Source organism: Phodopus roborovskii, unplaced genomic scaffold (assembly GCF_943737965.1).
Source record: "Phodopus roborovskii unplaced genomic scaffold, PHOROB, whole genome shotgun sequence".
Lineage (NCBI taxonomy): Eukaryota > Metazoa > Chordata > Mammalia > Rodentia > Cricetidae > Phodopus > Phodopus roborovskii.
The window spans coordinates 1985065-2057153 of NW_026126433.1; positions in this window are offsets into that span (position 1 = coordinate 1985065).

A 72089-nucleotide genomic window follows, 5' to 3' on the forward strand; every position below is an offset into this window, starting at 1 on the left:
GTTTTGTTTGTTTGTTTGGTTTGGTTTGGTTTTTTGGCTCAGGGACTCACTATGTAGCTCAATCTAGCCTGAAACTCCTGATCCCCCTGCCTCAGCTTCATCCTCCATGTGCCACAACACCCAGCTCTTCCTGGGATCCCATCTGAGGCAGGACTTCACTCTGATGGCTAATTTCATAATTAAGTGCGGTGTTAATGCCAGCAGTGGAGCCATTCTTTACCAAGTTAAAGGTGGTTTTTGCTTGTGTATGCATTTATGGGTATTGAATTTAATAAACCATTTTTATGCTTTTTTAGAGCCAACTAAACACTCACACAGTCTCTTGATAGGGTTCTACAGGCTCACAGGGCCTCTAGGGCATTCCCAGGGCAAATTCCGGCTATTCCGTTTTTTAAAAGACAGACCTAACCTTAGTTTTAATACTTCATAAGTTGATACTAACAATTACATATTTAAGCACTGTATCCATCAGTGATATTTGTTTATTGTTTCTCTGAGAACTGGTGTTGTGATGTGGCTGCTGACACTTGTCTGTCCTCTGGGGCATCCTAGATGAGATATGTCAGAGCTTTGGTAGAAGTGACCTACAGAATTACCTCAGTCTTGTGCCATTGGGCAAATGAGAGGAGAAACTGTCATTCTCGTGTGTGTCATTCAGATTTCTTACAGCTCCTTCACCAATCTTGGTCATTTCTATTTTCCTACAAAGCCACCACTTTTCTACTTAGGCTTTCAAATTCATTGGTGTGATGGTGATTGTTAGTGTCCTACTGTTTAAGCGGCCTGTATTTGCAGTCACTTCCCACCCTGTGCTCGTACTGCCATGCGTCCCCCTCAGCTCACTGATGTCTCTGCCTTACTTTCCTTTCTCTTAGTTTTTGAATTTTGAATACAAATCTTAACTTAGTTCTTTAACAGCTTTTGAACTTGTCCTGCTATGAATTGTGTAGATTTTTCTTTGTTGACAATGCTCTTCCCAGGATGGGGCTAGAACCTAGAATCTTGCACACCCTAGGCAAGTGTTTCATCATGGAGCTACAGCTTCTTTAGCTAACATTAATTCACATGCATTTTTCGTTCTAATGTGTAGATGGGCATAATCTGATTTCCTAGATACATATTATTATTATTGCCAGTTTCTAACTGAATAAACAATTCTGGGCTATTTTATTGATTGATTACTCATTTTACCAATATGAATATTTTCTAAGCCCTTCTATGGATTTTCACATTGAGTTCTATGCTCTGTTACACATCTTCCAGTGTGTGATATACACTGCAATTTATTTGTACTTGTTTAGAGAAATAGTAGAATATAGGATACTAGGGGAGTGCTTGTCTGCAAAGTCAGACCTAGGGCTTGGAGGGAGGTGAGTGTTAAAAATCTATGAGTATCTGTCTTGGTTAGCCAGGTTCTTTAACACTACCAAAAAAAAAAAAATGACTGAAGTTAGGAGGGTGTATTTTGACTCATGGTTTTAGATTAGAGAAGCCCACATGGTGGCCAGGAAAGGGGAGGGAACAGAGAGACTGCATCCAAGCTCCCAGCTCCCTGCCACCCCCACCCCATGAGGCAGTACAATCCACATTTAGAGTTGGATATTTCAGCTCAGTGCCATGCTGTTTTTCTTACTTTAGGTAGTACAGCTTGAGATTGGGCAGGGCAATGCCCCCATCATTGGTTTTGTTGTTGTTGTTTGGTTTGGTTTTTGTTTTTTTTCTTCAGAATCCTTTGGCTTCCCAGGGTCTTTTGTGATTCTGTATGTTTTATGATGGTTTCTTCTATTTTGGTAAAAAATTGTGTGGAGATTTTTGTTGGGATTTCATTAACTCCATAAAGGGCTTTTGGTAGAATGGTCCTTTTCACAATATTAATTCTACCAATCCATGACCATGGCGGTGGAGTCCTTTCCTCTCTGATTTCTTTATTTAGACTCCTCTCTGATTTCTTTCTTTAGAGATTTTTCTTTTAAAGATTTATTTATTTATTATATACACAGTTTTTTGCCTGCGTGTGTGCCTGCATGCCAGAAGAGGGCACCATATCTCATTATAGATGGCTCTGAGCCACTATGTGGTTGCTGGGAATTGGACTTGGAACCTCTGGAAGAGCAACCAGTGCTCTTAAACTCTGAGCCATCTCTCCAGCACTTCTTTAGAGTTTTAAATTTTTCATTGCAGAGGTCCCTCGCCTCCTCAGTCAGGGTTGCTTCGTTTGCTTTTCACACTATAGTGAATGAGGATTTTTATTTGTTGGTTTGTTTGTGTTTGTGTTTAGGCTGTTGTAAATGAGACTGTTTACTTGCATTCTTTCTCAGTGTGTTTGTCACTAGTATATAGAATGATTACCAAATTTTTGTGTTGCTTTTTATTCTGCATCTTGGCTGTGTTAATTAATTAGTTCTGGGAGTTTTCTGGTGTAGTTTGGGTCTCTTCTGTGCAGGATTGTATCATCTGCTAACAGGAACGTGTTGTCTTCTTCCCCGTTTATGATTCGTTTATTCCTCTCGTCATGTTGTTCTAGCTAAGACTTTATGTGGAATGAAAGTGAAACTAAACAACCCTTTGTTCTTGCTTTTAAGAGGATTACTTTGACTTTTTCTCCATTTACAATGAGGTTGGCTATGGGTCTGTAACATATATAGCCTTTATTGTGTTATTTATTTATTTATTTATTTTTATTTGATACAGGGTTTCTCTGTGTTGCTCTGTAGACCAGGCTGGCCTTGAACTCACAGAAATCCACCTACCTCTGCCTCCCAAGTGCTGGGACTAAAGGTGTGCACCACCACCACCTGACTATTGTGTTATTTTTATTTAATTTTAGAGTTTATCTATTTATTTTAGTTAGTTTTGCTATGTAGCCCAAACTAGTCTCAAACTTGCAAACATCATGAACATTGGGATTAAAAGTGTACCTCACCATGCCTGGCTAGGTATTTAAATTGCCAAATGTTTGCATTCTTCCAATTAGGCTAGTGTAGGACAAAAGAGTCTACTTAAAGTTCTGTCTGGAGACATAAAGTCCTGCTGGAGATGCCACCATTGCCATTAACAAATAGCATTGCTGCTTTCCTGATTGTAACTAAATTTACATTCTTGTCCACTCTTGGAGTTGAAGGTGTGGTCAGTGGTGATGGTACAGTCTCCAGGAAGGAACCCCACACAGACTATCTATACAGGCTTCTGGTTGTTACCCTCCTTATATAGTTTATTTTTTAGTGCATTCACTCAGGAATTTTTTTCATTGAATGTTGGGTCTAGAAATTTAGCCCTTGAACAACACAACTTTCAAGACAATAAAATCTCTCTTTATTTTATTCCAGCTTTTGTTCTATGCATACCAATTTCAGCAACTTCTCTTGGATAGAAAATAAATATCATTGAACTAGGTTTCTCAGGCTCCACAGTAGCAAGGCCCATACAAATGCCCAAGGGATAGATATCAGGAAAATTCCAAAGCTCAAGACAAACCTCATATAAAACTAAGAAAAGTAGAGTTGTTTTTATATCTGCTAATCCTTATTGATTTTTAAAATTAAAACTTTAAAAAAAATCTAGCTGATGTTATGGTGCATACCTGCAATCCCAGCACTTGAAAAGCTAGTGTAAGGAGATCATGAATTCAGGGTCAGTCTAGGCTACACAACAAGACCTGGTCCAAGATATATATGTACATACATAATATACACACATATACACATGTGTATACCTAATCTGCATGATTTTAAATTTATCTTAAAATAGGATTATATTGTTTATCCAATTGTTTTTTTGAAAACACAACTATCTTAATATCTGAGCCATAGAAACATCTGTGCATTGGTGTTCATAAAGATTGAGCTCTTTAGTGCAGTAATGAGATGACATTCATGGGTTATTTGTCATAAGATTGATGACCAAACTTTATTCCAAACCAAAATTTACAGTCTGGGAAAACAAAATGGTTCCCTTGTAAAGAAACCACATTCATTTATTTGTGTGTATGTGTGTGCATATTTGCACGTGTGTTTGTCATGGTGCACATAAAGAGGTCAGAGTGCAGTTAGCAGAAGTCAGTTCTCTCTTCCCACAATGTGGGTCCCAGGCATCCAGTCCAAGACACCAGGCTTGGCATCAGGCACCTTTACCCAATGAGTCATCTCACCACTACACAAACATGGTTCTCTATAATAAGTATCACAACAAATTTACCGTTCAAATACACTATTCTAGGTCTCATGTTCCAAGCCCCGAGTCAACCATGGTAGGGGGTGACTGAAATAAACAGCTCACCAAGGTCAGACAGCTCTTTATTCTGTGTTATAAATAGACTTATATAGAAACTCAATTTTATGCTGGTAGAATAAACAATAAGCATAAGCCTGACCAAAAAAAAAAAAAAAAAAAAAAAAAGCCCTAAGTCCACCTTATTTGGACTGACGTTAATCTTCTTGGTTTCCTTAGGATGAGTTTTCTGTAAATATTTTCAGTTTTTCTATTTATTGATATCACAGGATGTAGCGGCTAGCTTTGCACTTGACACTTATTTTCATAGCAGCCAAGTGAAGAGATGCTCAAAATTCTTCATTAAATTGCCATTTGAGACCTGCAGCCTCTGGTGTCAGCTTAATTTTAATCAAGGATGGAATAACAATAAATGATCATTGTAATTTTCTGGCTCCACAGCTTGAGATATCTATTTTCAAACTTCTGAAATTATGTTTTAAAAATATACTTCTTGTAAACATCTTGGAGGTAGATCTATTCCATTCAGTGTTAGAATCTTTTGTTTGTAATAGCCTGTCTACACTTATCTTTTGAGTTATTGATCATTTGTAGTTTCTTTCTTTTTATTTTATGCATTTCCCTTTCTATGAGGCAGCCTCCTCTTGTGCCATTGCTTTAGTTTGTCCAGTCCAGCTTTTAATGATATTAAAACTGTTGGAAATATATTTTTGGCCCCTGACTTCTTTGTCAGGAACAATGATGCTCTGTATAAGAAATAGTTAATTGGACATCACATTTTTAAATGATAATGTATTATGTAATCCAGGCTGCCCTGCAACTTTACAAGTAGTCAAAGATGACCTGGAACTCCAGATCCTCCTGTTTCTACCTACCCAGTTCTGTGACTATAGAGATTCCCTGCACCCAGTTGATGTGGTGCTAGGAATTAAACCTGGGGCCTTTTGCCTGCCAGGCAAGCATTCTACCAAGTAATCTACATTCCCAAACCAAGATCACATTTTAAAGGCCAGTATATAACCTCTGATAACTTGAATAGCAAAATATACAACCTAAGAGTAAATCAATGAGGTTAAGCTCGAGACCAGAAAGCCACCACCCAAATGTAGGAAAAGGATTAAAAAAAATTGCTGTGTCCCACTGAAGGAAAATGTTGAGACACCCTTCCCACAGTATTGTATATGTGCTCAGAGCAAAGTAACTCCTGCACTGTGTCCCAACTTCAAATGTTCAAGTCTGTACCAGTTCAAACTCTAGAGGGACAGAAGAGGGAGGCAGTGGTCCAGCAGTAGAAGAAAGGATCTGATGGTTAAGAAAATATGACTGTTTTCTGGCTAACAGAGCACACTGAGTGTCGTGTAAGATTTCCTTTTTGATTCTAAAAATACCACTAAACAGTACCACCCAGAATAAAAAATCCTCTTATCTAAACAAGCTACAATGAAGTTTTGGAAAAAAGAAAAAAGAAAAAGAAAAAGAAATCCTAACAAGCCCCAGAGAGTGAATCTTAAAGCAGCCGAAGGATGACCAATAGCAGGATTCTTGGCAGAAGCTTTATTAGATGAAAAGGGACAATGAAACCAACATAAAACCAGACACAAAAGCCAGACAAGGAAGCTTAAGAAAGGAAAAGCACTGACAAGTCGCACTTTTTAACATAGCCTCAAAAAATATAAGCAGAGACTACAAACTAAATGAAAATCCATATCTCAAAAGATACAATTTATGCCACAAACTGAGGGAGAGTCTGGTAACCCAGCATTGGAAGATGCTTTAACAGTGGGACTTCTAAACATAGCTGGGGATTTAAATAGGGATATCTCTTAGAAAAGGCAATTGCACCTGAAGCTGCTAGTAGGTACCCACCTTAGGGAAATATTCCTATTTATACCAGTTGGTGCACACAAAGCTGCCTAAAAGAACCAGCAGGATAACTAACTCAGTGGGTAAAGTGCTTAACAAGCCAGATGACTTGAGACTTGAATTTAAAATCCAGAACCCACAGTTGGAAGGAAAGAACTGATTTCTAAAGGTTTTTATCTCCACATGTATGTACACATATACACAACACACACAAGAGAGAGAGAGAGAGAAAGAGACATATGCACACATAGACACACACACAGACACATACACAGACACACACAGAGACAGACAGACACAAGAGAGGAATAGACATACAAACATAGACACACACAGAGACATACATACACACAGAGATAAACACACACACAAAGACAGAACACACATACAGAGATAGATACACATACACAGACAGACAGACAGACAGACACACACACAGGCATAAAGAGAGACAGATAGGCAGACACAGACGTATAGACACACAGGAAGACAGACACACACAAAGATCACAGAGTGGGGGGAAGCATACACACACATACACAAACACACACAGAGAAACACACATATAGACACACACACAGATACACACACATATACAGACACACTGATAAACTGATAAGGAAAAATGTTTAAGTAAATAAGAAAATCAAAATAAAGTATTCAAAGTACCATTGACACTAATAGAAAAACAACACCACAAATATCTCATAATACAAGAACAGAGGATATTCTAAAAAAATATCCATAAAACAGGATATAGTATAGGCATAAAAAAATGGATAAACTGCCTCTTTGTAAAAACATAATGGTTAAAGATGATGACAGAAAACTACCCATGACAGACCCATTTTATAGGCCTCTAAATAAGTGAAGGTAAATAGATATATGTTAAAACTATGGGAAACACAGAGGAGTGGTAAACACAAATTTCTGAGCCATTTGTGGACACTGATAATGAATACTTCTCTCATTAGAATTCGTGTGTGTGTGTGTGTGTGTGTGTGTGTGTGTGTGTGTGTGTGTGTGTGTAGTACCAAGAATCAAATCCCGTGCCTTTTGCATCCTGAGGCACAAACCCACTTCCAATCCTCTATTCTAATTCAGATACTGGGCGCTATTTTTGATTGCTTGTTTTATTTACTTTAGTGTTTATATTTTCATAATTTCAGTTTTTATGAGTTAAATATTATACATTGCTCATTTTGTACATAAATATTTATGTGCAACAACAGTATGAAATCACACACAAGTAAAAATGAGTACAATAAAAATGACATTAACTTCTATAAAATTACATTGAATTCTGCTCCTAAAGTGGGAACAATGATATTTGCAGACATGCAAAGTCTCTAAACTGTATCATAGAATCCCCCTGTGACAATCATGACATATTTTTTTAGGGAGGAGAAGAAGAATGAAGAGAGAGGAAGAATACCATTTTGTCACAAATAGAGGAGCATAGGAAAGAATAGTTGCATGCAGAATAATGCAAGTAGGTCCATACTTACCACCCTGCACAAAACTCAACCCCCAGTGGACTGAGGACCTCAACACAAGACCAGACATCCTGAATCTGATAGAAGAGAAAGTGTGGATTAGGCTCAAACTCATTGGCACAGAAAAGAACTTTCTGAACAGGACACCCACAGCACAGGTATTAAGACCAACAATTGATGAATGTGATCTCATGAAACCAAAATGCTATGCAGCAAAAGATGCCATCATCATTCAAGCAAAGCTTAAAAGCAGAAAAAAGTCTTTAGCAATTATACAACTATGTATAAAGAACAACAACAATAAAAGCCCTAAACATCAAGAAAACAAATATCCCATTTTTTAAATTTGGTATAAAGAATTCATAAAAGATGAAACACAAATGACTTAAAACCACTTTTAAAATGATTTACTATCTTAGCTTCTGGAAAGAGCGAGTTAAAAGTACTTTGAAATGTTGTCTTACCCCTGTCAAAATGACCAAGATGAATAAAACAAACAACAGCTCATGCTGGTAAGACTTCAGGGAAAGGGGAAAACTTACTCATTTCTAGCACAAACACCATGTAAATCTATCTAGAGGTTCTTCCAAAAGCTGAAAATAGATATACCACGAGATTCAGCTGTAAAGCTCTTGGGCATATACCCAATGGACTCTATGTCTTACTTCAGAGATAACTGTTCCGTGCAGCTTTATTCATAATAGCCAGAAGTTGGAAACAGCCTACATGTCCACAAACTGATGAATATAAATGTGGAACATTTACACAATAGATTATTATTCAGTTGTTAAGAAAAATGAAATTATGAATACAATAATAATTTATAATAAAATTATTATAAAATAAAATGAAAATATCACGTTTTCCTTATGTGTGGATGTTAGCTTTTAAGATTTACCTATGTGCATTTCAATCCAAATAACCACAGAGGGGGATAATAAAGGACCAGAGGGAGTAAGGGGGTCTTCTATCATAGGAAGGAGAACTATAATATTGACAGTGGGGAAATAATGAGTTCACTAAACCCAAGATTAATGATAAATGGGTGCTTTATTGGGGAACAACTTGCACAGATAATAGTAAAGAATCGCCATGGTGTTCCTGCTCCAGGAGATGCACTCTGCCCTTCTTATGCTCTCTGAGACCCAAAGCAAGAGTGCATGTCCCATGTTGTCCCACCCCTCTCCCCTACACACACTTGTCTTCATGTTTGCTCCTGGAACCACACCCAAAGGGGTGTGGATACTAACACAAATTCACTGGCAAGGTGAGATGCTACTACATAATATTATAAAGAGATTTTAAAAAGAGAGAAATTAGAATAGAAGGGTTGAACAGGCAGGGGATGGAAGGGGAGAGTAAAGGAAAGAATGTGGTGAAGGACAACTAACAGTAAGGACCTTTGAAAAGCCATGTGGAACATACTGCAGAAGCTTCCTAAATTATGTACATGTGTGACAGGAATTTAAAAGGAATTGCCATATAATGGGTTACATCTATTTGAGTTGTTGGCCAAAGAAGCCCCGTGGAAACCCCTAGACAAATGAGGCTGTCCCAAGAATCAATGGTCAGGACTTACTGCTTGAAGACCACACCTACATATCTCATTGAATATGCAGAAGTCGAGCTGGGGCCTAACTAGAGCCTTCAGCCCTACTGATTAATGTTCATATTGTTCATGGAAAATAGTCCACAGGATACCAGTAGAGAGAGATAACCACCAACCCAGCATGTATTGAAAGGCTAAGGCTGAGAATACCATGAGGGAAACAGGAACTCTAAATTTTTAAGCCACCGGGAGAAAAAAATAACACAGGAAACTCAGTGAACAGAAACCTTTACCTAATATCATATAATTGTGAATTTATTAAATTGTGAGAATTTTAGTGCTTATTAACATTAATCATAAATAACAGTTATGCTATTGATAAAATAAGTTACTTATTGGGAATATAATATCATCTGAGCATAGAACCATGGACTGCTACATAACCATCTTCTCGTTTACCATTCCAGTAACTCAGCAGCTAGAGTCAACTCATATTAGGAATGCATAGATGAGAAAATCAAATCTCTTTCTAGTTCTTCCCTTTACATATTTGAATTGACAGTAATATAGTTAAAAAGTATTAGTTTAGGTTATTATTGTTAGATATTGTTGGTTTGCAAAACAACAGTCCTTTTCGTGGTGCCAGACCAATTGTTTTTCCTGGTGACATTTCCCATGTATTTCACATGCAAAATCTTTTTGTTATTATGCCCAACATTATAGGTGAACGCTTCATTTTGCCAATGATTGGTACATGGTCAAAATGTTCATTCTGAGAATGAAAAGTGGATGTCTCTGATGTGGGCTTCTTTTCTGGTGACAGTAATATGCCCTGACCAACACAACCAGGCTTATTTGAGCTCACGTTTTAGAGTGTTGTTCATAATGGAAGGAAAGTCATTGCTACAGGAGTGTGAGGTAGCTGATCATCTTGTATCCATAACCAGGAAACAGAGAGAGATGATTGCTGGCACTCAGCTCACTCCTTTTTATTCAGCCCAGGACACACCACCCTCATAGTATGCTACCTCCTACAGGAATGGTGGATCTTTCCACCACATTTAACCTACTCTATTAAACCATCCCTCATGGGCATGTCCAGAAACTTGACTGATAGATGATTCTAGATCTTACCAAGTTGACAGTCAACACTGATGACCATCGCAGCTTCTGGAAGGGCATATTAAGTTACAGAGATTCACAATAACATTGAGCTCATTTTCTATCTCTGGGAGTCCATGAGCAGAAGAATGTGCACTAAACCCCTAATCAGAAAGGAAGCTATTATCAATGAGTATCTGAGTAGAGAGAGGGAAAACATGAGCTCTTTTTGATAATTAAGATAGTGAACATTCTGTTTATTTTGCTGTTTTGGTTGCATTTGCCAAAAAGCTGCCAGGAGACCTTGGATGTTGTCTTATCACATACATCCATAAATTCACCAACTTTGCTTTCAGGAATTGCTTCTCCCATCACTTACTACCATACAGATCCCAACAAGCATCCTCACTGATAGGGACTGTTGTCTTGGATTCCTCTGTCCCCTTCTTTGTTCCTTTAAGGCAGTGGTTTTCAACATATGCTCATGACCCCTTAGGGGGTCGAACAACCCTTTCACTGGGGTCACATATCAGATATCCTGTATACCATATATTTACATTACTATTCACAGTGGTAGCAAAATTATAGTTGTGAAGAAGTACCAATGAAAATAATTTTATGGGTGGGAGTCACCACAATATGAGGAACTGCTAAAAGATCACAGCATTAGGAAGGTTGAGAACTACTGCTCTAAGGTTAATTCACACCATGGTATTCATAGCTGCCCTTGTGTAATAAAGTAAGTCAGCTAATGGCACATGCTTCTTCCCTGGCTTCCAAAGGCTCAGTCTCTCATTTAGAATGCAAATCTAGACCCTCTGTTCTGGCTCACACAGGTTACACAGATCTGTTATTAGCTGCCTCTGGTCCTCTCACCTCTACAGGCATCCAGACCTTCTTGATACACCATGAGCATAATGAGCAGAGACACAGAGTCTTTGTGCAGCCTAACCTCTCAGCTTGGAGATTACGCACCTGACCATCTGTGACCACATGGCCTCCAGAGTGTTGTTTGGGCATCTTCTTGCTAGCAAGACCTTTTTTGAGTGACCCTTCTAAAACAGAATGCTCTCCTCTGACCCTATTGTGTTCAATTTCCTTCATTTTTCTTCCTCGTGCTCAGCAGCTCCTGACACATTTTGAATTTATTTCTTCATTGCCTAGAATACAGTTACACTGTTGGTGCTCTGCCTGCAATGGCTGCTTACTATCAGATCCATTATTCCTTTGAAGAGTGTTTGGCCTAGCAGAGTAGCCAATCAATAAATATTCATCAGATAGAAAAGTAATCAGGGGACTGTGGAGATGGCTCAGTTGGTAGAGTGCCTGTCTCACAAGAATGAGGATCTGAGTTCAGATCGTTGGTACTCACATAAAGCCAAGCAAAGCATTATGCCATTGGAATTCCAGCTCTGTAGAAGAGGGCTACTTTGCCACATTAGTTAGCGAGTCTACCTGAATTGAGGACCCCCAGGTTCAGTGAGAGACCTTGTCTCAAAAAATAAAGGGGAGAAGCTGGAGAATGATTTGGTGGTTAAGAGCACTGCCAGAGGATCAGAGTTCGGTTCCCAGCACCCACACTGGGTGGATCACAACCACAAGTAACTCCAGTTCCAGGGGATTTGATGCCATTGTCTGGCCTTCTCAGTCATTGGCATGCACTTGGCGCACACACATAAATAATGCATGCAGGCACTTACATATACACATCAAATAAAAAACAAAAAGCCTTAAAAAAATAAGGCACAAGACAATAAAGGAAGACCCCGATCTTCACCTTTGGTCATAAGGAAGTTGTTTGATTGTGGTGAATATTTATCTTTAGATTGAAGGTAAGAGTTTGTGGTCCTATCATCTTTAAAGCTATATTACCTTGGATTAGTTAGCCTTCACTGTGCTTCTGCTCTGTAAGAGGAAAGCATTAAACCATCTTACAGCCATCCCTAGCTAACACATTATTTGTGAAATCTCACAAAGAGGTCAGTGATTACTGGGCGGAATCCACATCATAAGAGAAAATAGAGGTTGATAATGTTCATAGGTCACAGATTACTCTCCAATGCCCGTTTTTCTTAAATGAAGAGTCAATACAGGTGTGTGATTTGGAGGCCAGCCTTGTGGTCACTCTCCATCCTACTTCTTTACAAACTTTGTCATGCTTTGCACCTAAATAGTGTTATCATTTTAAAACTGAAGGGTGGTGGAGGAGATGAAAGAGAGCTGCACTTACTACTTCAGGCTGGGTCCCTGGCAACCAATGACCACTCTAGAGCTGTGTGGCCTTGAAGGCTACCAAGCCTTCCTAGGAAATCTCCTTTTCCTTCTCTGAGAAGCAAGAATATTCACCACCCTGCTCATTCAACAGGGATCTGTGAGGAAGAAACACTGACTCGCAGTCCTAATGAACACCATCCCACATCTGGCATCTTCTCTCTTTGTGAGTACAGAGATAGAGGGTTATGAATGCCAAAGGGCGAGGGATGTCCTAGTCAATAAAAAGGGGTTGAGATACACCATAAAGATGGCACTACAGATAATAGCTCTTGCTGCATAATCACAAGGACTGGAATTCGGATCCCAGTACCCATGTAGCAAGCCCAGCATCCCACACATGCCTGCAACCCTAATTCCAAGTACACCGAGACAGAAGGATCCCTGGGCCTTATCCCTATCAGACCAACTGGGAAAGCACAAGGATCAGGGAGAGACCCTGCCTCAAAGAAATGTGAGAAGATGATCAGTACCTCTGATCAGCAGTACATCAGACACCTTTTTTGCCCTCTGTACCCAGGTACAGGCACCACATACATGTGCATACACTTACAGAGATGTATACAGATTTTCTTTTAATGTAGAGTCCTGGGGTAGGAGGCGGGTGCTTGTTAGCAAGCAAGAGGAGAAAAATATCTTGTTAACCAAAGCAAGGAGGCCTGGTCAAGGGTCAGGGTGGGAATTCCACAGGTGTTCTGCTTAAACAAATGCCATGACAGCTGTGACTCCCCTGCCAAGTCCTAGTGGGTTTAGTAAGTAGGAGCTGCTGAAGAGAAAGCAACCAAGAACCCATCTGTAAATCCATGTTCCTTATCCCAGCACCGCTTGTCACATCATTAAAACACACAGTTAGAGCCTGGGAAGGATTACTACCAGACATTGAGCATCCCTGGTAAAGAGCACATCTCCAGGGAAGCCCATCTCCCTGAAGATAGGGTTCACCCTAAAAACACTTCAGACTCCCGGGTGACAGGATGAAAAGGTGACGTGTCCAGGCCTAAGCCTCTTAGCTGTGATGGTCAGGGTTCATGCTGTGGCAGAGGTCCCTAGGTATGCTTAACATGCTGGCATTTCATGGAATTGGATCTCTTTCCCTTTCATTTCTGTTTAACAACATTCTTTCCCAACTACAGTAATACTACTTTGTTTATCCTTGGGTTCCTAAATGCTGTTCTGGACAGCATGGTCAGTCAGTAGCACTTTGCTGGGAGTAGATTGATGGTGACAGGGTGAGCTACCAGGGATTTAATAGGCAGTGACTGAAACCGTGACATCCAACATAAAGTAGATCATACTCTGATTTTTCATGCAGCCCCGTAGAGGTCGCTGAGTGTCACCCTTGGCCTTGGCATCTGCACTCCCGTCCTTACTGGCCAAAATTGCAGTCTATTATAGCAATATCGCTGGAGAGCTTCAGGAAAATGCTGTACCAGTTTTCTGTGTCTGAATCCATTTTTAGAAAGGTTTTGCTCCTGAGCTTTAAATATATTTAGAAGCACACAGAGGCATTGCAGAGACCCTCTGGTTGCACCGAAACAAACACACACAGGCTTTGATGGTTCTCTTTCACAGAGGGGTCTGGGAGACTCCTCTGCCTGCTATCTTGCTTTCAATATTTATGTTTTTAATATTACATGTTAATATTTCTTTTCCATTATTTACCTACAGTTCCTTTTGGAGAGGAGTGTGGTTTTTGTTTTATTTTGATCTAGTGCTCCTTAAGCCATACTTCATCTTACTTATTTAGGAATGTTTGTAGTTCTTTGTGTCTACATAATTTTATGATTATTACATACCCCTTTTTCATATTTCAGGGTATGTATGCAGCTTTCTTTTGAAGCTCCAGAAACATTTTGCTTCCAAATATTTATCATAGATAATATATGTGTAGAGAAAATATTCATGGAATGATAAAGCTTTATGCTATTAGCTATTTGTCCTTCAAGATATTCACTTTAGTGGTAGAGTATAGTTCAGTGAGAATATGTGTGCTAAGCATCAGAACACCCTGAACTCAATGCCCAGCTTGAAAGAAAAGAATTGAATTGATTTTTTTTTCCATTTCAGAGATTCTTTTTGCACTGCCAAGTGTGTGAACACATGTGTGTTGGATGAGATGGGGTGCAAAGCCCCTGTAGAGAAGAAATGGGTGTGCAGAACACAGATAACTCTTGATTCTGGCAGAGTCCAGTGGGGACAGTGGAAAGACCCCAAGGAGAACATAAGTGCATAGGCTTCTGGCTAGAAGGACTGCAAGCAACTCCACACTCTGCTACCTCATATTCCAAGAGAACCAAGTTTCTGTTTCCACCAGCTGTGTCCTATTATGGCCTAGCAGCCTGCAGTACGAAAGAGCACTGCACATCCTAGGCCACACTAAGTCCTCTACACTCTGTGTGTTCTGCTAAGTCTTCTATGTGCATGTGTGCCATGCTAAGTCCTCCACACCCTCTGTGCTGAGATGAGTCCCCTAAGTCTGTGTACTGAGATGAGTCCTCCATGTCTGCGTGCTGAGATGAGTCCTCCACACACTGTGTGCTGAGACGAGTCCTCCACGTCCTGGGTACTGAGATGAGTCCTCCATGTCTGTGTACTGAGATGAGTCCTCCATGTCCTGTGTACTGAGATGAGTCCTCCATGTCTGCATACTGAGATGAGTCCTCCACACCCTGTGTACTGAGATGAGTCCTCCACACCCTGTGTGCTGAGATGAGTCCTCCACACCCTGTGTACTGAGATGAGTCCTCCACACCCTGTGTGTTGAGGTGAGTCCTCCATGTCTGCGTGCTGAGATGAGTCCTCCACACACTGTGTGCTGAGACGAGTCCTCCACGTCCTGGGTACTGAGATGAGTCCTCCATGTCTGTGTACTGAGATGAGTCCTCCACACACTGTGTGCTGAGATGAGTCCTCCATGTCTGTGTGCTGAGATGAGTCTTCCACACCCTGTGTGCTGAGATGAGTCCTCCATGTCTGTGTGCTGAGATGAGTCTTCCACATCCTATGTGCTGAGATGAGTCCTCCACACCCTGTGTACTGAGATGAGTCCTCCACACCCTGTGTGCTGAGATGAGTCCTCCACACCCTGTGTACTGAGATGAGTCCTCCATGTCCTGTGTACTGAGATGAGTCCTCCATGTCTGTGTACTGAGATGAGTCCTCCATGTCCTGTGTACTGAGATGAGTCCTCCATGTCTGCATACTGAGATGAGTCCTCCACACCCTGTGTACTGAGATGAGTCCTCCATGTCCTGTGTACTGAGATGAGTCCTCCATGTCTGTGTACTGAGATGAGTCCTCCATGTCCTGTGTACTGAGATGAGTCCTCCATGTCTGCATACTGAGATGAGTCCTCCACACCCTGTGTACTGAGATGAGTCCTCCACACCCTGTGTGCTGAGATGAGTCCTCCATGTCTGTGTACTGAGATGAGTCCTCCATGTCCTGTGTACTGAGATGAGTCCTCCATGTCTGCATACTGAGATGAGTCCTCCACACCCTGTGTACTGAGATGAGTCCTCCACACCCTGTGTGCTGAGATGAGTCCTCCACACCCTGTGTACTGAGATGAGTCCTCCACACCCTGTGTGTTGAGGTGAGTCCTCCATGTCTGCGTGCTGAGGTGAGTCCTCCACACCCTGTGTGCTGAGGTGAGTCCTCCACACCCTGTGTGCTGAGGTGAGTCCTCCACACCCTGTGTGCTGAGGTGAGTCCTCCACACCCTGTGTACTGAGATGAGTCCTCCACACCCTGTGTGCTGAGGTGAGTCCTCCACACCCTGTGTGCTGAGGTGAGTCCTCCACACCCTGTGTGCTGAGATGAGTCCTCCACATCCTGTGTGCTGAGGTGAGTCCTCCACACCCTGTGTACTGAGGTGAGTCCTCCACACCCTGTGTGTTGAGGTGAGTCCACACCCTGTGTGCTGAGATGAGTCCTCCACATCCTGTGTGCTGAGGTGAGTCCTCCACACCCTGTGTGCTGAGGTGAGTCCTCCACACCCTGTGTGCTGAGGTGAGTCCTCCACACCCTGTGTGCTGAGGTGAGTCCTCCACACCCTGTGTGCTGAGGTGAGTCCTCCACACCCTGTGTGCTGAGATGAGTCCTCCACATCCTGTGTGCTGAGGTGAGTCCTCCACACCCTGTGTACTGAGGTGAGTCCTCCACACCCTGTGTGTTGAGGTGAGTCCACACCCTGTGTGCTGAGATGAGTCCTCCACATCCTGTGTGCTGAGGTGAGTCCTCCACACCCTGTGTGCTGAGGTGAGTCCTCCACACCCTGTGTGCTGAGGTGAGTCCTCCACACCCTGTGTGCTGAGGTGAGTCCTCCACACCCTGTGTGCTGAGGTGAGTCCTCCACACCCTGTGTGCTGAGATGAGTCCTCCACATCCTGTGTGCTGAGGTGAGTCCTCCACACCCTGTGTACTGAGGTGAGTCCTTCATGTCTGTGTGTTGAGATGAGTCCTCCACACCCTGTGTGCTATGCTAAGCGCCCACATCCTTGTATGATGTGCTAGTCTTTCACATCCTTGGGCATTGTGCTAAGCCCCTCGCAATCATTAGTCATTGCTATCACTAGCACTAAAAAGAGGTGGAGTATGTGATTACACTAGTGGACAGCCAGGCCAGGATCATGGGCTGTCTTACTCCACAACCCTGCTCAGCCTGACTTTTATCCTGTATAGTGGATCATATGTTCAACTATGACACCACATATGAGAACAATTCTTGGTAAGTGTAAAATCACACTTAAAAGTATGATTTCACGGGCTAGATGCAGCTCAGTGGAAGAGTTCTTACCTAGCACACAGTCCCCAGCACCACAAAAGAGAAAAGTATATCTTCCTCACTTATGTCAGATAATAAGGATAACATGATCAGGTGGAATCTAGAACAACACCCAGAGGCTTATTTTCAGCTCTGTCAGCTCTTCAGGGTTGATGGTACATGCTTTCCCAGCAAGGGCTAGTGTAAATTGAAATTGGCCGTGGTGGCAGGGCTGATCGATTGCAGAGATCAGCAAAGGCTGAGGTCTCTCTAACTTCTCAAGAGAGAATTTTCCAGTGAGCTAGTTGTCAACCACCAGCACACCACTAGTCCTACATCTCATCTCAATGCATATTCTTCACACGTAAGATATGGGTAAGTGTGAAGTCCTGAAATTCTAAGTGGTAAAGGTAGTAATAACACAGGTACAATGTTGGTATTGTTGTCAGATCACAGCCACTGTTCTATTTGTTTGCTTTAGGATTACTGTGTGTGTTGCATGTGTTCATGAATGTGGTGTGTGTGTGTGTGTGTGTGTGTGTGTGTGTGCATGTATGTTTGTACATGTACACATGTGTGCTTACATGTGGAGATCAGATGCCAAAGTCAGGAGTTCTCCTCTACAACTCTCCACCTTTCTTGTTTTTAGGGTTTCTCACTAACCTGTAACTCATTGATTTAGCAAGACTGGCTGGTTAGAAACTTTAGGAATCTCTGTCTACCTTCCCTGCACTAAGATAATGGAGGCATGTGTCACCATGATCCATGATCAGCTTTCTTATGTTGGTGCTGGGGATCTATACTGAGGTTCTCTTGTTCTTGCATGGCAAGCACTTTGCCAACTGATCTATTTACTCACCAATTGTTCTGGATTGCTTTCGACTTACAAAGGTTCAATGAAATTATGGAGATGACAGAACTAGTTTGCCTACAAATAGCTTAGAAAGCTCCTACACTATTTCCCCTCACTAGTCTCTCTGTATTTACTGCCAGCTAGGTCTGACACAGGACTCTTGATGTAGCATCTTCTGTTCATCAATCGTGGATGTGGGGGCATTTACCCATAAAGTCCAAATGAAGTGTCAAGAATGTCACCTCATTGAGGATGATGACAGAAGAGCTACAAAGACTGCACTGTGAATTCGCAGGGTAGGACAGACATTGTAGGATGTATACAGTTTTAAAAGTTATTGATTTAGCAGAATAATAGAGTAGAATAATTCATAATAAAATACATAAAGAGAACCGCTGACCTAACAAAGACAAAGGAGATTTGGGTGAAAAGGAAATGTCAGCTAGGTCTCTAAAAGTTAAAAATGCACCTTACTTGGCTCTTAGAGGAATTAGTTCATGGTTGCTGAACAGACAGATTTCTTTAACCATTTATAAGTACATTACTATTTTAAAATAGCCATCACTTGTTGTGAACAAATTGCAGAATGGGGACTTTATCCTTAGCCTGCAGTTTCATAGAATTTCAGTCACTTTTAAAGTATTTTTAAAAATATTTTCAGTCTGTGGTACAGAACTGAAGAGAAAATTCTCAATAGAGGAAATCAAAAAGGCTGAAAGACACTTAAGAAAGTGCTCAACATCCTTAGCTATCAGGGAAATGCAAATCAAAACAACTCTGAGATACCATCTTACTCCTGCCAGAATGGCTAAAATTAGAAACACCAATGACAATTTATGCTAGAGAGGATGTGGAGAAAGGAGAACACTCCTTCAATGCTGGCGGGAGTGCAAACTTGTACAGCCATTTTGGAGATCAGTATGGCGGTTCCTCAGGAAAATGGGAATCCATCTACCACAGGACCCAGCAATCCCACTCTTAGGCATATACCCAAATGATCCACATCTAAGCAACAACTGTTCAACTATGTTCATAGAAGCATTATTTGTAAAAGCAAAAATCTGGAAGCAACCTAGATGCCCCTCAACTGAAGAATGGATAAAGAAGATGTGGCATATTTACACAATGGAATATTACTCAGCGAAAAAAAAACAAGGGAATGTTGAAATTCACAGGCAAATGGATGGAACTTGAAGAAACCATCATGAGTGAGGTAAAGCAGTCACAAAAAGAGGAACATGGTATGTACTCACTCATATATGGATTTTAGCCATCGAGCAAAGGATCACCAGCCTATAATTCACACCACCAGAGAAACTAGGATACAAGGAGGAACCTAAGAGATTCATACAAGGTCTCTCACAGAAGGGGAAAGGAACAAAATCTCCTGAGCATATTGGGAGTAAGTGGAGAGGGAGCTAGGAGAAAGAGAAGGGGAGGAGAGGAAAGCATGTGGGACAAGGAAGATTGAGTCAGAGGAGGAATAAATAAGAGAGAGAGAGAGAGAGAGAGAGAGAGAGAGAGAGAGAGAGAGAGAGAGAGAGATCATAAAAGAGGGAGCCATTATAGATTTAAAGAGAAAATTGACTCTAGAGAAATGTCCAGAGTCCTACAAGGATGACCCCAACTAATAATCTGAGCAACAGTGGAAAGGCTACCATAAATGCTCTTCCTTGATAATGATATTGATGACTGACTTATCCACCATTATAGAGCCCTCATCTAGTACCTGATGGAAAGGGAAGCAGACACCCACAGCTAAACACTGAGTCAAACTGGAATCCAGATGCAGAGGGGGAGGAGTGATAAGAAAATGGGGACAAGACCAGGCTACAGAAACCCACAGAGACAGCTGACCTGAACAAGGCAGAGCTAATGGGCCCCCAGACTGATAGCTGGGAATCCAGCATTGGAAACCGACTCAGACCCCTGAACATGGGTAGTCTAAGGGACCTCTGACAGTGGAACCAGGATTTATCTCTGGTGCATGAAAGGACTTTGGGAGCACATTCCTCATGGAGGGATACTCCCTTAACCTAGAGGCAGGAGCAAGGGCTTAGTCCCTACTCCATATGACTTAACAGATTTTGTTGATCCCTCTTGGAAGGCATCATCCTCCCTGTGGAGTGGGGGTGGGGGTGGGATGGAGGGTTGTTGGGGGGCATGGGAGGAAGGGAGGGAAGGAGGATGGAGAGGGAACTGGGATAGATTTGTAAAATAAGAAGAAATAAAAAACAAAAATATTTAAAACATATTTTCAAAACTGTGCACAATATATTTTGTTTAAAATTTGTCCTCCTTTTCCAAGTCCTGCCAAATCCTCCCTACTTACCCACACCCAACTTCATGTTCTTTCTTTCTCCCTTTATGAAAAAGAAAGGAAGGAAGGAAGGAAAGAATAAATAACAAAAACCCCTAAAAGACAAAAGCTACCAAACCATAGCCAAGTCAACGCCCCCCCCCCAAATCTTGGAATCCACTTTGTGTTGGCCAAGTACTCCTGGGCATGAGGCCTACCCTGAGGTGTGGCTGATGCACCCAATGACACTCCACTGGAGAAAACTGTTTTTGTCCTCTACCAACAGGCATCAGTTGCAAGTAGCTTCTTGGTTAGGGACAGAACTTTATGCCCACTTCCCCTTCTCTGCGCTGGCATTTTTTCTGGTGTGAATTTGCCCAGGTCTTGCTTAGACTCTGTCAGTTCATATGTGCACCAGCCTTGTTGTATCTGGGTGACACTGTTTTCTTGGAATCTGGAGTGGTCCACTGCCTCTGGCTCTTTCGACAATGTCTAAATTCAAGGATTATGAACAGGCAACAGCCAGCCAGTGCCCTGTCCAGCAGTGCTGAGGTCCAGTTATGTATATAGTTGTTTATGGCTTCCTGCAGTTCTTATACCATAAGAAGATAGCATATCTGTCTTTAGACAAGAAAGTATTTAGTTCATATTTTATAGCTTGAGCCAAGGACAACTGGGTTATAGTAGTGGTGCTGTGGGAGCAGAACAAGATGCAGAGAGAGTTGCTAACATCAGTGTGGGAGATGCTGAAGGATCCTGCTGTAAGAGTGGGTACTGAGCCAAGGGCTGTCTTTAGAACCTCTGTTCTTTGTCATGGTCACTGGTGAAACATGGCTGTACACCAGGCATTCCTCTGGATGCTTGATGTTAACTAACCAATCTGATCTTTGGAACACTTTGTGGTTTTTTTCTTCTTTAATTTTTTCAACCTGTGTCTTTTATATAAAATTCATTTTACTAGGAATAAATGTGAACATAGGCAGTAATGAGTTCTAAGACAACAGTAACTTATTCTTCTCATTCCTTTTGTCCTGCTTAGTTTTTTAAATATTTAATTTTTTCATCTTTTTTAAATTTACATGCTAACCAGTTTCCCCTCCCCCCTCTCCTCCCATTCCCTCCACCCCTGCCTCATATTTACCTCCCCTCATCCACACCTCCTCCTTTTCCATTCAGATGGAGTAAGACCTCCCATGAGAATCAACAAAGCATTGCATATGAAGTTGAGGCAGGACCAAGCTCCTCTCCCCTGCATCAAGGCTGAACAGGGCACCCCACCATAGGGAGTAGGTTCTGATCTTTGGAATACTTTGAGTGTCCCAATTTTACAGATGAGGATATTAGTGAAAAGAGGTGAATAACTTTTCTCAGGTCTCCCATTGATTAGCAGGGCTGGCTTGTGCAATTGAACCTGTGCAGACTGGATTCCAGGTCTGTGCAAGCTCTTCTGTCTCTCCAAGTCAGGCACTAGAATTGCAGCTGAAGCTTGATAATAACTCTGCTGTTTAGGCTGGCACAGATTGGAAACTTCATGTTTGTGATCCTTAACTTGTGTTTAAACTGTCTCTGTTTATTCTATTCCAGTAATTGTTAAGAGCACTTTCCCACCAGCCTGGTCCCAGAGCCTCGTCAGCCCCAAAATAACACACAGAGACTCTCTTAGTTATAAAGCTGTTGGCCAATGGCTAGAGATTTCTTATTGGCTAGCTCTGTCTTAAATATTAACCCATTTCTATCAATCTAAATATTTCCACGTGGTCTTATCTTACCGGAGAAAAGGTCCAAACCTTTTACTCTTCTTGATACTACATTTCGACTCCTCAATACTACATCTCCCAGAATCATCTTGTCTCCTAGTCCTGCCTATCTTGCTTTCATATTGGCCAACAGGGTTTTAATCATTAACCAATAAAAGAAACATATATTCAGAATGACATCTCCCATCAAGTAATGAAGAATTTCTACTCCAGGTAGTAGTCATTTATATAGTTAGGATTTTTGTTTTTAATTATTAGAAAACTCTTTGCTTTAAATAAAAACTGCCTACCTCCTTGCACAAGTAAGAGGTTCTATCTCTGAAGTAAAACCAAGGGGCTCAGCCCTTTCTGTGTGTTAGCCTAAAAGAGTCTGCCAATGGGGATAGATGTCACATCTGCCTGTGGTCACCTACTTTATAAGATAAACATCTCCAGTAGCTGTACATTTTTTATATTGCATTAAGACATTTTACCACTTCCCAGTCTCCCTTACAAAATGAGGGTCCTTGAGCAGGACCCTCATTTCTGATCAGAAAGACCACAGTCTCTTCCCTTGGATGCTGTGTTTCCATCTATACAGACTAATGTATGGATTAGAATCCATTCAGTCATGCTGATTAATTACATTAAGACCACTAATACTCCTAGGTCTTTTTCATGTAGGATATCATGGAACTGGATCTCTGTCATATGTGGTTATCTAATGTCTCTATAATATCCAGCTGTAAGGCATCTTCTTAATTAGTTATTGAATGGGGGAGGGCCCAGGCCATTGTGGGTGGTGCCACCCCTGGGCTGGGTTCTATAAGAAATCAGGCTGACCAAGTCATAAGGAACAAACCAGTAAGCAGCTTACCTCCATGGCCTCTGCATCAGCTCCTGCCTCCAGGTTCCCACCCTGCTTGAGTTCTGTCCTGACATCCTTCATTAGTGAACAGTGATAGGGAAGTGTGGGCCAAATAAACCTTCTCCTCTCCAACTTGCTTTGTTTTCTGTTTCATCAAACCAATAGTAACTAAGACAGAGACAAACATTTGAGCACATCTGACTTTCTAGACCAGGTTCATTGAAGTGGGAAGACACATCTCTAAATGTGAGTAGCATCATCTATGGACCCGAGTCTCACACTGAATACAAAGAAAAAGCAGGCTGCGCACCATCATTCATCTTCCTCTGCTTCTTGACTGTAGTGCAGTGCAGGGACTCCTGGGGAGAACCAAACCTGACAGAATAACATGATGTACTTCTAGAGGCCTTCCCTACAGTGAGGGCAGAGCAGGCCTGGTCTGTTTTTCTTTATGATCAGGGATTCGGGTGCTAGAGGAAGCTATCCCATACTAGAAAAACATAACCTGTCCTTTGCCATCTTCCTTAATGCCTGTGTTTGACTCATTCTCAATTTTGAGAGGTTTGTTTCTGTCTTATGTGTCCTAGGCTATATCAGGAAGAGCCATCAGGACATGTGATATGGTATTCTTGTTCATCTTCAGGGATAACAAAGAAACATTCTGCATTTATACTGGTGTCGGGTTATGGTAAATGACTGATACTTCTTTAGACAGATAGTCTTTTTCCTTTTGAGAAACATATGTCTCATGAAAAAGAAAAAAATTATTTGATTAACGTTTTCAGAGTCCCTTACTAAACGCATTTTATCTATGAACATAGATAATCAGGACACATATCCTGAGATGCCAAGAGCACTGCTCTGCCTGTCAGTGTCTGTTCTAGCTGCTGCCTCATTAGCCTGCTTTGGGACTCCTGCAGAGCCCACTGACACCCATAACTGAACGGTAATGAGTTTAGAAAAAAAAAGAGGAAGACTCTTACTCATCCCAAATGTGCTGTGACTTAAATCTTTACACCTATTAGGATGACTCATAGCTCAGAGTTGAATCAGTGATTCAGTAATGGTGTTCTCTCAACAGCAACTCAATAATTAATTTTCTACTGCTGAGAGTAAACGTTAAAGAATCAATTCCTATTTCCATCCTGGTTTCCCAACCAGATGAATCTTACGGTGCCAGAAGCTTGAGGAAAACACTGTAGCAGTAGAAGCAGAGTGTCACATAATGTCATCAAGCAAGTGACCTCTGAGATTATCTAGAACAGGTCTTTCCCATGACATAGACACACGAGGCCAGGAAAGGAGACAACTGTCAGAAAGAAACAAAAGATGCACTTTCCATGTCTCCAGAAGTCAATAAGAATCAGTATTTAGGTAAAATCTGAAACAAATTAGAAAATTCAGTTTAACTTTTTTTTTTTTAAATCAACACTATGACTCCGTAGGAAATAAATGCTGAATCACTTTCTTCTTTCTTGTTATGAGTATACTTTCGTTATTTTTTTTGTTTGTTTTTGTGATAAAACACCACGACCAAGGCAACTTATAGAAGGAAATGATTATCTTGAGTTTCAGTTCCAAAAGGTTATGAGTCCATTGTGGTGGGAAAGCATGGCACTCAAACAGAAAACTGAAAGACCATAGTTTTTCACTCTACACATGAAGCAGAAAGAACAAACTAGAAGTAGGTAGAGACTATGATCTCAAAGCCTCTCCCAATCCCTGTCACACACTTCCTCCAGCAGGGCTGTGCCAACTAAACTGCCCCAAACAGCATCACCAACTGTGACCGTGTTTTCAAACCCCAGACTTTATGAGTGACACTTCCCCTTCAAACCTCCACAGCCATGTTTCAGCCTATTCACATTGGATATTCATATTGGTGCCGTGTTGTCAAGGCATAAACTGGCCTTTATGGTCTCCTGTTCCCTTACAGTCCCTACCTAACCAGCAAAAACCTGACTGGGCATGCTCTGTGGATCTGAGGAAACCTCGAGGATCTGAGGCATGCTCTTGGTTGGACTTCCCTGATAAGTCCTTTGAGGCCCAGAACAGTATGTGAGTGAGGTGCTAGTAGCTCCCTCCTTCTCTCTCCTTTCTTCTTTTTCTTTTATTACTTTCTTTTGGGGGGTGGGATTTTGAGATAGGGTTTCTCTGTGTAGCTTTGGATCCTGTCTGGAATTTGCTCTGTAGACCACACTGGCCTCAAACTCTCAGAGATCCGCCTGCCTCTGCCTCCCAAGTGCTGGGATTAAAGCCATGCGCCACCACTGCCAGGCTTTTCTTTTATTTCTTTTAGACAGGGTCTTGCTATGTAGCCAAGGCTGGCCCTGAACTCACCCTATGCTCTACCATGCATAGCTAAATAGCTCCTTCCTATGTTTGCCAATGAAGCAAATGATTGTCATCTTTTAGATCATCATATATTAGAGTGTCACAGGGAGACATTGTGTTTTAACTCTCCCGCTGTTTCGTCCTTGGCACTCTGTGTTTTGTTTTAAATTTTTATTATAATCTTAATTATGTTTTGGAGTGGGTGTGTGCCTGTGAGTACCTCTGCCCATGGAGGCCAGAAGAGGGCATTGGATCCCTGGAACTGGAGTTTTTGGCGGTTGTGAGTCACCAGATGTGGGTGCTAGGAACTGAGTGTGGGGTCTCTACAAGAGCAGCAACACTCAAACTCAGAGCCCTTTCTCTAGCTACTTGATAATTTGTGTCATAACCTTTGAGAGTGGGAAATTTTCCTTGCTTACTGATCAGTGGAAAACATTTGTACTTATCCTTGGTTTCTTGTAACATTTTATAGAAATTAAATAAGGCAAAATCACTTCTCATTAAATTCTAGGAAATAAAATGGTGGTTGCAGCCAACCTCAGATAATTGAAACAAAATAAGAGATATTTCTTTTTGGTTGAATTTTAAGAGCAATTTAAAGAATACTTAAAATGTATAAAGATGCTCACAGATGTGTTGAAGGTGGACCCTTGATGCTCTGTAATTAGTGCATTTCCTGGTTTGAAGAAATCACCTCTACAGGACTTCTTTAGGACAATTAGAGAAACTGAATATTATCTGGAAATTAAATGTTAAGAAGGGATATGACAAGTGGGCTTTTCCTAGATACTTTTAACCTTTATTTTTTGAGACAGGGCCTCTCACTGAACCTGAACTTCATCTGTTTTCATTGGAACTTCATCCATTTCCAGCAGGGGGTGATTTCCCTGAGTCTGTGATCTGATTTCCTTTGATGTTTGCATTGTAGGCTAGTGAGTTCTACAAGCCTAGGGCTCTAGCTGTCATGCCTGCCTGGCTTTTTAATCGGATTTTCGGGATCCGAACTCAAGTTCTCATGATTGCACGGCAGGAACTTTACTGATTGTTCATATCTCTAGCCTCCAAATTAGGTGGTAAATTATGCCACAACAGTAAGAGTTGAGTTTTGTTTTTTGAGACAGGGTCTTACTATGTAGCGCTGGCTGAACTCACTAAGTAGACAAGGCAGGCTTCAAACTGTCTCATGGGTGTAAGATAAAAGGTAATGTACTACCATGCCCCCACCTGGTAAGAGTTGTATTTTAAACGTGGTAGGTAAGTGTTTGTTATTCTAGGCTTTCTGCTTGCCTATGTGTTCAAAATTTTCAGAATAAAAATGAGCCCCCCCCCCGAATTTGTTTGTTTGTTTGCATTCCTTTCAGGAAACAAGATGGAGGGAATGAAATACTTCGGGACACGTATGTTTAAAAACAAGCTGTTTCTCAAAGAAGCAGCTACTCTGATAAGCTATAATGCTTCTCACCAGGAAGGCTTTGTGTTGCACCCCTGCACAATGAATAAACAATGAACCACCAGGTGTTGTTTTGTACCCCTGAGCTCCCAACTGTCAGGGAGTGGAAAGACCAGTGTGGGCAACACGGCAGGATCTTGTCAAAGACAGTGAGAAGGACAGGAAGAGGCAGAGGGAGAGAGAGCTATTTCTAATTCCAATTCAATTCTACATGTTTATTTTCTAACCACTGTTCACAGACGAACTTGAAGCAATCAAAATCATTTTGTTATTGCTAAGATCTGAACCCAAACAAGCACAAGATTAAAACTTTATTTTACTTAATTTGATGAATTTCAAATGTGTGCATTTGCATTGGGCAGGGATGGGGGGTGGGGAGAGATGATGAGGCTAGCAGGGCCCCCTGAATAAGGAGCTGCATAATTGAAGTCAACTAATAGGATTTCCAGCAGGGAGTGATTTCCCTGAGTCTGTGATCTGATTTCCTTTGATGTTTGCATTACAGTAATAACATTAGCAGCATCCCAAACAACACTAATGAAATCTTGGACTTGCCACACAGTGAGACACCTCTGTCATCAAATTTGTGTATCTTCTATACAGTTTTCTCTTAGATATGCTAGCTCAGTGTAGATGCAGGGATGGGGGGAACCTAAGAGTAAAGGTCAAATTTCTTTTGCAAATTCTGGGTCAATGTTCCTGCTTCCTTCTTAATTCTGATGCACTCTGCTTACTCAGACTGCAAAAGAAGCTGGGGTGAGAAAATGGGTAGCAGTTAGGACCAACTACAGGACTGAGGACTTAGGTAGATCTTGATAAGGGTGAGTAGTGATGGACCTTAATGTACAAACAGTTCATGTGTACACTTCCAGAAAATCTCTTCAGAGCAATTTAGAAATAAAACAATTGCCATCAAAATGAATCAAGGACTCCAATCACTACCTGCAATTTCATTAACAGCAAGGCAGTGAAGAAATATTGAACTGTGTCTTTAAAAAGCTTTTCAATGAATAATTAACACCCAGAAGGAGAGAAAGGGAGAGTCATCACCCATCTTCACTGTCATATAAATTTGGAATCTGAAAATTCATCTCTCCCCAGAAATGTTTGAAACATGGGAAGACACGCTTTCGCTCTCCATTAATTCATGCCTCGCTTCAATATCAAACCTACAGGAGTGGACTGCATGTGAGTACCCAGGTTAAAATCACGTTCTGCCAGAAATGGATTATTCTCTATGAATATTTGAATGGAAAGAAAAGCTTGGTTCTAGGTCAGATGGCAAGATGGGGAGAGTGCAGATGGGAAAGGTAGCTGACTGACTTGTGTGTGTGCTTTATCTAAAGTCTGCAACTAAGGAAAGTAACTGTCCTATAAGAAACTAGTAAAGCAAGGGCATTACTGATAACAGCCAATCAAAACAAGAAAGGCTTTGCACCATGATGGGTTCTACCAATGGAGTCACAATCCACTTACCAGACCAACCCATAGCATTTCAAGAACAAGCTGATGAATATTCTGTCCTCTAATACTTGGGATTACTTATTAAAAGCACTTCACAATGAACAATGAATAAAAATCAGGGAAATGTTGATGACCCATTGTGGCTGAATGATATCGATGTTCAGCAACAGGATTGTAGGTTTCAAAGGCCATCAGGTATTCACAGCAGTAGGTCCTTGTAGGGCCCTGATCCCAGAGCCAATTGCAGTGAAGCAGTTCATCTGGAATGTAAAGTTCTGAAATTTTGTTTTCCTTCTGCTGAGGTCAATTATCATCTAGTTTTTTTTTTTTTTTATTAAAAAAAAAAAAAAACATTTCCTCCTGGATTTGATCGATGACTCAAAGCATGGGCGCGGCACAGACTATGATAGCTCCTTTTGGCTCCAAGTAGAAGTAGAGGTCAGAAAGTCTGTTCAGAATTTTCCTATATAATTTTTTGTACCTTTTGGCTAAAGTTTGTTGAATTTGTTGAGCTGTTCTGTGCTCATGAAGTGTGCCTGGTTAGCTAGATTGCTAGATTGCTCTTTCTTTCTGTCTCGTGTGTATGTGTGTGTGTGTGTGTGTGTGTGTGTGTGTGTGTGTGTGTGTGTGTGTGTGTGCCTGCCCATGATTTTAAGAGTTCAGCTTGCTGATGATTTGCAAATATCTGGAAGTATATTGCATTAGCAATTTAGTATTTTTGCTGAGTCAAGACACATTAATTCTCTGATAAGATTTACTGTGTCTAGGAACTGAAGAAATGGATATTAACAAGGGATAAAACACAAGAAAGTAAGTGACTCAGGAGAAGGGACATTCTGGGGCAGCAAAGGAGGCCAGAACAGCAGGCTTCAATTTGGCTTTCAATTTCTGATAGCTTAAAAAAAGAAGAAAAGAAAAGGAAGGAAGGAAGCATAGATTATTTCTTGCCTTCCTGAGAAAAGGGAGATGTGTGTGTTCATCTGCAGTGGCAACGTTATCAGTAATCATAAGTAAACGTGGGTGATTTACTGACAACATCAATTCAACAAAGATGCATTTTACCTTCTCCAACATGAGATAAATTTATTTTTCCATATTAAGTGTACTAACAAGAGGTTGTGAACAATAGTGACTACATATAGCAGAGATTATGTTTATTCTATTTGCAGTGTAAGTAAAGTGCCTAAGTCCAGAGTGTGTTTGAGATAATATCCTTTTATTAGCTCCCAATATCTTACTCTTTCATTATTCTGATAGATTGCAAATGTATAAAGTAAAAAGATCCACATTCAAATCTCCAGCATCCACATAAGAAGCCGATGGCTGCCTGTGACCCCAGCAGGTAAATCCTGAGAGTTGCTGGTCAACCTTCCTAGCTGAAGAGGTTAGCTTTCAGTTTAATCAGTGTTCCCATCACATTGGAATAAGGTGGAAAGCAACAGAGGAATGTGCAGAGTCTTTCTATGGTCTCTGCCTGCCAGTGCTCATGTGTGAGCACCTACACACTCCTGTACATATAATTAAACTAAAAAGGATCTACTTTTGTGAGAATGGCCAACTATAACATAGATTCACAAGGAAATACTTTGCAGCTGTTAGCTGTAATATGTTAAGAGAATACCCAGATTTAATATCATTAAAAGGTTTTATTGGGGTAGTCATAGAACAGCTCTTATTTTCCTCTTTCTGAAGTGCATGCCATGGCCTTTTAAGGACACACTCAAATTTTACCATGTAAGTTTATTGGAGACAATTCAATGATGACAGGCTTTAGTGTATCACAGTAGCAATCAGTGTTTTATTCCCAGCTTGAGCAGCTGACCAGATAGCAGGCCTGTCTCCTGACATGGAGAGGGAGGAGGAGCAGGTTTAAGGAAGGTGACCTGGAACTAGCTTTGAGCATGTCGAATATGGTTTCTTTGAGGCATGCAAATGGTGCTGTCAAATACACATGCAAGTAGAGGACAGGCCATACCTACATGCAATTAAGGAACATCAATGACCATTTAATTGGTTGCTAAAGACACAGGTCTAGATGAGACTGGAAGTATCTTAAACCAAACTTTAACATTAGTTTCTTTGCTGATGTAGTTTTTTCTAATATATGCCACACTACTCTTTAAATGTATTGTGTCTAATACATGTCATATTACTTTAATATAAGAAAAATGATTAAATTTTACCATGAGATGCCATTTATATGACCATTTTAAAAATGGATCTGTATTATTTCATATAAAAATATAATATCTCAATCTCTTACACTAGAATTTCCAGTGTGTTCTTATTCACTTGAGTTAGATAAACAAGTGGACAATTCCTAGCTACTTTATGAAAGAATATAGTTATTACACAATCACTAACAGAAAACACACCTAAACCTTGGACAGGAAAGGTGCCAGGTGGCTGAGAGCCTGAGTGCATAGGTCTTCTCAATGTTTGGGAAGACAGCATTTAACTGCTTGAGAACACAGCATCTGGTTCAGCAATCATGAGAAATTAGTGTTGTGTCACATGACCTATCAGACCACATCTGGAATCCTGCACTTAACTCTGCATTCCCAGAAAGCCACATTTAAACATGCAGTCCGAAGCTGTTTTCAAAAATAGGGTCTATAACTTTGTTGTTATAATACTAAAAGAAGGGGGGAGGGGAAAGAAAACAACAAACAACAACAAAAAAGATTGGAATGATTAAAGACATCAGATCATAATAATCTGATGAAACAAAAACAACTAATTTTGAAAGATTTCTTTATTTTTATTTTATGTATATGATTGTTTTGTCTGTATGTATGTCTGTGCACCAAGTGCACGCAGTACCTGTGGGAGACAGAGGAGGGCAATAGAATCCCTGGAACTGGAGTTTCAGATGATTCTGAGCTGCCATGTGGATACCTGGACTTGAACCTAGGTCCTCTGGAAGAGCAGCCAGTGCTCTTAACCACTAAGCCATTCTTCAGCTCTCAAGGAGATCATTTTTAATGTAGTTTTAAAATCAAATTCCAAGTCAATGCATAAAGTAGTGGGTTTCATTGTGGCATTTTATACACAGCTGCCATTACGCCAGGTCTCATCGGTGTCTTTTCTCACTGCTGTCTTCTTTCTGCCATTGCCTTCTGGCTAGCTCCTTTCTTCCCAAGTTCATGTCATATGTATCCCATTCCCTCTCCTTCTCCAGAGATCCCTTCCTCCTGGTTCTCTTTGTCACACAAGCACACACAATTTTAAAGCTAAGTTCCATATGTAAAATAATGTGGTATTTGTCTTTCTGAGTCTGGCTTATTTTGCTTAACATTATTGCAAACTCCACCCATTTTTCTGCATGATTTCACTTTTATTTATGGCTGAATAAAACTCCACTGTGTGTATGTAGCACATTTATGCATTAATCTGTTAATCAACATGCAATCTTGTTACATTCCCTGGCTATTATGAGTAGAGCAATAAGGTTGTGTGATGATTTAGGTATTTATTTCAGGTATTTACTTGAGTGGTCCAACCATATCACACAATAGTTCTAGTTTTCATTTCTTAGGACCTCCCATGCTGATTTCATTACAGTTTTACAAATTTACATTACTACCAGCAGTGAATAAATATGTTCCTCTTGAGGTTAGAGATATAGCTCAGTTGATAGCTATGCTAGCATGTACAATGGCCTAGATTTGATCCAAATAAGGCCAGTATGGCAATGGAGATAGATAGATAGATAGATAGATAGATAGATAGATAGATAGATAGATAGATAGATGAGATACACATAGCAAGTTTGAGGCCAGCCTAGGTTCCATGAGATACTGTGTTTTAAAAATAAGCTTAAAGCATTTCTCTTTCCCCACATCCCTGTCAGCAAGTTTTCTTGATTATAGTCACTCTGTCTGGGGTGAGATAAAAATCTCAAAGCAGTTTTAATTTGCTCTAAGCCAAACTTAATGGCTAATCATGTTAAACAGTCTTCTCAAGTATTTTCTGGGTGCTTGGGTTTCTCTTTTTGAGAATATCTATTCAGTTTATTAAAGATTGTTCTTTTAATTTTTTAAAATTGTGTTATTACATTCTTCTTTGGATTCTGGCACAGGCTCTATCATCTCTATCTATCTATCCATTCATCCGTCTGTCTATCTGTCTGTCTATCTATCACTTCTGCTGTCTGTGCGTGTGATGTTGACATAGTGGCAGTAGATAACACATATGTTGTGTCACACACATGGGGGGTCAGAAGACAGATCTTCTACCTTTACATAGTTCTGGGCATTGAATTCAGATTGCCAGGCTTGTGTAGCAAGCATTCCTACTTCTGGTTTACATTTCCCCCACCCTCTTGAGACTGAGCCTTGCTGTGTAGCCCAGAATGACCTTGAACTTCATATCCTCCTGTTTTTGTCTCCTGAGTACTGAGATTATAGACATGCACCTAAGTCCAGGTTAAATTTTTATCATAGCATTTAATTTGGGGTAGGAGGAGAACCATGAGGGTAGAGAAATCTCCTCACAACTGATTATTCTTTGAGATATTTTAAGTTTTCTCCTAAAGGCAAACAGAAAATCTGGAAGAAGTGAGGATGAGGATTCCAGAAGAACAGGACAGAACATTCCATGGTGTCACTGCTCTTGCATCTATTAGAAGAGTGCAGAGTGGTCCAGTATGTCCCAAGTGGATAGATATAGAGTGATAACCAATGTGTGTCATTTGGTATACTATTTTTCAATCCAGATTTCTTTTGCAGTGTTGGGCCTCAAACTTGAGGCTCATACAAGGTAGGTAATCACTCTACCTTGAACTGCAGTCTCTAAACCAGGTTTTTCTATGTGCTGGATAGTTTGGGATCTACTTGACACAAACCAAAGTCATTTGAGGGGAAAGAACCTCAATTGAGAAAATGCCTCCTAAGATTGGTCTGTAGTCAAGCTAATAGGACATTTTCTTGATCAGTGACTGATGTGATAGGGCCAGCCCATTGTAGGTGGTGCCATCCCTGGCCTTTGGTCCTAGGTTCTATAAAGAAGCAGTCTGAACCAGGCAGGGAGAGCAAGCCAGTAAGCAGCACTCTTCCATGGCCTCTGTATCATCTTCTGCCTCTAGGTTCCTGCCCTGTTTGAGTTCCTGTCCTGACATCCTTTCATGATGAACAGTGATATGAAACCCTTCCCTCCCTCAAGCATTGGTCATGGTATTTCATCACAGCAACAGCAACCCAAACTAAAACACTCCATAACCCAGGTAGGCTTTGAATTTGCCATCCTCAGCCTCAACATCCTGAACAGCTCCAATTACAGGTGTGTGTTTTACCAGGTCAGGCTTGAAAATGACCTCTGATAATTGATGTGTTATGTTTGTTTAATAGATGCTGTCAGTGAGATCTCTGTGTTAACCTGGATTTTAATACAGTTAATCTAGGGAAACTTTGTGTAAGACAGTTGCAATAGAGTAAGTCCCTCTGGAAGCCACTATTCCAGAAATTCTGCACTTCAGGCAAGCATTTGTTGTTCTCCTATTTCTTCCATTTGGCATATGCCTGTAGGGTGCCAACTGTATTATGTAGAGTGCACAGGAGATACAATGAATGTTTTCTGTGAGCTTTTGTGCTAAGGATTATTTACCAGGGCGCTATTTAATGCCACAAGATGCTAATGGAGTGATTCAAAATACACGAAGCAGCATGGCCACCCTCCTCTTATTCTCTCCTGCTCCTCCAACATCAACTTGCTGTGATTATTACATCCTGTTCACTTCCCTTTTACCAACTACAGGCTTCCAACATGGGCAAGTGATGTGTCATTTCTTCTTTTTTAACTCAGTGATTAGAACATGGGCTCTGTAATTCAAGAGCCCCGTGACATTCTATACATTTATTCAAGTGCATGCTGTTTTTGGTGCAGCCATCATTTAGAGCAGGGAGTGGGGTCTGGAACACAGCAGCTTCATAAACAACTTGATGCCATTGATTTCATTCCACAGTAACTATTATTTCAATTTAAGCTGTTTATTTCCCTATGAAACAACATGAAATGTTTCTCTCCACTACCTAATTCACATTTTGGTTCATGTTGGTGATATTTTTCTACAAATACCAAAATTCAAAGTTTAACAAATGAGTTACAGTTCTAAGGAGAAAGAACATACTGAGTTCTTTGTCACAACTTAGGAAAAGTGTAACAGTGGTAGTTAATGGCTGAAGACGTATGCATTGGTACTCTCCCATTCAATCTCATATTTCATGGTCCCTACCTTGTTCACTTTCATCAGATCAAATCAAAGTGAAACTGTCAAACTGCATTTGTTCCTATTTTTGTGTTTGTTCACATAGCCTTTTTTGAAATCTTATATTCATTTTATGACTTCCCTAAAACATAAAGGAAAGAATAAAAATTCTATCCACAGGCTGAGATGTGAGAAATGGGAGAATAGTCCATATAGTCCATGCAGGCTTATTTCCATGGTTGGAAAGTACTTTTCACATCACTAGGGAAGAAAAGTAACCACCAATGTCACCCAGCTACAAACCCTGTGACATACAAAGGGACCTTGTAAGATACACAAATGTTATGGGAGCAGCCAACTACTTCATTGGGGTTTAAGGCCCACTTCATGAGTGGAAGCCATACCTGACACTGCCAAAGAGGCCAAAGACCTCAGACTAGATAGTTCAGAGGCCTAGGGGAAAATATACTGTTTTATTCTGCTAAAGGAACACAGCATACAGCTATATCCATATATAAGTGTCTTCATCAACTATAATCAGAGAAGCTTCTTTTTTGCTGTATTAATAGTATTTAACTCAAGGACCCACAACTGGAGAATATGCAGAGGGTGAGAGACTTTGGAGCACCCAGTCCTAAATGGGATGTTTTCATCAAACTGGCCTCAAGGCTCAGGAATCCATGAGAGAGGAGGCAGAAAGGGGATCTTACCATCCTGACACTGGCTGCAGAGTTGAAGGAACCTGCTCATTTGTGAGTCAGCCAAACTGGCTTCGAATACAGGCACCCAGAGAGGAGGAAGGAAGGCCAAAAGGGATGGCTAACTCAAGGGAAGAGTGTCTTCCCAACACAAGAGGACTGATACACATATGAACTCCCAGAGACAGTGAGAGCACATACCAGACCTGCACAGGTTCAAACTGGACAAAATCCCAGCACTCTGAAGGGAATGTGGGCACAAAGTCCTGCCCATAACCAAGTATCGGTTTTCCCCAATGTGGTGTCAGTGGGCATATTCGCCACAAGCCCAAGGGTAGTTGGCCAACATAAAAAGGACTCCATGCATTTTTTTTGTGCAATTTTTTGTTGTTTAGTTGATTTTTCATTTGTTTTTACTTTCTCTTTTCTTCCTTCTTCCCTCCCTCCTTTCTTTCTTCTTTTATTTTTTGAGAGAGAGACAGAGAGAGAGAAGAGAGAGACAGACAGAGAAGTTGGGTAGGTAGGGAGATGGGGCAGACCTGGGATGTGTTAGGAGAGAAAAAATAACATGTTTAAAATATGTGAAAAAATTTGCATAAAAATTTTAAGAGTTCATCCCCTTTTCATGCCCTGTGAAGGCTTCCCATCCAGGAATCAGACCAGCTGGTCTTCCTTCTTCTTGTGTGGGTGCCTGTATGCTGAAGCCAGCTAGCTTAGCTGACTCACAGATGGGCAAGTTCCTTCAACTCTGCAATCAGTGACAGACACAGTGGGAGGATTTACACCATGGAAGCTGACCAACACTACAAATCAGGCTTTGTTTACTCATTAGCTTTTGTTTTTATGATATGTGAGTTAACAGCACAACATTGCACATAAGCACACTGATGGAAACCCCATTATGTGTATCCTTAAAGTGCTTTAAAGACCAGTTTGAAATGTGACCTCTGCGGTCAATGTCAGGGATGGGATTATATTTTGCATCCCCCCCCACACCTGAAACTGGGTCTCTCTATGTAATTCATACTAGCTTTGAACTCCTGATCCTCTTGCCTCAGCCTCCTGAGTTACAGTGACGCGGCTTTTTTTTTTAAATCTCCATAGTGATGGGCATTACTGTATGCTTTTCCACCACTTTAAAGGAGTGGATTGCCTTGTCTTCTTGCCACAGTAATTCTTTAACAACATCCCCTTTGTCTTGTGAAATTTGTATCTTGCATTTTAAAATATGATTTGAAATTGCTCTGATGGGTAATTTCTTTCCCTCTCTGCATAAAGTGGTTTCAAAAGCATCACAATGCGAAGTACTCTGGGCCTGCAGAGACCCACCCCAGTGAATGATGGTCTCCTGGGGCACTCCCTGGCATTGCTGAGCTCTAGGACAAAAACTACCAGCTCATGCTACCTGACCAGTGAGTGGGTCTCTTATGGAAGCTTAACTTGACACTTTTCATCACTGGAAAAAAAAAACAAAACAAAAAAACAAACAAACAAAAAGAAAAAAAGAAAGAAACACTTTATGTTACTTTGAAACAGAGTTTCAGGTAGCCCAGCCTAACCTAGAATGGACTTTGTAGCCCAGGATGACCTATCTCTGTCAGTGCTGGTGTTACAGAGAGCTATAGATCCTGGCTCTGTCATTGAGAATATTGGGGAACATTGAGGGGAGGTGACATGAGGAAGGTGTTCTGGGTCTGCAAAGGTCCCTGGAGGGACCACAAAGCTCATCAGAGTGAAACAGATTCAAACACGGCCAGTAATGGTCCTGAACACGTTTCTTAGTTGTAACATTTCCACATCTGCATTTCTGCAGTCCTCTTATTTGCAGACTGTGACTACCCTCCCTTAAGTTATTAGCCTAAAACAGAATGTTATCTCTTCCACCTCCTCTTCTTTGTCACCCTCCTCCTTCCTCAAGGTACTGAGGAGCAAATCCAATGCTCTGTGTGGTAGGCAAGTGTTCTACCATTAAACTACATCCCCAGCTCCAGGTTGAGACAGGGTCATTCTATGTAGCTCAAGTTGGCCTTGAAGTCCATCCTCCTGTTTCCACAAGTGTTATAGGCAAGTACCACCATATCATGCTTTTGAATCATTTGGTTTATGCAAAGGTTGAGGAGACTCCATCACAAAACAAAAGTTGAACCTTGCTTATTTGAATTCAGAGGCATTAGACAGACAGTCTTATGGAGTGGTCTTGAAGGGGGGGGCAGGGTATCCTGTCCCAGCATCCTGTAGCAAGCTGCAGAAGCTGTGCATGAATATTCAAGTATGAAGCTAGAGTGAACTACAGAGCAAGATCTCATTTCAAGACTTTAAAAAGATCAATAAACAACAACAAACAGAGTGGGGACAGCAAGATGGGGAGTGAAAGCAGATATAGGAGAGAGAAACAAAAATACATGATTTCTTCTCCCCTGCTTGACTTCTTTATTTCAGCAAGCCACTGTAATGCTCAACAACTTTGTTTTTAATTTTTAAAATGAAGTTCTCCTAACATATATAAAAACAGAAAGCAAATTATGCTTCCTCCCCATCCTGAGATGTTTAAAGTTACCCATTGGCCTTCTTTTCTGTCAGTCATATTTGAGGGTGGGGGAGAACAAGGTACTTCCTGATGTTCCTGTCTGCTGTGTTCCATGGACCATTAAGAAGCAAGACAGGTGTAAGATGGAATCTCAGAGTTGTTTTGATTTTCATTTCCCTGATGACTAAGGATGTTGAGCAATTCCTTAAGTGCCTTTCAGCCATTTGAGATCCGTTGATTGAGAATTCTCTATTTAGATCTGTACCCCATTTTTTAATTGAATTATTTGATGTTTTGACATCTAATTTCTTGAGTTCTTTGTATATCTTGGAGATCAGCCCTCTGTCAGATGAGGGATTGGTGAAGATCTTTTCCCATTATGTAGGGAGCCATTTTGTCTTGTTAACCATGCCCTTTGCTTTACAGAAGCTTCTCAGTTTCAAGACATCCTATTTATTAATTGTGAATCTCAATGTCTATGCTACTGGTCTTATATTCAGGAAGTTGTCTCCTGTGCCAATTTTTCAAGGGCATTTCCCACTTTCTCTTCTAAGAGGTTCAGTGTGTCTGGATTTATGTTGAGGTATTTGATCTACTTGGACTTAAGTTTTGTGCATAGGGATAGATATGGATCTATCTGCAATCTTGTACCTGTCAGGATCCAGGTATTCATAGGTGTGTGAGAGGGAGAGAGGAGAGAGAAGAGGAGGAAAGGGGAGGAGTGAGGAGAAAATGAGGGATCAGGAAGGTCGAGTTGGGGGAAAGACAGAGAAGGAGAGAAAGGGAAAAGATACCTTGATAGAGGGACCCATTATGGGGCTAACGAGAAACCTGGCACTAGAATTCCCAGGAATCCACAAGGATAATCCCAACTAAAAACATAAGCAATAGTGGACAGGGTACCTTGAATGCTCTTCCCCTATAATGAGATTGATGACTACCTCAAATACCATTATATATAGAGAGGCCTACATAGAGCTGATGGAAACAGAAGCAGAGATTCATACCTAAACAATGAGCCGAACTCCTGGAATACAGTTGCAGAGAGGGAGAAGTGATGAGCAAAGGGGTCAAGACCAGGCTGGAGAAACCCACAGAAACAGCTGACCTGAGCAAGTAGGAGCTCACTGACCCCAGATGGACAGCAGGGGAACCTGCCTAAGACTGAACTAGCTCCTCCTGCACATGGGTATCAGCTGGGGGTGGGGTCTGGACAGTCTATGGGGCCATTGGCAATGGAACCGGTATTTATCCCTAGTATATGAACTGGCTTATGGAGGGATACCTTGCCCAGCCTAGATACAGGGGAGAGGGCCTTGGTTCTACCCACAATGATGTGGCAGACTTTGATGATCTCCCATGAGAGGCCTCATCCTCTCTGAGGAGTGGATGTGGAATGGGATGGGGAGATGGTAGTGGGAGTGTGATGATGGGAGGGAGAGGTAACTGGGATTGGTATGCAAAATAAGAATTTTTAAATAAAAAATTAATTAAAAGAAGAAGCAAGACATACCAATTTCCTGTTACTGCCTGACCAGAATTCCCCAAACTCAAACCACTTGGCTTGCTTTCAGTGTGAAAAGTTCCCTTGCGTTTCATCTGCTGCTGACTGCCCTTCCTGCTTCCTGTTAAACAACAAAACAAAACCTGATTCCTACAGGAGGCGGGAAAGCAATCAAATTTACCTCAATTTGCTTATCCAGTGGATTCATGTTCTTACTCTCAAAGGCATTGCAGAGGTAACATCTTTCTCACTGGGCTAGTGTGGTGACTGGGAAAGAACCAGGCCACCATACCACTCTGGTGGGCAGTCTACAGGGTCTCATCATTTCCATTCCCAGATCCAACTTTTGTAAACACACCAAATCACCCACATCTGGCTTTCTGGAACCTAAATCCATGCTGGTTCCCTGAAGTATGATAACTGTCATAGGGCTTTATTGCTATGAAGAGAAACCATGGCCAATGCAATTCATTAAAAGTACATTTCACTGGGGCTGGCTTACAGTTCAGAGGTTTAGTCCATTATCAGTATGGTGGGACATGCAGGCAGACATAGTGCTAGGGAAAGAGCTGAGAGTTCTATATTAGGATCAGCAGGCAGCAGGAAAAGAGAGTGAGCCGCTGACCTGGCTTGAGCATCTGAAATCTCAAAGCCTACCCCCAGTGACACACTTCCTCCAACAAGGCCACGCCTCCTAATAGAGCCACTGCCTGTGAGCCTATGGGGGCCACCACAGTAACCATTGCCTTAGTAGAGTTTTGATGTTTCTTCAGTTATAGAATAACTGCACCATATCCCACTGTAATAAGATTTCTTGATTGAATTAAAGCAGAGAAAATAGGTAGTATTCTTTTGAAACTATTTTCTCTGCTTTGCTGAGGACCAGAGGCCAGTTCATTGTTTATGCTAAGCAAGCACTGTATGACTGAGCTATATCCCATGCCTTTAGAGGTTTGAGACAGGGTCTTTCTATATAGATCAGACTGGCCTTGAAGTCCATCCTCCTGCCTCCCCAAGTGCTGGGATTATAGTGAGTACAACCATACTGTGTTTTGGAACCATTTAGTTTACATAAAGGTTGACAAGACCCTGGTCAGAAAACAAAAGCTGATCTCTTTGTAGCTTGAGTGCAGGCATGCTTGATGGATGATGGGTGACTGAAGCCATGGTTTGGAGAATGGCATGGGTTCCTTGAGAACACGCCCACTGAGAAAGAAGGGCAACCTTCAAGATAAGCCAGCCCCAGCAACAACACCCAAGCAACATTCACTTCAGTGCTGAATTCAGTGCCAAACTGACAAGACTATCTCACAGTAAAAAACAAAAAGGGAGTGACCTGGGCAGGTAAGCCTAGTGATGTAGCACTTACCTCGTGTACACAGAACTGGTTTTCATTATCAGTACTGAAAAGAAAATCTAGGTAGTATTTCTTGAAGAGCTTGGCATTCCATGTCCTTATATTATTATAAACGCATCTATCTGCTGCTGAAAAGTCTCTTAATACACAAGTATTTGAGAAAGCACATAATGGATGTAAGATCCATGTGCTCATGCATGTCTGTAATCCCTATGCTTGGAAGGCGAGACAGGAGGATCTTAAATTCAGCCTTGGCTGAGAAGTAAGACCTGCCTCATAAAATAAGTAGTTTTAGTTACAAAGACTCTGTCTGTATGAAACCTTATTTGTTCCTGTAATGCCATAATTCTTAACAAAACAAATGAACAAACAAAAGAGAAAAGCTTGTCCTTATAAGATTTGAGGCATTAAAAATATCTCTGTATGGTTGTGTTCAGTGTGTCCAAGAAACAAATTTTGGGACCTCAGTGTTAGGATGGGAACTTCAAAACTACTCACCTCTTCCCACTGACCTGTCCTGAAATGTCTCCAAGCCCACATTGCAAAGATGCCATTCATGCCTCAGGCTAGGATTTGTTCCAGTTGCTTGGCAACATCAGTTTTTATTGCTCTCTGGATCAATGGTATCATGCCAGGAGGTGCTCAGTTTTCTCTGAACAAAGGGGGGGGGGGAGTTGTACTTCCAGGTCACTGCTAAAATAGTTCTGCCATTGTTTGCCTAATATACCAGTTCCTTTTCTCATTGTTATAATAAAACACCAGGTAGAAATATAATGGAAGAAATATTTATTTTGACTCAGAGTTTAAGAGGGGATATGGTCTATTATGGTAGGAATCTAGGTCATAAATGGAAATTTGAGCCAGGCAGTGGTGGAACACGCCTTTATTCCCAGCACTCAGGAGGCAGAGGCAGGTGGATCTCTGTGAGTTCAAGACCAGCCTGGTCTTCAAAAGCTAGTTCCAGGACAGGCTCCAAGCTACACAGAGAAACCCTGTCTCAAAAAAACAAAACAAAAAAATGGGAGTTGGAGGAGGCAGAGAACTCACACTTGGGATGTGTCTTCCCTCCCTAGTTAAACATCTCTGGAAACACACACAGAGACATGCTCAGAAGAGAGCTCTTCTAGAATCTAAGAGATTCTAAATCTAGTTAAGATGATAATGGAGATTATGGAGGTAACTGCTACCAACAACAGTCGCTACTACTATTAACAAACACGAGGGAAGTAGGTAGCTGGTGTGGTGAAGTCACTCAGGCCTAAGGGAATTAATCATGATCGATAACTGACGTTTAGCATAGCCACCACTATAGAGACAAAGACACACTGGAACACAGGTACCAATTTCATTATTTGTTAAACTTAGCAGCTAGCAACCTAGATGCCAGAGGATGACATGTTCTTGAGAGTGTTGAGCCGGCTCTACAGTGATGCAGGAAAACAAACAAGCAAACAAACAAACAAAAACAACAGCAGTGTAGCCTTGACACAGAGAAGCATCCGGTCTGAGATGGCACTGCAAGCACAAGGACCTAAGTTCAGGTGGGCATCGACATAAAACGCTGGGTGTGCTGGCCTGTGTTGTAATCGCAGGTCTGAGAGACAGAGACAGAACAATTCTGGGGCTCACTAAACAGATGGTCTAGCTGAATTGATGGACTCCAGGTTTTGTGAGAGGCTCTGTCTCAAAAGCTAAGGTGGGAGTGATGGAGGTAGATGCCCAATTATTGACTTCTGATCTTCATATAAATGCACACTCACGTATGCACAACATGTGCACACACATACCTGCCAAGTTATTACTTGATAAATTTTACAGGAGGAAAATTCTTCCATTTGGGAAAAAAAATCAATAACTAGAAATCTCATTTATTACCTGTTTACATTTTCCCAGATGGCATATTCAGCACTTCCCAAATAGCTAACACCAATGTGGAGGATCACATGACTTTCCCATCACATCTAGCTCATTGATCTCTCCATCACCCCACTCACATGACCTGCCTCCTGGTGCGTTGCTTCATCTTCACATTAAATTTCTACTTGTCACTACATCTACATCTACATGTTCCATTTGGCTTGAAATCAAGATTCCAACACTCCATACATGCTTGGATCATTTTAACTACGGTACCAGAGAGACATTCTTTAGTTTCTCAAACACTTTAAACATTTTTAGATTCTTACAGCCAAATTCTTTAAAGAGGATATTGGTATTATTTTTGTATCTGTTACCATCAATAACTAACATCAGTCATCCTCAGTTAATGTCAAAACCACTTTTGCTAAGTCGGTCAATTTGAGGTAAGTGGCCATTCAATAAATTGAAATTTGTCTTTCAGAGCATTGATTTTTTGGTGCATTGATCTACAGAATCAATGTGAAGGAACCAAGACAGCTATAAATGAGGCTCATGCTATACTGAACAATTCCTACAGAATATAAACATGCTTTGATGGTTCTGAAGTATTTGGCTAAAGAGCATCACAATGGGAAACACACGTATCAGAACCTAACACCTGTTATGTCAGTGATCAATACATGACACATCCTTGAAGGATTTAGATGAAGAGGGTGGAGACATGTCTATCATGACTGATCCTTTAGAGAGCTTATAAAGAGCAGAGACAGCCCCAGATGCTTGTCTGTACTGCCGGGTCTTTACATTTGCTTCCTTTCCTGTGACATCTCATAGGAACTTTGTCACATGGTCTTGGGTATTAGGCTTCTGCTTATGATGAGCTAGAATAGCCACAATTGTTGGGCTTTGGTTTTCACTTAGTTGTTTTTGTTTGTTTTATTTGTAGGCTCATATAATCAGGCTTGCCTTGAACTCAGTATGTGTCAAAGATGACCTTGTACTTTTGATCCTACTGTCTTCTCCTCCCTAATGCTGAACTGATAGGCATGAGCCATACAGTCAGGGTACTAGAGGTTGAACCTAGCCTAGGGCCTTCTGTATGCCAGACAAGCATTATACCACTGAACTATATCCATAACTACCACAGGAATTATCATTTATATATTACTCCCCAGAACAACTCACATCTTTGTCTATATTAATGAGACAATGAGCCAGTCATGTCATGGTGAATTATTAACCATAAAGGAGAATTTTAAAGCATAGTATAAATGAATATTTGAATACTTCACCTGAGATTTCAACTTTTTATATTGTTTCCATATAGAAATTTCAGTCAAGTCATAAATCTGCGAGAAATCAAATTACTACTCAGACTGCCAGGCCCCTGGCCCAGGCTGGTTCTCCAAGTAGCAGCATTTTCACAGCTGATCAGCTGCCACAGTGCTGTAGTCTCTCCTAAGGCTATGAACAGCAAACTCAGCGCATATATAATTGGCCAAGACTAAATCTGCGATGGAAGTGTTTGAATGACACTCCGATATATCAGAACTCAAACTGAAAGCATCCATAAAATTCAAAGCATTGGTAATTTCCCTGAGGCGAGAAGAATCTCCAGAGTTCTGCTGGCTACAAAGCCAGCAATAGCTTTATTCATTAACCAATATGAGAAACATATTTACAGAATGACATCTCCCATCAGCTCACAGACAAGAGTTTTCTATATTGTATTTGTCTAGTATGTTCATTTGAGATGCCAGACAAGCTTGCTCCAACTAGGCTCCATTCTAGTTTACTACTGGAAACAATGCAAAGAACTATTAACCAATCTTGAGTTATACTCACCCTAGTGATCAGTGGAGAATATTGTCATTATCCTTTCTGAATAACAGCAACTCCCTCTGAGTTGAGCCAGACACAAAAGGCCATAACCTATAGCTAAGATCTAAAGTGAAAAAACAAAATCTCTGGACTTTGAAAACCAAAACTTTCCCACCCCCCCAAAAAAAACATAGGTTAATGAAATCTCTTTTCACAAAGAGATGATTTGCTCTCAGAAATAGTATAACAAAATTAATCTCTTGTTTCTGTTATAAAATTGAACCATATTGTGGTAATAGAAGACTCTGAGCTTTGACTTTTGATTTTTATTGCTGATGTCATTTTGCAAAAATACAAACTGTCTTATTTTGTGTAGATATTAATCCAGTTGTGGGTGTAACTATCCAATGATCATCTGCTTGGACAATGTCAAATACTTAATTCCTCACTTTTCCCACTTAGTAGTAAGGGTTCTTTGTCGTGCTGCAGCCTATATGATTTATAAATGATTGATACAACTACATGATTCCTATATGGGAAGCAGAGATTATACTGTTAGAACACACTGTTTAGAGCTGTAAAAATCAACAGCTGAACCCTAAGTGTTGGCAATTGTGTAAAATAAGGATTCTATCAAAATACCAAATGCTGTTTATATATCCTTTATGTTTTGTGTTTTGATATTCTCTGTACCCCATCACTGGAAAGCCACTTCAGATTCTACTCTGTTTATGTCTAGAAATTCAGGGACCTTGTCAATAGAGAAATGACCAAAGATACTGTAAGGATAGCTGGAAAGGTAGAGGAAGGCAGATGTAGCAGGTGGATATGGCACTATGCTAAGTAAGGAGAAATATGATTGTTAGAAATGAGTTTATCTGATTGGCAGTTGTAAAGTTCTCTCATTTTCATGAATAGGTGACAAACTGTTGTGTATGTGAAGGATAAATTGAAATTGGAGAGAAGGGCCAGTTTGGGCACTGTTTGAATAGCAGGATGTTGATACTGTGGAAACTGCAGAAAGACTGAGAGAGACAAACAGGAAGTACTGAAGGAGTTGAAGCAGCTGACCAAGGGGGAAGGTTGACAACTTGATTAAACAGACTACAAACACACTCACAACACAGGTTATTCTTAGAAATACCTAAAGAACACACTGCATGACTTTACTTGACAAACTGGTACTGTGAGCCCATGATGTGATCATAGGGCAGTTCACCTGGGCTGGGTGTGGAGGTGATGGTGGTAAGGGGTCTACAGCGGTTTGGGGGTGATGGTGGGGAGGGAGTCTATGGGGACTTTGGAAGTGTTGCTTATGTTATCTCCAGATACAAAGGCTATAACAGGGCACACCAAGAATGTGGAGATGCTTCCTCTGTGAACTTACTGGCCATGGATGTCTCTCTGTGTGTATTTTATACGTTGATGTTATTTGGAAGTAGATCATTGCAGACAAGGTTCTGGGTAACCCAATCCTATCTGGCTGATGTCCTTAGGAGACACCCTCGTGAAGACATAGACACTAGGAATCTATCTGAGGGTAAAGCAGTAGAGTGACTAGTGAACTCCCCAGGGAATGGCAGAGATTTCCAGCCAAATACCAGAGTCCAGGACAAGCAACCAGACCTTTCTTATCACTTGAAAGAGGAAGTGTGGTTCAGTAGACAACTTCAATTTGTATGTCTCATCTCCAGAATTACGGAAGAATAAACTTCTGCTGTTTTAAACCACCAAGTCTGTGCTACTTTGTTGAGGCAGCCAGCCATTATAGATGCTTCAGTGTTAGCAAGAGGCAGCAGGAGGCATCACAGCCAGACAGCATGGAGGACTACGGAGCACATGGGTGCTGCAGCAAACTCTGTCTCCTGGTCCCTGAACAGTCTCTTCCTGCCTCTTAGGCTGGATCTCAGGCTCCCTTAGGCACTTACTCAGTCTGTGCTTTTGATAGCTAGTTCTTCCATTAAACTCTCCTCAACCATACCATCCATGAACCCTCAGATACAAAGAAGAAGGAAAGTGGGTCTTCTTAATTACATTCATTCACACATTACTATTCTCAGAACAAGTTTGGGAGAATTGTTGTCCATGAAAAATTTCCAGCAAAAAAAAGAAAAGATCTTCTGGTTCCAACATGTAGATTTTTCCTTTCAGTGGTAAAATAAGGGAGTATTATTATTATTACTGTGTTTCAAAAATCAAAACTATTCTGACCCATAAGTGGGACAGTCAAGCTTGAGCTAGGCTACTATAATTTTAATAGCAATGTTGTGAGGCCAGGGAGATTTCATGTTTATATCTCCAGCTCTTCACATGTACTGTGATTACCCCCATTTTCTAGACAAGTAATCTAAGTCTTCAAGAGCCTAAATTATCCAAAGTGACACATTTAAGACTCACTCCCAAATCTGTCACACGTCAAAGTGGCATTTTCCCAATGTCAAATGAAGAGGGAAAGCTCTTTCCTAAGAGGTCAGCAACTTGGGAGGGGGAAGGAACTAATGTGCCTTAAAAACAAATAGGGTTCCCTTTCAGTTTCTTAATTCTGGCTAGAGTTAAATGACAGAAATAATACCACAGGTCTGTAGATGAAGACACCAAGGTTTCTGTGGGATAAGTGGTTTCCTTAAAGTCACATAGCATTCAGTAGCCCAAGATGAATTCTTGCCATCCCAATAACTCTATATAGTGTGTTGCAATGAGTTGAGTTTAGTCTTCTGCCTTTGAGAAACCCGTGGGTCCATGTTTATCAGAATAGAATGGAGTCAGATCTAGCTCCTGGGGTTGGGTATGGATATTTGTTCCTCAAAGCAATCAAACTTAACCTCTTCCAAAACCATATTAAGAGGAGTTGGTAATGTGAAGAAATATTTAGTGAGATGAGCCCACAGGCCTAATAAGATCAGTTAAGATCCAACACTAAGTTGGGTGTTCTGAGGGATAAATAGTCCAATAAGGAAATTCCAGACACAGCCTTGATGGAGCTGAATGAAAGTCGATCCTTATTTGATGGCCACAAGCATTTTCAGATTGATGTTTGTTGAGTTCCTTATTATGTAAACATTGTAAATTGGTTGATACAGTTTGGTTACATCTTTAAAACAAACCAAGGATTTACAGTAGCTGTCCAAGGTAGCAACTGGAGCACTGGCAAGGCAATGGGGTATTACATTGTGGGTAATGATTACTCTCTATTTACATCAGTGTCTCCCTGCCCCCACATAAATCTTCTTCCTCTGCAGTAACAGGAAGTTTCAGTGGTCTACCTCCCACAGAGCCACTTGAAGAAGCTTGGGGGGGGGGTCCTAACAACCCAAAAATCGAAGTTTATGGTTCTGAAAGTCTAATATGATTCAGAGATACCTGGGGACACACAAATTTCTGGCCCTCCCCCTGAGCTTCTGAATGGTCAGGTCTTGAGGGAGGCCAGAGAAACTGGTGTCTCCAACAAATGTCCAGCCAATTACCAGGCTGCCAGCACAGTGCTACTTCTTTGAGAACCTCGGGTCTCCAAGAAAGCCCTTTGTCACCACAACTGAGCTCTCAGTAGCAAGTTCATATGCATGAAGATAGAGTTGGGATTCAAAATTGCAAAGAATATCAGCACCCCTACTCTCACCATAAACAGAACTAAAAGATATTAAATTAAAGCAAAGAAATGCCAATCACACACAACACCAGTGTGTTTTCTGGCCATGCTGTCCTAAGACCAGCAAATATGGTTAGCTACTGTTGAAAGTGCAGACATGATCAGCAGTAAGTAACTCAGCAAAGGCATTGGGTTAAAGGAATGGTAAGGGGAGAACTTGAGAAATGAAAAGAGAGTGGGAGAAACTTCCACTTCAGTCTAGATTTTCTACTTTCCTTTTGCTCTAAAAATGCAGTTTAGACAAAGAAAGGCTCCTAGCCATTCATAGTGCATGCACTGGCTAATTTGTGTCAACCTGGTACAAGCTAGAGTCATTTTGGAAGCGGGAAATGAAGTAAGAAAATGTCTCCACCAGATCAGCTGGGAGGCAAGCCTGTGGTGAATTTTCTTGCTTAATAATTGATGTAGGAGGGCCCAGCTCCCTGTGGGTGGCCTACGTGTTATAAGAAGGCAGGTTGAGTAAGCCAAAAAGAACAAGCCACTAAGCAACACCCCACAATGACTCTGCTTCAGTTCCTGCCTCTATGTTCCTGCCCTGATTAAATTCTTGTCCTGCAGGGTAAGATGAAGTAAACCCATTCGTCCCAGGTACCTTTTGGTTATGGTGCTATATTACAGAAATGGAAACCCTAAGTAAAACAGTATATGAGCACTCAGAGCGATGCTTTTTTACAGAAAAGCAAACCAAGGCTTGGAAGTTTAAGCAAACTCTTTACTCCTCTGCAGCAATGAACACCTTAGTAGATTTCAGGATGCTTCCTGCTACCCAGCATCCCTCAGGGCAGTTCTAAAGACAAAAGTCCTTCTAATTAAAAAGGAAGGAGCATGAAGCTGGGCTCTGGGCTCTGGGCTCTGTAGCTCTTCTCTGGGCTCATCACACAATCAGTGTAATGGGAGAACAAGTCTTTTCCACAGGGTTGACCAGGGGGCCCATTGTGGAGAGGACATATGTTAAATTTTATAAATGGAGTAACACTGAGAAATCATAGCTACACTATAGTGGTGGATCTGATGTGACCAAAGAGCTTGTTGGCATTTCAGACCTAAGTGTGAGGTGGCAGGGAAGGACAGACACCTTAAAGAACTAGAACGAACAAGAACATTCTTCAAAAGATTTACATTCCATATTTCTAGTGTAAATGGACATTCTGGTATTAATCTTGCCTAAATATTGGACTTCAAAAAGTAATATAAAAACAAAAATGAATCATCAAAAAGCAATAGAAGAGCTGGCATGTCAAGCCTTACAATACCAGGGTCATTGGTAGGTGGACTGGAATGTCTCGGGAGATGGAAGTCATACTCTAAGCCTTTGTGTTGATCACTATTTCATAAGTTCTTGGGCTTAGATGACTGTGTCCTGAGCATGGGGAATTTCTAGATCAGTGATATCCAGACCTCACTTTTCAAATGCTGTGGCTCTTGGTTGGTGGACTATTTGGCTACATCTTGGTCTTTCTGGCTAACAGTATTTCAGCTTTGGCTGCACAGTCCATCCTGAAGACCACACTGGCCTGAGCATCAGCCAAGTGATGCACTTGAAACAATATGGAGACCTTTGTAGAAAGACCCTCCCAAAAAATCAAGGTCAAACTGCAATGGCCTAAGGGCTACTCTGCTTGGATTAGCACCCACGATTTACAGCAATGAAAACAGGGTCACTTGCCCACAGTCTATGCTTAGGAGAATGTGCTCATTCTAGAGCTGGAATGTGTGGATGCTATTTATAGAAAGCACGGTAAGCACGTCCATGACCTTTCTGTGGCATAAAAAAGCAAACCATGGTGAAGCTCGGGGAGAGATTTATTGCTGGTGTAGATAAACCAAAAGCCCCAATGCTGCAGAAGCAGCTTTGTAACCAGGGTCATGTCATACTCCATCATGTCTGTAGTGAGGTAGTTCAAGGAAGATGCAGGGAAGAGATGTACTGGTAAGAAATGCTTAATTTAGGGGAAGTGTTACTGCTATTGTTCTTTTTATTTTAGAATTAAAAAGAAAGCTTCTTCATGAGTTTTGAGTCTCTGGCACATCTGCTTAAGTTGTAGTACTTAACGTACTGCGTGTAGTACACGCAGCAGCCTCCTGACCTGCGTGTGCTTTCTGTGGGTGAAGGCTATGTGGCCTAGGCTGGGTTAGGGCTTCATGTCATAAACAGGTTTTCACTATGTGCAAACTAGTGTGGGCTCACTGTAACTTGTGGTTTCCATTGAGACAGGTTTTATAGGTGGTCAGAACAGTGTTTTACACTCTGACATCACATAGTTGCAAGAATCCCATGAAAGTTTTGTAAGATACAGAATTATTTCCTGATGTCCTACAAGTCGGTTATTAAAAGTGATATTATAGTAATTATTATAGGATCATTTATAATGAGTCAAATTGAGTTTAGTTACTTCTTCCATCCAGGATGACAAAGAACCTCTGTCCGTATCCCCAGAGTTCTTCAGAACAAAAGCTTTATGATTGGTTGTTCTATTGAAGTATATGGTACCATAGAAAACTTCCTCAGTGCTATCTGATGGTTAGGGAAGGCTAGTTGCAATATGAAAGTTTTTGTACAGTTGGTAAATGAGACAAAGTGTGGGTTAAATTCTTTTCTCTGCTGCGTCCCTCCTTAACACTACTTTCCCTTTCAGGACAGCTAAGTCTATGTTGGCAGATAGAGAAGCAGAGGCTGGCCATGTGGCTCACACCTGACATTCTTGCAATCCCAATCTTAACACTGGGGAGGTTGAGGCATGAGGATCATGGGTTTGAGACTACATAGTGATGTCATGGGCATGTTGGTGCCTGCCTCATATCCTAAAACTTTGTAGGTAAAGGCATGATAATTAGGAGTCCAAGGTCACCTTCTAATGTACAATGAGTCTGAGGCTAGCCTGAGTGACATAAAACACTGTTTCATAAAACAATATCTCAGGAGAAATACAGAATCCATGTGTCAGAATACTTATAATCCTGGTTTATACTTATATGACCTGGTTAGCACTATTAGGAGCTGAAATCTTTAGCCTGGCTGGAACTGGTTAGGTGACTCAAGACCAAGAACAGAGCAGAACCTTGAGAACACACTGACTCCTAGTTCTACACTGCCACCCTTACTTTCTCTATCTCTGCTCTAAACTGGTCTCTCCATGTCTTGCTATCTATATGCAGCTCAGTCCATCCACACTCAGGGATGCAGGACAAGTCTGCCACCTCCCCAGCAGAGGGAACTAATCTAGATTCCTACCTCCAGTCATCAAAGGGGAAGAGTGTTCTCTGACAGGCTTTGCTTTTCTTTTCCTAACTAGATCCAAGCCTCTTCCAATCAGCTCTTAATGGGGGTGTGCAGTTTTTGTGGGAACCCAGCTTTGTAGAGCTACCATCAGTTGGATCCAGCTGACTTGCCTCCCCACCCCCCGGTTTGTACCTGAGAGGGGGAGTGTGGATTGACAACAGCAGATGAAGATACTAAGAAAATGACAGAGGAACAGGATAGAATCAAGAGGGCAATCCAGTGAATACTGGACATCACAGGTTTATTCTTCACCATTCTTAAATACCTTAACCAACAAGAAGGACATGGTATCAGGTATATGGAACAAACAGACTTTCTTCCTCAATTCTCCAAGGATTCAGTAACCACACCTTAGATGCAATTTCCCATTATCTGGCCTTGAGGGTCAAGAATAACCACACCTCATATCAAGTCTGTTGTTATTTAGATAAGACATTCAAGGCCAAGATCAAACATCCTACTGTAGCCTCGCCTTAGATCTTTAGGTCTTATGACTTACTAAGGACAGTTTTGAACTCTCTGATCTTGAGTCAAGATAAAGTAGAGTCATCATTATAGGCCCCGGCAAGTTTTAACTGCTAACTTTATGAAAACTAGAGTAACCTAGGAAGAGAATCTTAATGCAGAATAATATAGGCCAGGTTGGCCTGTGGGAATGTCCATGGGGGGCTGACCTGATGTAGGAAGACCCAGACTGTGTAGGTAGCACCATTCCCTAGGCAAGTGGGTCCTGAAGAGTTTAAGAATGGAGAAAATTAGCTTAGCATAAGCAAGCTAGGATGCATTTGTTCTCTTCCTTTGACTGTGGATGTGACTGTCTCTGAGTTCCTGCCTTGACACAGAAGCTTGTGCTGGCAGACAGATTTAGAAACATCTAATTGGTTTCCATGTAGTGTTGGCATTGAAACCATAAAGCAGTCATAGAAAACAGCTGAGATTTTGCAGAGCAAGAGGCCATTGGTGAAGGTGCAGCTTCTTACAATAGAAGCCCAGGATTGAAGGGGTCATGGAGAGATGTTGAAGCTTGGCACCATGTGGCAGTGTCAGAATTCCTGGGGAGAACCCAGCTGCAATGGAGACCCAAGCATTTTGGAGATGCCAGTACCGTGTGATGACCACCAAGGGCAGCAGCAGCTGCGGAAGGAAACAGGCCTGAGTCTAGGAGACAAGCCGTGTGCTCTTCAGAGAAATGGAGCTGCCAGCTCATTGGAGCCTTAAGGATTACGAATGGGTTCTAGATAAAAAGCACTGAATTTTTTTATACTGTTGATTACGGTAGTGTTTGATAGTATTCTGACTATGCCCTGATACTTCCACCTTGGAGTGAGAAAGCATATAACTCTTTTTTTCTATAAAAACGGAATTCATGAGACTTTGGAATTTTGGAGAGACTTTAGATATTTTAGAGGAGCTTTGAACTTTAAAGGAGACATTCAATGTTTTAAAGAGACTGAACACTTTAAAGTGTTTGAATTTTAAAGACTGAGAAACTTTTAAAAGTTGGAATGTGTTTTATATTGTGATATATTGACACTAATACAAGATTTTGTGGTTAAACAAGAAGGCAAAGATTATGGTTTAATAGTAATGGGTTTATGTGATAAGCTAAGAGGGACTGATTGTCCTGGTTAGTGTTTTTGTCAACTTGACACAAGCTAGAGTCATTTAGGAAAGGGGACTCTCAATTGAGAAAATGCCTCTATGAGACTGGCCTACAGACAAGTCTGGGGGGGAGGGGCATTTCCTTACTTCATTTGTTTATTCCTTCCTTCTTTTCTTTTTTTAAATTAATGTGAGAGGGCACAGCCCACTGTGGGTGGTACCAAACTCGGGCAGGTGGTGCTGAATTGTATAAAAAAAGCAGGCTAAGCAAGACATGAGGAGCAACACAATAAGCAGCATCCTCCACGGCCTTTGCTTTAGTTCCTGCTTCCAGTTCCTGTCTTGAATTCCTGCCCTGACTTCCTTCTGCAATGGAGTGTGATCTGAGAGCTATATGATGAAGTAAACCCTTTCTTCCCCAAGTTGGTGTTGGTCACAGTGTTTCATCACAGCAAGAGAAACGTAACTAAGACAGCTGGAATGGAAATACAGTGGTCCAGGTGCCCCAGAGAACATCCAATGACATTTGGCTAAAATGCTCAATGGTGGAGAACTTGAGCTGATAAACATGACTTCAAATCTCAGATTCACCATTTACTTGCTAAGTAATTGTGGGTAGTTATTTAAACTTGCTTGGTTTCAGCTGTCCTTATATTTAAAATACAAGTCTGATACACAGTATGTTATTGTTAACATATCTCACCGAGAAGGTCGTATTGTCCTTATTGGGTTCATAAAATAATGAAATGCTTTGGTAATGTTCTAGTAAAATCTGAACACAAATCCTTAATGTTTTCCTTAGGGGTTCTGTGGGTACACTCATGACAGTTGTTCCTGTTCTACTAAACGCATTGTCTCAGAATGATTTTTCTTAGCTTACTGTCACCTTGACCTACATTTCTGTGTTTCTGGAATCTGTGCCTCTCCCTGCTGTCCCTCTGTCCCTAACTCTCTGCATTCACTTTTCTGACAGGCATTCTAGGCTTTCCTTACTTTTATACCATTACTGAAGTGACCCACTATGGAGAGCCGGAAGCACTTTGGAGACCAGCAGCCATATAAAAGAGCAAAACTGTAACTAGGAAAGGGAAAGGGGTGAGCCGCAGAAAGCCCTCAGAAATAGAGAGATGCGTATCTCAAGGGATGGCACATAGTTGCCACAAGGCTGTCTAGTGTTTGGTCCAGAAAAGAGAAGAAGGCAAGAAAAATGAAAATACCCAAAGCCAGAAAGCATGTGCTCACGGGACTAAAAAGGGGCTTGAGAACCAGACTTGGCAACGGGCAAGCCGATGGCAGCTCAGGAAAATCAAATAAGTCCCCTGACAGACCATGGAACCATAGATGGAATTTATAAAACTCCAGGTTCTGATTGTTGTACATCACTTCCCAATTCAAAGACCTGGGAGAAAGCAGTGGGCCCTGGGGAGATGAAGCACAGCTCACCGTGGTCTTCTGGGGCTTAAAGAGGACAAGGCTGTCATTTCCATCCTGAAGGCAGGTCCCTGATACCGCTGGCATTACACTCGGCATGAGGCAAATCTCCCAAAAGCAATCACACTATTAGAAAAAGGGTAAGCATAGACAGACACCAGAACAAGCTCCCATGGTGTTTTGGTTGTTAGAACACAGGGAAAACTGTGTGGATTGTGTTGATGGAGTAAAATCAAGCCTCTGCACACTGGTTCTACCATTTGGAGATCCCGTTCCCTCCTGTTCTCTCCTGCCTCTCCCCTCCTTCCTCCTCTTTCATTTATTTCCTTCCTTCCTCTCTCCTTCCTTTCTTTTCTTGTTTTCTTTTTTCCCCTCCCATTATTTCTCAGCAGAATCCATGTTTTTAGATATAAATTTTCTGCAGACATTTTTAAAAGATGGAAAAAAATAACAAAAACTGTGTTGGGGCTAGGGGTTAAGTCCCATGTTCTGGTACACATTTGGCAGCTATGGCATACCTAACCACACAGTACACATGACTGTGAGAAACATAGCTTAAAAACATCTGCTGAAACCTCGTAGGGGTGGCTATTTTTAATCAACTCTAACCTCATATCAAAAGGCAATTCTCACAATAGAATTTTCAGGGGTGGGAATATGTGAAGTAGAATATTTGTGTCCTATTCTGTCCTCTATTCTTATCAACCAGAAGTTAAATTATGGACAGGTGCCCAAAATACGAGAAAGCCAGGCAGTCCCTGAAATGTTTCCTTGCTTCTCACAGACCCATCCTGTGTTGTGGTATCATTTCAAGTTGTTCTTGAAAGGCTGGAAAATTTACTCTTCATCGTTAATACGTTGTACTGGGGACTTGAAAGGTACAAGACTGAATACCCTGTGATTGTTAAGGCCACTATTAGAATCAGCAGGGACTGATCCCCATACAATGGCTTCAATGGAGAAGAAACTGCAGATTGGGGGCCATGAACTTTACGATTACAGAAGAATTTTTTTTTCCAACTCAAAGTGAAAGTGCATTGACTGTACAGAAAAGCAAATTGTCTGCACAGAGGTCTTCTGTCTGAACCGGGTGTTCATCGATGCCAGCACTGTGGAGCTTGCTCATTGCAGTAGCAACAGCAAGATTTACAGTGAACATTCATTCCAGCTTCACACGATTTCCAGCATCTCTGAAGAGTAATGAGAAAAATGTTAAATTCTGTGCTTATTTTAAGATCTGATGTTCTTCATCTTTACATTAAAGCAGTTCATTCATCCCATTTGCTCAGTTACAAATTAAGTAACGTTATCTAGAGACTCTCTGAAAGAGAAACCTTGGCAGGGCAATCTTCCATCACGAGAGGAGGGAAAACAATAACAATAACAAGAACAGATTCAGGACTTTAAAGACATATATAACATTGTTGTTATCTAAAGAGTAGATACAGAAAGAATATTACTGAATGTTCAGGCTCCGCAGGGAACTAAAGTTGGTGGAGATCATCTGTAGTATCAGGAATTTTCAGAAAGATCTCATATTCTAATTCTTCCTCTCAAATTTGGGGATTTTTTTTTAATCTTGCATTTCTGAGAGATTTGGAAGAAATGATAACACTAATTAGCCCTTAAGGAAATAAAGCAAATGAATATGTTTCTGAGCAACTCATTTATACACAGGAATTAACTTTATCCTCAGAGAATTCCTTGATGTACCTTTGAGCCAGAACTATGGGGCCAACTTCTTATATTTAGTTCACATTAAAGTCATACTAGGATATTTTTAGGACATTTAGAAGCTTGACTTCTGACTTTCCATTCCTGGCGTGACACCTACGCAGCCTGGTGATAATTGCTTTGGGAATTTAATAATAATAATCTTTTTCTGTGAGGAATTTATAATCTAGTTAGACAAGTAAATACATACACATCAAAAATCAAATAGCAAAATAGTGCAGTGCACATTTGAAGTATGAGTAGGATACGGAGAAAGTACCTCTAGAAATGTGAGTCGAGAAAGGCCATTGTTAGATGTAGTGATCATTAAAAGCCTATGGATCAAAGATTTCAGTTGGATCTTTAAACACTGTAGGATTTTGATGACCAAAAATGTGGGAAAGAGAGCATCCATTTGGAGGAAGAATACTTCCAGACACAGCATGAAGAGTGAATTGGGAGTTGTCATAACAACCTCCAAGTCTCAGAAGATTAAAAAGGCAAGGATTTATCATTCGCTCAGTATGATCTGGTGACTGTGACAGTGATGGGACAATGAGGGATTCATCTTTTTTGGTTGTTCAGGGCCTACCTCTGCCCTTTGCTGATGTGGTCATTATCTGCAGGTGGCTTCCCAGGTTACCACAGAAGGAGTGAGTGGATTGGACAAGGGAACTTCCCAGCAGTCCAACCTCATAGTGGTGTGAATTGTTTCTGTTTTCTGCCCAGCAGAGTCTGGCAGCCCTAGCCTAACTGCAGGGAAACTGGGAAATGATGTTTACCTGAGAGCAAATGTACACAGTTAGACTCAGCATTGTTCTTGTTGATGCAATCATATGAGGGGCATTACGGAGAGGGTATGACAGTGACACTCATGGCTGTTACTAGTCACTTGACAAGGAATCAAACTCCCCTAACATCACCTTTGACTTTTACCCTGTGTACTCCCTTTAAGTACAGCTGGACCTAAAGGTTTAGACTATATTTCATAGGCATTGCATTGCAAGACACCATTGGTTTCTTTGTAGATACTGACATGCTAAAATGGGATCAGTCAATAAGATGAAGCTTGGAAAGAGAGGAGAGACCTGAGAAGGAATACTTTATGATATTTTAAGTATACCCCATGACAGCTTACTATTGCTAGACCATGAAAGGAATATTTTTAAAAACTACATTCTCAGCCACTGCATTTATTCATGAGAAAGGTTATCTATTGTAGAAACTTAGGAGAGTGGCTTGGCCCAGTGTCCCCAGGAAAAAGAGAATTGAGACAGAGTTGACATTCAAGTCATTCATTTTGGACATCAATAACATTGGGGACCCAGTAGATGAAACACACTGTGGGAAGGAAGCCAATACAATGTTATCAGTTGGTCACCACCGTGGGTAACTAGAGTTGGCCCAGAGGCACTGTCTGCAGGCCATGTGGACTGAACCTCAGTTAGGATGGAAGAAAGGCACATTCTGGTTCCTTGCTCCTATGAATATACTATATGCTACAAACCCAAGGCCCAGCAGACCCCTCCGAATGCCACATGGGAGCACTAGTAGTAGGAAGCCCCAAAACACTGAGAGCTGAGTGGTACTACAAGGTGACCCTGTGAAGATTGAGTGACACAGCTAGGGCTTGAGGTAGTGGTGTGAGAGAGATGTGGGGAACTCAGGGCCAGTTGGTGTGACCCAGTCATGGAATGGTTGAACAGACAGGCTAAGGCAACTACAAGAGTTGGAGCTAGGGCTGAGGGTGTGGCTCAGTGAGTGGGTAGAGTGCTTGCCTCGCATACATAAGGCCCTGGGTTCAACCCTCGGTACTCCATAGACCTCATGGAGTGGTGCACACCTGCAATCCCAGCACCTGGAAGGTGGAACCTGGGGAATCAGGAATCTAAATTCATCCTCAGCTACATACTGAGTTCAGGGCCAATCTGGACTATGGGAGGACCTGTTTTCTCATGGATTTTAATAATATGTACCTCTAAAGAGAAAAACAAAATAGAAGATGGGGAAGCTACCAATTCCTTTATTAAAAAATAAATCTCACTGATAATGAAATCCAACCAACTCAATTTGGGTATGAGGATCCCAGCTTCCTTACTGAGTCTAGTGTACATTGTGGTTTCCCAGGGGGTGAGGCTTGGCTAGTATATTTCATTCAATCTTTCTGGGTAACCCTGTGATATTTATTTGCCTCTACAGAGAAAAAAAATCAATTTAAATAGTTATGTCCCTCACTGACCTCTTCCATGCTGCCCACTATAAATACAGTGCTTTGGCTTGTACCCACGGCCAAGCTAATGTTTTTACCAGATATTGGTCCCTTGGTGTTGAATTTCTTTCTTTAGAAACATTCTCAGACAGAAACACTTCATTTCCCTTTTCCCTTTTTTCTTGTGATTTCACTTTTATGTGTTTTTGTTGTTCTACTGGGAATGATGGTAGGCAGTATTGCCTGTGACTGATCTAGTCACAGCTTTACTGTAGGTTCTAAGGGAGAGGAACCTGACATGGAGAGAAATGTCTGGGTGGAATTTTTCTGTTAACCACTACATTCTCCCCATTTTTCTAAGCACAAGAGTTCATTTAGTTGTTGACACCTTTTAAAAATGATTACAGCTCCAGTTGTCCTGATTTAAAGAATTTTCATGCCGAATACATAAGACAGAAAATTGCATCAGGCCATTTTTCTATGATGTATTGCTAATGCAGTCATTTTCTAAGCCACAGAAATATGGGGAAATTTGAGGTTGATATAGATACATCCAGTTTTCCAGTATTTATTCAGAACTCATATGTACTGGATGCCAAGGTTGCAGATTTGAGGAAGTCCCTACCCTCAGGAGTTTACAGCCTAGTGGGAATGATTGAGAAATAAATAATATTGTCTGTGGGGAATGCTCTAAGAGGAACTTGGCTAATGTGGTTGGGGGAAGCCTCTGATTTGACTGTGAGTGTCATATAGGAAAAATTAGGAAAGAGGTTTCGATACAGATGAGTCTTAAGGTATGGACAAAAACTTGTCAGAGAAACACAGAGGTGATACATGGGTGGCATGGTATAACAGCAGCTGTCTCGGTTTGCATTTTATTGCTGTGAAGAGACACCGTGACCAAGTCAGCGCATATGGAAAGAACTTAATTGTGGTGGCTTGCTTACAGTTTCAGAGGTTCAGTCCATTATAACATGGTAGGGAGCATGGCTGCATGCAGGTGAAGATAGTGCTAGAGTTGAGAGTGCTACCTCTCGCAGCCAACAGGAAGTCAACTGATGGTCACCGAAGGAAGCTTGAACAAAAGAGACCTCAAAGCCCGCCCCACAGTGACACACTTCCTCCAACAAAGCCACACCTCCTCCTTTGGGGGGCATTTTCTTTCAAACCCCCACATTCCACTCTCTGGCCACCATATCACAATGCAAAAAAAAAAAAATGCAGTTAAATCCAACCTCAAAAGTCCCTATAGTCTATAACAGCCTCAAACTTATTTCAAAGTCCAAAGTCTCTTCAGAGACACATGGCAATGTCTTAACTGCAATCCCTCTGTAAAAGTCAAAATCACAAAGCAGATCCCATACTTCCAAGATATAATGGCACAGGGTATACATTACCATTCCAAAACACAGGGACAGGATCATAATGAGGAAATACTGGACCAGAACAAGATCCCAAACCAGCTGGGCAAACTCCAAACTCTGCGTCTTTATGTCTGATGTTGAAATGCTGTTCAGCTCTCCAATTCCATTCAGTTTTGTTGACTGAAACACACTTCATTCTCTTGGGCTAGTTCTATTTCCTGATAGAAGCTCTCCTTGGCAGGTAGGTATCCCATGACTCTGGCATCTCTAACATGTTGGGTTCTCCAAGGCAATCCAGGCTTTGTCTTCACAGCTTCTCACAATGACCTTTCTCTACTAGACCTCCATTCAGGGACATTCCTGACATATTCCTGGCCTCAGGAGCTGTCCTTAGGCGCTTAAGTACCCAGGCGACTTCTATAACCCATTTCGTCTATCCTTAACTCTAAAGCCAGAACCACATGGCCAAAGCTACCAACTTTTGCTGCTTACTGGGGCTGGAATATGCCCGCCTTGTTCAATTATATCTCCACCAGCTTTCTGTTTTCCTTTACTGCCTAAGTTTAACTATTCTTGAATTTGATCTCTAGACCAGGCTGGCCTCAAACTCAGAAATCTGTCAGCCTCGGGCCTTCTGAGTGCTGGGATAAAAGGCATGCCCAACCACCCCTGGTTCTAAACTTTAATTCTTTTCCACATGTTGGGGAAATCTCACCTTGATTCCATTTTCTCAAAAAAAAAAAAAAAAAAAAAAAAAAAAAGGAAGAAAAAGAAAGAAAGAAAAGAAAGAAAAAGAAAAGAAAAAGGTACTTTTTGTAATTTACCATGCTCAGCTTGCTACTTGCCATTACAAATCCTAGTTAGAGTTATCAGTAATATCTACCTAATATCTACATGATAAAATCTATAGTAGGCTGTTTTGAGATTTCCTCTGCCAGTAGAATTAATCCAAAATTCTTCACTTTCGCTTCAGGTAGACTCTTTGGACAAGGGCAAAGGGCAAAACACAGCCACTTTCTTTACCAAAATATCACAAGAGTGATCTCCAGGCAACATACTAAAACTCTTCTCCTCTGAAACATTTTGTGTGAGCTCCCCATAGTTCAAATAACTCTCAGCACCTCTGTCCGCTAGCTATGCTCCCGCTAGTATAGCCCATTAAGCAATGCTTAAGGCAGTCCACTGCTTTAATAACCCAGAGTACCAAAGTTCAAATTCCTCCAAACAAACACATAATCCAGCCTGTCACGGCAATACTGAGGTCCCTGGTACCCACTTCTGTACATAGTGGAATCCCAAAGAAGCAGGTGCCAATGCCATTGAAGGGATGGATGTGCTGACAAGGCAAGGGCAATCAGGCAAAGGACGAACCTTTCCTTCTTCCATTGTCCTTATATATGCTTGCAGCAGAAGATGTGACCCAGATTAAAGGTGTGCCTTCCAGCCTCTAGGGCTGGATTAAAGGTAGGCATGTTGTCTTCTTCCCTCATAATCCAGGTCACAAATGTGCCCTTCATTTCTGGTTTATAGCTCATTTCAGATATAGTCAAGTTGTCAACCGAGAATAACCATCACAGCGGCTTATTTGAAGAGTGGCGTGAAAGTCAAGTTGGACTGTAAGGTACAAGTAGGTAATTGCAAGGAAGTAAAAGCTAGTCATGAAGGGTTGGGCTTAAACATTGGATCTTGTGCAGTGTGGAAGTACGGTCTAAGACTTAAAACAGACAATTGACACCATCACATTTGCATTTTAGAAAGTAAAGCTTCCTGTGATGTGGAAATATGTTTATGAAGGCTGATGCAAGGCCTAGACAAGAGATAACTGGGGCCTGATGTAGGTAGTGAGGATGGAGTGAAGACAAGGGTAGGCTTCAGTGCTTCAGTGCACTGGACATAAAGGGGACAGGTTCTGTCCAGCAGTGGCAGGGTGAGGCAGAGGGCAGCATTTGGACTGACTATGTTTTGTCCTTTTTTATCCTCAGTGACTCCCATTCTCCTTGAACACTTCCTATCCACTCCTTCCCAACATGAAAAGGTAAGTAAGAGGATTTACAAAGTGGTATTGGGGCTGGAGGCTCAGCAGTACCGGCTGTTCTTCCAGAGGACCTGGGTTCAATTCACAGCACCCACATGGCAACTCACAACTGTCTCTAACTCCTGCTCCAGGGGATCTGATGCCGCCATACAGATTTACCTAGAGGCAAAACACCAATGGACATAAAATAAAAAATTAATAATAATAATAATAAACTCAAATAGTATTCAGGGCTGAAGGTGTGGCTTTTTTTTTTTTTTAGCAGAGTGCTTGCCCCAGCTTACACAGGGCCCTAAGTTTGATCCCAGCACTGTGTAAATCTGGGCATGGTGGCATAAGCCTATATTCCTAGAACTTGGGAACTAGAGACAGGAGGATCAGAAGGTCAAGGTTTTCCTGGCTATAGTGAGTTGGAGGCTAACCTGGGCTACGCGAGACCTGCTTTTAAAAAGAAAAGCAGGGGGCTTTCTAATTATAAATTCTTTACTGGAACATGCTCAACACAACCTTACCTTCTTGTACTTAATCTTAGCTGTGGACCATTTTAAATATCAGGGAGATAATGATGCTTGCAGTAGAATTCCATAATGAATAACCAGGGTTTCTTTTGGGAGTTTACAAACCAATTTTTCTTAGGTTTTCTTAGGTTTCTTAGGTTCATAGCAAGGCTACACCAAGTAAACACAGTAAGACAATGTGACAGAGAGCTCAAATAACTCACATGATGTCCTAGGAACCAAGAGTCTCCTCTTTCTCACTCCATAGCTTTATATTGCACTACCCGAGCCTTGAGATTCAGCTCAGAATTTCATACCTTGCTGTTCTATTTTAATGTTTCCTATATTTGCTCAGTTTGGTGATAATTCTTACAAGGCTAGGAATTGGATACAGTGCCTCCTTTACCTTCCACACACACCAGTCTGGAAACCAGCAGCTGTTTTATATATATATATATATATATATATATATATATATATATATATAATGATTTCTTCTAAAGATGAAGACAAGCCTAGGCATTTGGGATATATTTAAAATTAGCCTTTATTTATAATAAAATGTAGGGCATGTGCAAAGTGTTAGCTAAAGTGATGGAACTGATGGGACCATGAAAATGTAGGATGGGAAGTCCTTCCCATATATCAATTGGAGATCAAACATGCTGTTTAATATTTCATCTGAACTAAATATGTGCACACATTTTTGTAATTATTTCATAAATAATATAGTATAACAATGATCTTCATAGCCTTACCCACTCAGGAAGCTAGGAGTGGAAGATCATGAGGCTGAGGCCAACCTGAACTACATAGTAGGACCCTGTATTTAGAAAACATTACATAGCATTTACATTGCAGTAAGTACTATGAGTAGAGTGGAGATCAATAGATGAGTTGAGTACACAGGTGGATAATGAATTCAGAGACTCAAGCACTTTGGGCATCTGTGAAGATACTGGTGCAATCTCCCACAGGCACTGAAGAGTAGCTCTACAAACTAATGGTTAATAAATGGGGTTTGTAATATGATTAATATAAACCATAAACTCAGTGATGATGTTGGGGTTCAAGCTGATGATCAGAAAATCAAAGCAGCTGGCCTCTAGCTCTTGCCTCTTACCTCAGTCTGAAAGGGCTGTGCTATTCTCTAGAATCCTCAGAGTACAATACTGACTGCACTGCTCTCCACCAGGCCTCAGACTACAACCCTATGCCTTCCTTGTCTGGAAATCAAATCTTCACAGGAGACTTTGCGTCATTCTTTTATATTTCTCCCTGCCAAGCCATATCACTGTCTCTACCTCCCCTAGTGCTGGGATTAAAGGCATGTGATCCCAAGTGCTGAGATCACTTTTGTGTGAGCTGTTTCTCTTTAGGACTGAATCAGTTTCATGTAGCTTAGTGTGGCCTTGAACTAATAGAGATCCATATGCCTATCTTCTGAGTCTTGGGAATATGGACTCTACTGCTGGCTCTATGGCTGGCTAGTATGGCTGCTGGGATTAAAGGTGTGTATTACTACTGCCTGACCTCCATGGCTCTTGGCTAGCTTTGGATTCTAAATCTTCTCTCAATTACCTTAAGAGATGGTAAGAGAGTACACACACCCTGGGTTCAGGGCATAATATGCACTAGCAAACATTTTAATACATGCCAGTAATTATTGTTTTTAATAATACAGGCATCTAGTCTGGGGATGCATCTCAATTGGTTGAATACTGACCTAGCATTCTTGAATATATGGACTCGATCTCCAATGTTGCATAAACTACATGTGGTGGCCCTATAACTATAATATCAGTGCTGGTAAAGAAGAAGCAGGAGGACCAGATGTTTTAGTCCATCCTTGGCTACACAACAATTTGAGAACAGTCTGGGCTATCTGAGGTTCTGTTTCAAATACAGAACAAACAAACAAAACCAACCCACAGTCTCATGCCAAAATTTCAGAACCAACCTTAGACTACGCACCCGAATCAAGTTCTTATCCTACAGAATTTTTTGTCTAGTGATGTCTTATCCCCATAGTTCTCATTCACACTTCCTTGAATGTGGAACTCAAGCTGCTTTCTTTAAATTTCCACAAAGAATTATGCAATGAAGGGCAAGAAAGTAGCCATATTTCTGGAGCAGAAAATCTCTCCTTAGCTGTAGTTTTAATTCCTATAGTTTCAGTTATCCCTGGTTAATCATGCTTCAAAAATAGTAAGTGGAAAGTCCCACAAATAAATAATTCATAAGTGTTAAATGGCACACTCTGTGTAACCAGAGTGTTTGTCATCCTGCTGTCTCCACCTGAGACTGAGTCAGCTCCTTGCTCAACTGATCTACACTTAGTACATTGCTCCCCAGCAATCATCAAATGGCCATTTGGCTCATTGTCTTCACAGCCATGCGAGCTCAGTGCTTGTATTCAGGGTTTGGTCCTTTCTATGATTTCATGCATCTGCTGGGGGGTCTTGGGACATGTCCTTCTTAGATGAAAGAAGATTACTTACTGTATTTTCTGAGCTGCTCCTGTCGAGCCTTGACTACTTCATCATCATCATCAGTTCTAGCTTCCAGCTGCTACTCATCTCTTACTCTGCCTCCTTCTGCTGCCACAAAAATCTAACAATGACAGTAATTCATCCTACTGCTGACAGTACAGAACACAATGGCTCTGCCCAATCATCATCTCTCAATGCAGTATCAAGCCCCTCTTTAAAGGAAAATTGAGACAAGGTTTTACTGTGCACCTAGGCTGGGCTTGAACTTACTATGTAGCATGGGATCTTTCTTCTTCACCTTCATGAATGCTATTCTAGGTATATGCCATCATGCACAGCTCCTCTGAATGGTCAAAGACTAAGGCTTTCACTCCAGCCTCACTCCGTTCTTTCCACAAAGAAGCAGTGCTGAGATTTACTTCTCTGCTGAAATAAAATTATGACTCTTTTTCCTTACAAGGGAAAAACATCTGTGGTCAATTTTAGTTTCATATACTTGTTTTTTTCCCTCTGAGTAACATATTACTGTACGTTGTGATGATGGATGTTGGTCCACTAATAAGATGTAAAAGGTGATATTGAATGACTTAGAGAAGAGGTCTCTTTTGTTTTGTTTTTGTTTTTTGATGTGTCATCTTTTGGTCAAGACTTTCCTATCCCAGGCCTAGCTTCGTGAACTGCCTGTAACATTGCATAGCTCATCATCAGGTGATGACTTAAAAAGGAATTTGGTTTGCATGAGATACAAGAAAACTCCTAGCAAAGCCATGCCATAGTTTTGACTCAGATAAACCGCCTCTTAAATAGCTAATTTTTCTTCAGCCTTTGGAATAACACGGTGTCTCACAATTACAGGGTATCTATAAATTACCTCGATGTTTTCAAGGATACCGCTATTTGAAAGAAAGAATGTCTTGTTATTTTGGGACAAGAAACTAATGTCTTTGTCTTTGCGCCAGTGAAGATGAGACACTCTCTAATTCACGCAGAGGGCTGGTTCTTTAGAAGGCAAATTCCTAAATACACATTGCATGAAAACTCTGTAGAAATTCGAAGTTGGCCTCCCACTTTATGGGAAGTCTTTTTTGGGAATTTTGCCCATAATTCAGCAAGTTCAGTATTTGAGATTGGAAGGTTTTGATACACACTGCATAAGAAAGAAAGGATGGGACCCACACTGTTTTCTCATGTATGATGCCAACTCACTAAATTGCCTTTCAAAGACAATCAAAGGCTGGTGTGAACCCAGTCACATGGGTGAGGCTCCTGAGGCTCCATAATCGCTGCTTTGATGGAATGTAATGGATGCTTTCACTCGGGAGTCTTTCTTTGTTATCACACATCTGTCATCTTTTTGATTGGGAAATATGCACAGTGTCTTTAGTTTCAATTTCATCCCCTTTTCAACTTAAATTTGAGGTTTATACATGTGTGACTTCACAAATCCCATTTCATTTAGAAGTAAAATTAGTTTTTGGAAATGAATAGATAAAAGATGAGTCTTAACCCAATTCTCAAAACTCAATTGTTATACTATTTTAAAAATCAAAATAAATTCACATAGATTGAAAATTCTCTGACTTCTGAATAGCATTTGCCTTTCCTCATAACAGCTGAAATAAGATTAAAACATCAGCTCTGATCCATGCAATGCTTGTGATGGTATTGTCATTTCTTATTTGCATCTGCCCAGAACAGTTTTGTTCTTCCTGAGACAAAATCCATTTTCTCCTTGAGAAATTGTTCCTTCCTCAGTCTCAGCCCAGGTGTCTAGAGCAAATGAACAAATCCTGGTGCTGGGTGGGTCATTGGAGGAGACCAGCCCCAGAACCAATCATCTACACTGCTCAGGAATGGAGAGAGCCAAGGAAAGAGGGAAATGTTTAATTGTTTAGAGCCTGTATCTAGCTGGCCCAGAACCCAGTTCACCTTGCATTTTCTAATAAGCAATTGTCACTCAGGATGACTTGTTTATAATACACAAGTCCTGGCCATAACAAATAGCTTCAGGGTATATTTAATTGGTGATTTCCCTTTACTTATTTATACTTTGCTACTAAATTCTCAAAAATGGATGTAAGTCACAGTATCATGTCAAAGGTAGCACCCTAAAGCACACTGAAGGTCTCCTGCTTGAGGTAGCTCTTCCATGTTACCACTCCCCCCCCCCCTTCAGCAAACATTTCTGCTCCTGAGAACTTTTATGAGGAATCATGTTTCCATTTTACTTACTATGTCTGCCATTTGGCTTCCCATCTATAAAATTCCACAGATCTGCTTTAGCATCTCATAAGAGGGGGAGGGATAGTGAGCAGCAGAAGCCAGGCTTCTTCTGGGGGAAAGACGGGTTCAGGAAGATTTCCCTACCTCCTGTTGCTCCACAGATTGTACCACTTCCCCTTTTTTCATGCTTTTTTTGTTTTTATGTGAGAAAATGTTCCTACATAAGAATTTCTTTGACTACTAAGACATATTAATTGGCCTGATTTGAGCTGTAAGTAGAAAAAAAAACCTAAACAAATATAAACAATAAAACATTATTTCAAGAATCCTAAATAGGAGGACATCATGACTAATTAATTCAAGAACTAATAGATGGATTTTTTTTCTGTACTGTCTTTTAAGAAAACATCTTTGATTTATGTGACTGGAGCAAGTCCAGGCATCATCTCACAGATAATAGTGTCCAGGGATATAAAAGTATTTCTTCTTGTGTCTCTTTTCATCAATGATGAAACCTAGTCCTGTTGGCCCATGTGTTCTGAAATAAACAAGAATGTGGTACTCTATTGACTTCAGCTATCTTCATTGGCTTGTAAAGCAACCAGTCCCTCCTGAAAGGATCACGTGGATGAAGGAGTGTTGAGGAGGCCAATGAGAAAGGTGGGCAAGAATCTCGACCAGAATTAGGTCCATTGTTGTCTTGTGAAGCTGCACAGAGCCCAGCCCCTTTCTATGCTGTCATGAAAATCATTGATTGTGAACAATGCTTAATTAGCATGTCAACTCCACCAGAGCATTGGAGGAGAGGCAGCTTCACCCTCCCGTTTCTGCCTGTCTTTGGGGAAATGTGAGATAAGGTTGAAAAGAAGCTATCCACATAGCTGTGAGCAGTGGAGAGAAGGAGACGGAGAACAGAAAGCAAGAATGGGAAAAGGAAAGCAAGAAGGGGATGTCTGGTTAAAACAAGCCAACATGTTTCTTTAGCAGTCTTATCACCAGGGGATACTGCCCTCCATAAGAACTAGCCCACCACATTCAGTTGACTTCACAACTACTGAACAGCCCTTTTTCTTTGTTAGAATTTCTATTGCTGTGAAGAGACACTATGACCACAGCAACTCTTATAAAGGAGTTGGGGCTGGCTTCCAGTTTCAGAGGTTTAGTCCATTATAATCATAGCAGGACATGGCAGAGTATAGGCAGACAGGGTGCTGGAGAAGGAGCTGAGAGGTCTACATCTTGATCCAAAGGCAACAGAAGCAACTATGTCACTAGGCATGGCTTGAGCATATACAAGACCTCAAAGTCTGCCTCCACAGGAATACACTTCCTCCAACAAAGCCACACCTACTAATAGTGCCACTCTCTGTGGCCAACCAATCAAACTCATGAGTCCATGGGGACCATTCCTTCAAACCACCACACCTTTCATTTGTTTACAGTATTTTTTGTTCTGTAGTTAGAAAAATGGGGAATAGCAAATACAAACCTATCCTTGGCATGGTATCCTGGGACAGACCAGGATCAATCACACTTAGTGGATTCAACCTATAAGACTTGAGTGGATCCCAGTCGGTCATCAAATGGCAAGAGGGAAGTCATTTGACTCTACAAGGTAGTAGAATTTGTGGAGACAGTGTAGTGAAAATAACATGACAGTCCACTTTCCTAAGACAGAAACATTTGTTTCCTAAATGTAGGGTGTGAACATTTGAAGTCCAAGATCTAGTATTTGGGGATTTGGTAATACTAATATGGTAGATATAATTTATAAGCTTTACTATAAATATAGATCCATTGGAAAGATGGCTACACTCAACATTAGCTGCAGACATAGCAGAAATTTCTTCAAGCAATGAAGAAGATAAAAAAGGCACAGGGAATTTTAATCAGGTTACAAAAATAAAATATCAATAAGGAGGCAGATTAGAAGACTTGAACATCTAACTTGGATTTGCACTTAACCCGGCCTCTCCCCATAAGAATAATTAACATTAGGACAGATGCAAAAAGCTGTCAAATTATTCACCAAAGAGGCTAAAACCTGTGTTCTCGCAGTGAATGGGAAAGGGACTTGACTAATATTCACATCACAGAATACAAGATCTTTTCTTGCAAAGGTCTGTATATTTTGTGAGCAGAAAGACTATAAAAGCTTATATCGCTTATATTGCTATGAACCAACTATAACCACTAAAACCTTTACTAACTTTCAGGAGTGCTTGTCTGTTAAAAAGCAATTAAAGAGGCTTGAGGTGCATTTCCCCGACTTTGCAGGGGAACTTGCTCTGGGAACAGAGTAGGGATGTCATGCTAGCATCAGAGTGCAGAGCTTTTCCAAAGACAAGCTCACATGGAGCTTGAGCCACATTCATCTGAGATTCCCAACAGGGCAAAGACAGGTGGCAGATGGGCTTTCAGATTCCAAGTGACAACCCTGGGCAATCAGCCCCTGCCAGGAGGCTTTCACAGCCAGCCATGTTTGCAGTTCAGCCCTTTCACTGTTGCTGAATAGGGTGCTTAGTGTAGCAGTCCCATCAAAGGGTGTCATGTAAGAAATCATGTACTAAACACCTCTGAGCCCCTGGAGATGGAGGGATGGCTCCACTCAAGAGTCTGTGGTCATGGTATATGATGAAGGATAAAAATGCTGGGAAGGTGAGTGCATATGCAATTTTAAAAGAAGGGACTTGAACTAATACATCTTGTTATTTTAATAATTAAGAGTACCAGTTAAAACATGGAAATCATATGTTGTATATGCAAATTATTTTGGCAATTATTCCTTCACTCTTCTAGGATCAAGATGATTTTTAGGAAATCACTCTTTTAAATGACAAAGTGCTATTGAATAGAATTTAAATTGCTTATTTCTCCACATAAGGCTTGTCTGTGCTCAATGAGTGAATCACTAGGATTGATGCTTTTATAATGCAAATCTGAGTGTATTAATTGATTCAACTAATACGACAGTTTAATTTACAATGGAAAACAAAAATGTTGAGCTTACATTCTTTGAGGAAACTAAAAGACAACAAAAAACAAAATGATGACTTTTGAAGTTGTGACATGCAGGAAATAATTGGGGTACTGTGACAATGCTAACAATATATAATATAATAACTGACCTGCCACAGGTTGTCACTATATCTTTTACACATAATCCTGTAAGTTGGGCACTGTCATGTGATGGGGATGTGTGCAGATTCTCATGTGTAAAGGTCACAGGGCAGCCTCAGGTGTCTGCCCTTCAGTTCCTTCTGTTTGAGACAGGGCCTCTCATTGGCTGGGAGCTTCACCAAGTAGAGCAGGCTCCAAGGCCATTGAGCTTCCACTGTCTTCCATCGTCCCCACACCCACCACTGGAGTGCCAGTCTCTCATTACCACGCCTGGCTTGTCACAGAAGTTCTAGGAATCCAAATTCACACTCCTTATCCCCTGAGCCATCTCCCAGTCAGAGTATCATTGCCCTCATTTTATGGAGGGGAAACTGAGGACTTGTCCAAAGCCACAGAGCCACACCACATGAGTAAAATGTGGATTTGAAGTGAAGCTATTTCAAATGTTTGAAATGAAACATCTCTCTAAATCGTCAAGGCAATAATCAGATAGTTTCTTAAAGGACCAAAGGTGACAGGAAAATTAGTACTCTGGAAGGTCAGTGGGTGCCAGACGGAGGTAAACAAGGTAATTGTCTTTGCTTTGAAGGCATTTGCCAGCCTGGGAAAATCCAATGCCTGGTTTTGATGGCCTTGCAGCAAGGGGGTACATGCAAACATGAAGAGCCCTGTGAAGACATCCCCTCCATCTATGAGAAGCAAGCGTAGGATAGTATGACCAGAAGTCAAAGAATATCAAAGGATGTTAAAACATGGGTTGCATTGCTCGCTCGAGACTCAGGCTCAGTTTAAGGTGGAAGCCCAGAAGAAGCAAACAAAACTTAGTGGGTTTCCACCAGCACACTTCAATTTTCCCAAACGAGTTCTCAAATACACATCCTAGACATAAAGAGAATCAGGAGTATAAGAAACACAGACTTAAATTTAAGACCCACCCCTGCAGAAACAATAAACGATAAAACCCCAAAAGGCCAAAGCAAGCAACAAGAGAACTATGTAGAGCCAGACACATAATTGATGCCCCTAGTCTTAGATACTAGAGAGCAAAGGCAGGAATGCCCCTTGAGCCTGGAATAAGACTAGCCAGGGCAAAATGAGAAGACATGGTCTTGAACAACAAGCAAACTAACAGAAAGCTAGGATGATTTTGCTGTAAGTAAAAGATAAACTTGGAGACATCTGCAGAAAGCATGACAAAGCTAATTTTAAAAATACAACTTCTAAAACTTGAAACAGAGGAAATTAAAATTGAACAAGATCCAATATATGAATCTGATACTAGATTAAGCTAAAAAGTCAATAATGGTATAGGGTATGGGTTGGGAGAAATTAGATTATTATATGAGAACACATTGGTCAGGAAAGCACAAAGAAAACTTGTTAAAATTTTTAAAAACAAAACGTGTTAAAAAGCCATCCCAAACTATAGAATATGAAGAATCTGCTTCTAGGCAAATCAGAATAAAACAAACTTCAAGGGCCAGACTGGCAGCTCACATTTATATTTCCAGCACTTGTGAAGCTGAGGCAGCAGGATTATGAGTTTAAGGCCAGCCTCATCTACATAGTAACAAGTAGCAAGAAAGAGAAATGTTTAAAAGCCCATGTGATGGGTGGGGGGAAGCAAATTACCTTCAAAGAACAACACCCTTCACCCAACTTCATAGAAGTTAGTGGTTGATCCTCAGGATGTTGAGAGGTGTGCACAGGCCTGTAAACCATGATAAGAAAATTTCATTCTAATGAATCCAAAACCATTAAAAATTTTTGAGCAGAGGGATGACAGAATCTGATATAAGTTTTACAAACTTAAATAACCCTGGCTGCTTTGTGAAGAGGGAATTTAAAAGGAAAACAAGAGACAGTGATTAAAAGGCTATTTCCATGGTCTACACAAAGGACAGTACTTAAAGCATATTAGTATGTGAATGGATAGTAACCAAAGAGATTGTTTTGGTCGACCTGCTTTCAGTTTTATAGAAACATTTTATTGAAATTTTTATACATCAATATAATGTGTTTTGATCAAACCCACCTCTATTCTCTTCCCTCCAACTCCTCCTATCCCCTGACTACTCTCCCCTCTCAGTTTTATATACTTAAAAAATAAATCAAGTCTACTTAGTGCTCTCTGTCTATGCACGAGTGTGGGCATCTGCTAGAATATGGGCAGCCCTTCGGGGGACCTCATCAGAAGATAGCTGACTCTACTCCCTGTAGCATCCATCA